This window comes from Symphalangus syndactylus, chromosome 10 (genome assembly GCF_028878055.3).
Source record: "Symphalangus syndactylus isolate Jambi chromosome 10, NHGRI_mSymSyn1-v2.1_pri, whole genome shotgun sequence".
In the NCBI taxonomy this organism is placed as follows: domain Eukaryota; kingdom Metazoa; phylum Chordata; class Mammalia; order Primates; family Hylobatidae; genus Symphalangus; species Symphalangus syndactylus.
The window spans coordinates 81,069,582-81,141,670 of record NC_072432.2 but is presented as its reverse complement, the minus strand read 5'-3'; positions in this window follow the sequence as shown (position 1 = coordinate 81,141,670).

Here is a 72,089-nt window from a genome sequence, read left to right as displayed (position 1 = left end):
TGAAATCTGAGATACTCAATCATTAATGAGAAAAGTACTTTATAAATGAATCAATATCTGCATGATCTGTGTTTAAATGGGGGTAGATGAGTTTTGGGTGGAATAATTTGAGTTCAGCTACTCACAACAACATTCCAGATAAATTCAATATGAGATGTTTTTACAGACTAGCTTCATCTTTTGAACAAGCTAATATATTAATATCTGGTTGTTATATGTTTTGGGATTTGCCCAGTTTAAAACAATAATTTACTACAGTACACATTTGCTTAATGTATTATTTATATTAATACTCATACCATATCACTATAGCTATAACAGAAAAATCTAGCTTTTTTGATGTCTTTCTCCTTACTGTAGAATATGAAATGTTTTTATTTCTAAAATTATCCATCAATTCACCTCTACTCTTACTAGTAGCCTCTCACATCTCTTATGCTTTTATTCTGCTAGTAATAAGCTTTTTTTCTTGCATCTCCAATTTTTTTCTTTCCTGCAATTTTATCTATAGTGTTTCAGATTTCCTCTGTTCTTTAAAAAATATTTAACTCTGTCACCTACTTTCTTTTCTTTCAAGGGAAGGGTATACTCAATGTCTCTATTACTTACTCCCCACCCTGCCTTGCCTTGGAGCACTTTGTAATTTTGAACCATAGGTAAATAAGAGGATAGATAGACATAGATAGATAGGTAGATAGATAGATAGACAGTCTCTCTATATATGCATATGTCTCAGAGACTGTCTAGCTCAACTATGTTAGTATTTTAGTTTTACTCATTGTAAATAGATTCCCTTTTTGTGATAGTCTTTTAAATATTTCTATCCATCTGCCTATCTATCTATCTATCTATCTATCTACTATCTATCTATCATCTATCTATCTATTATCTATCTATCTATGTCTAATCTCTATGCATCATCTAACATACAGATATGTAGGAGAATATGATGTAATGATAGTCAAGGAATAACATGTTGACGCTGCCTGAATGAGTTCCTAGTAACTTTTATAAATTTAATCTTAGTTGAAAATTTACATTTATTTGTACAATTCTTTCATTACTGTTTGTTTCAACCACTAGACTCATCTCTTTCTTGTATACCTAGCAAAATATATTATAAATTTCACACAGTAAAATCTCAATATGTATTGATGAATGAAAAATGCATTTATTGAATGAATCATTGGCCAACTTAGTCAAGTGCATTTTAGATATGAAATAAGATGACAAAATAATTTAACAGATTTTGCAGTATGGAGGTATCTGGGGACTTTAGCCAGATCTGTTTCAGTGGTAAATGCAAAATTCTGCATTTTTCATATGTGATAAGAGGTGAGAATGTGGTTACTGCATATGTAATTAATTCATTGGAAGAGTTTGGCCATGAACAGGCAACAAATAAATGGAGGTGGTATGTGGGGTTCAATTAGAACTGTTTATGCACTGAAATGAGATAAAAGAAACAAATTCTTAATATTTCCATCAAACTTGGTTCAAACTATAACAATTTCTTGTCTGGAATACTGCAAAAGCTATTTTGAGTACTCTATCCATATCTACTTATCATTTTGTTCTCCTGGAATATGGTGTTGCATTGCTGGTGCACCTGATGCTGCCACCTCCTTGTATAAAACCCTCCAATAACTTCTCACTAACCTTAGGATATAAACAACTTTTCTAAATATGTCCCACAATGTTCTGCAACCTCTGTCCTCTTCCCACTTCCCAGCCTAATTTATTCTACTTTCCCCCTTATTTTCTGGTAACATTGGCCATTTTCAGGACCTTAGAATACTTTTTCCATTTTATTTTCTTTTCTGGAAATTTGTCCCTTTTCTTTTGGTCCAATTTATATGTACAGATCTTTCATATCTTAGCTCAAATGTTACTTTCTCAGAAACTTCTTTTCTGATTTCCTTGATGAGCTTTCACTGCATTAATATTTTATAGCTTTTAAATCACTTATAAGTTTGTGTTTATTTGTATGATTATTTGATTAATGTATAAGTCTCCCAACATACTGGAAGCTCTATGAATAGAAAGATTATACCTCTCTGTAGTCGTCAATGTAGTTCCAATACCTAGCATGGTATATAGCAGAGAATAAGTGCTCAGTAAATTTATTTTAACTGAATAAATAACAATGTTCCCAACCCAAATGTCCACCAATGATAGACTGGATTAAGAAAATGTGGCACAGATACACTATGGAATACTATGCAGCCATAAAAAAGGATGAGTTCATGTCCTTTGTAGGGACATGGATGAAGCTGGAAACCATCATTCTCAGCAAACTATCGCAAGGACAGAAAACCAAACACCACATGTTCTCACTCATAGATGGGAACTGAATGATGAGAACACTTGGACATAGGGTGGGGAACATCACACACCAGGGCCTGTTGTGCGGTCGGGGGAGGCAGGAGGGATAGCATTAGGAGATATACCTAATGTAAATGACGAGTTAATGGGTCCAGCACACCAACATGGCACATGTATACATATGTAACAAACCTGCATGTTGTGCACATGTACCCTAGAACTTAAAGTATAATAAAAAATAATAATTTTTAAAAAAGTTCCTTTAAAAGTTTGCAAGGAAGAGATTCCAAAACACTTGTACAAGAACTGGATTTTCATTAAACAAGATTCAATTTGTCAGTTGCAACAGAAGGAAGGAAAACGTAGAAGTAGATGCAAATTATTAAAGTGATTATGTAGGTTTGTTGTGGGAAGACAACGATATGCTTTTCCAATGATTTACATTAGTATAAGGCAATTTATGCACTACATTGATGGTATGGGGGAAGAGAATTTAAGGTATGAAATAGTCATCTTGGAAAAGAGACTCAAACTTCCTTGAAATCTGATGTGGGAATGAAGAAATGAGCCAGACTGGATATCTTCTTTTTCAGTCTTTTTGCCCCCTCACCTTTTATCCACATTTCAAATGGATGATTAAATCTTAACCTAATCCATTTCTGTCTTTCTTATTCTTTATTCCTATCTTCACTCTTTCAGTGTCTCTTTTGCTATATAACTCTTATATTTCTGATCCCAAACACTAACTTTGTTTTTTAACTGCTTCGTAGAAGAAGAAAGCTTCATGCTTTTGTCAGAAAAGAATTTTTGTTAGAGTTGCAAATAATTTTTATTACTGATTTATAAAGAGAATACAAAATCTTAAGGCTTTTTCACTAACAAGTGGTGAAATTACAGACTAAATTTAAATAAGGAACATATACTGGGTTAATTAGCATAGTACTGGTGTGTACATAGCAAATTAGGTAAGTAAGTTTATTTCCTATTACAAATGTTTTTTAATAAAGTTTTCTATTAAAATATAGTAAATAAATGTAATTTTCCATTGAAAACTTGTTTTAAAAAGCACCTATGTAGAAAAAGAAAACAAATTGATGGAAAATTTAAAACAAAACATAGGTTAATAGGGTAGACTATCACAAGTAAGCTTTTTTTTTAGCAAACAAAATAACCACAAATTCAATTTTATTATGACAAGACAGAGTATGTGCCAGAATAATAGGGACTCTAAGTTCACAAGTCTAGTGCTCTTTATTCATTGTGTCTTTATGGTAACTGGTACATATGTGGTTTTCAAATAACTATTTTATCTTTTTAACAAAGGGTAATGACTAGTTCAGCACTTTATATTCTCTACAGTGCTTCTGAAAAGTCTTCTTTCCTTAGCCTTCTCGATTATAAAAACTGTCAAGTTTTTTCACTAATACTATTTTGATTTAGCTTACTGTTTTCAAAAGAAACTGTAACCAAAATTGAAGCATCATATTTTGGGAGATTATAGGTAGATAGCTTAGATAGATGATAGATAGATAGATAGATAGATAGAGATGGTAGATATAAACACCACACATATGAATATTTTATTTTCACACTTCAATACCATCTTGAAAACCTAATACCACTATTTCTCATTCTGCCCACTCTTTCTCAACTCTATTTCTGAATTCATGTTGCATATTTCTTTTTCAATATCCTAAACAATTAACTCTTTGCATTTCTTGAAAATTGTATACTTTCTCAACATTGTTGAACATATAAGCGAATTCTTACTTGTCAGCATTATTATGAAACCTTGCACAATTTCAATTTTCAAGTTTCCTATTCATTACCATTTCCAAAAGATAGTTCCCAATTTTTGTCCTGATCTGATCTGTTAGTCTACTTTTAAACATGAGTTCTGACTTATCAGAAATGTGTGAATATTGTTCTTTACCAATGGCATATATCCTCATTTTTTGCTGACTGAGATAAAATTGAGAGCCATATTGATATGGTTTGGCTATGATCCCATGCAAATCTCATCTTGAATTGTAACTCCCATAATCTCCATGTGTCATGGGAGGGACCCCGTGGGGAGGTAATTGAATCATGGGGGTGGGTTTTTTCCATGCTGTTCTTAAGATAGTGAATAAATCTCATGAGATCTGATGGCTTCAAAAAGGGCAGGTCCCCTAAATATGTTTTCTTGCTTGCTGCCATGTAAGACATGCCTTTGCTCTGCCTTTGCCTTCTGCCATGATTGTGAGGCCTCTGCAGCCATGTAGAACTGTGAGTCCATTAAACGTCTTTTTCTTTATAAATTACCCAGTCTCAGGTATGTCTTTATTAGCAGTGTGAGAACATACTAATACACATATTATTCTATAGAACCATTGCCCTAATAGCCAGAATACACCTATTTTAAGTTGGTTTAGAAAAATAGGTACTTTTTTTTCTGATAACATGAAGCAGATCTTTTCAAAAAATTTTCTGTTGTCATAAAACAGAGGTTGAAACCTGGGGAGAGAAGGTAGGAGAGTCAGGCCACAGCATTTCAGTAAAATTTATCATTACATTACAATAAAATCTGTTATACAAATTTTTATTTTTGGTGATCTATCTGATGAAGTACTTCCCTGGGTGTACCAGGAATGTCCTCAGAATTAGTAGCATTGGGGTTGCGAATTGGTAAAAGTAAGTATCACAACATAAAATCTTATACAAATTATAATTCATTGGAAAGAGGTTCAAAGGATACAGGTTTTAGCAAAAGCAATAGGAGCACATCTAGCTAGAGTTTTTCAGTTAGTGCTACTTCTGGAATTTTCTCCAAGTTGCTTAAGGAAAGGATACTCAGGTGATGGGAAATGGTTTCTGGCTTCTCCTAGGTACAGTCTACCAGGCTGGGAAGTCCTGAGTGAGGGCTTTCTAAGCCTCTGGCACCCACAGTCATGCCAGCCAAAGCACCAGCATAATTCCCTGGGTAGCTGCAAAAGCAGATGTGGGAACCACACTGTCTAAACAGAATGTTCTAGGTTCCAAGCTGGATCTCCTGCTTTGCTACCAGCATCATGTTGCTGTTTTGCCTGGATTATATAATGATGAGCAGGCCCCCTTCTAGGCACTGCTGCAACATAAAACTGATCAGTATGGGCAAAACATGTTTTTCCCTTTTTCTCTACAAAAAAACAATGGGGAGGGTTCTGAGGGGACCAAGCACAGCAGGTCTATCACCCTTTTTATCTAATATCACCTTTTCTAATCACAAGCACTTAAATTCTTCATCATTGCCAGAACCATAAAGAATATGAGAGATGGAAATCAACACATAGGACATTAAAAATAACCGGAAAATCAGACAAATACGGTGAAAATGATGTTTTACGCCTTATTAGTTTTCAGTTATTTTAAAGGAAGTCAGTGCTGGGAAACAGATTAAGAACCAGAACACTAAATAGACTTGATCCTATAGCTTCATTATCTTCAATTGGTTGTAACACTTGTTTTTAAATTGTTAGCTTCCTTCTGGGTTTTTCTTTTACATGTTTTGACTTAATGATCCAAATTATTTTTCTACCTAAATATAAATAATGCAAGAGTGCAGTTTATTCTATGTTTTATTTGTCTATTACTATATTCACGTAGTGATCAGATATGAAAGGTAATCCAAAGGAAAACAAGGGTACTTTTTTATTTCTTCTCACATATTTTGTCTTGGGCAGCCCTGTCACCTAATGTGGCTAGCTCGAGTATAATTTTCAGTTAAAGACAAGGATATAGAGGCTTCGAGAAAGCATAAGACTGCCTAAGGTCACTACTCCTTAAGTAACATGGATGCGACCAGGATCAGGCACCCTCACTTCAAAGTTTAATATTTTTCTACAATACTACCACATCACCATTTCATCCACTTTAGTAACTTGGGCAACTGATTCTAACACATTAATTGATTTGCTATAGAAATTCTTCATAAGGAAGTTATAGAAATAGCAAGAGAAGTTAATTATAACCAGTTTTTATCTATGTAGAATCCCCAGGACATATGGATTGTCTTCCTTTCCTACCAGAAGGAAAGAACCAGCTCCAGTGTGTGTGTACTCAGCACTGCTGTCACTCATAAAGACGCCTGTTGGTAACTGGCCAATGATGTGTCAGCGAGGCTCTACTTTCAAATTCTGAAAATTATTTTTTCCATTCTGAGAACATGTGTATGGTAGATTTAAGAAAAATAGAGGCATATTGCTCAGAAAACAGGTCATATGCAAAACAGCAAAAAAAAAAAAATAATAGTCCAAACATTTCTTACCAGAGGAGGCTTATGAATTAGTTTTCCACATAGAGAAATGTTTTAATATTACACTTGATACAAAGAAAGAAGAAACAGCAGTATACATTTAATAAGGAGGGTGAGGAAGCATGAGGCATAAAGCATCTGTTAGTCTATCAAATCAAATAAAGGATGCAACATCTAAAACAAGTTTTGAGAGATGAGTGTGAAAACCTTGAATATAAAAACAGCCTAGAAACTGAAGCACATTCTGTGTTTGCAGGTAACAGCACACAGGGCTGCTGAGGCTCATACCCATTTCACTGTGAAGAATTGCCACACCATTATTAAGTATGAATTGTCAGTCGTGTCCAAGTAACTGATATTTCCTTTTCAACACTGTTTTTAAAATAACTATTCTAAGAATCTTACCCCTCTTATACCATCATTAATTTCCAGGATAAAGCTAAGTAAAAAATTATTGAGCATAATTTACAGGCAATATCAACACGATTTGAATTTGCTTCTTATATGGTGTTAATGTTGGGTGCTATTGTTTTGTGTTGAACAAAGAAATAGTCTGGAAAGAAATTGAGTTAGATAACTTAGGTAGTTTGGTTATTGTAGTAGTGTTTAAAAGGTTTTTATTATATCTAAATCCTGAAAATGTAAAATTATTGATTTGACTGTGTTCTTAGACCAGTACTGTTTTTCAAATTGCTTTCTTTATTTAAACAGATAAGCCTCCATTTTTAAAATTTATGTATCTAGAAATCTAGCTCTTCATAAAAAATAAACTTTAAAAGGATCACTTGCTTTAACAAAAGAGCCTCCATGTCATTTCTCTAACAATTACATTTTTCTTATTCATTTATAATGACTTAAAAAACTCAAATTTCCTTCTGAATTATAATTAGTATTAATATTAATCAATATTAAAATTAGTTTTAAATATCTATAGGGGAGATTTTATTAGCGAGTACACTGTACTATCTCCACATCTCTACTTCAGCAGACCAGGACAGCTTAGGGAAAAAAATTATGATTCCACAAACACAGTAATAAATGTTTTTCTAATGATCCTCTCGACCCACTGATGCAAATCCTTGGAAGTCTCCTCCATGGTTTTACTCATCTGTGAGAGAGCTCTCAGGGGTACTGATTAAGAACCCTTCTCAACCTCAGCACACTCCTCAGGCACCATTGTGAGGAAGCTACCCCACGATGACATCCCCAGGACCAGCTTCTATGATAGATCTGTTTCCATCGCCTAGCCTTGTAAGAATATGAGTTATCCAACGGGGAAAGAAAAGATTCAAATAATATTCCACGTCATATAATCAATTTAATGTTCTGTCCCTTGTATTTTAAAATATAAGCATTTCTCTTAAAGCCCAAAGGTTCAGAAGGCAGATTAAATATGATATAATTCAGGATATAGATTAATTAAGAAACATGATTTGCATTTTGCCATTGATTCTCAAGGTGTTTTCTACAGACCTCTCACATCAGAGTCACCAGACACTGCGGATGGTACTTTTTTTTTTTTTTTTTTTTTTTTTTGAGACGGAGTCTCGCTCTGTCGCCCAGGCTGGAGTGCAGTGGCGCAATCTCGGCTCACTGCAGGCTCCGCCTCCCGGGTTCACGCCATTCTCCTGCCTCAGCCTCTCCGAGTAGCCGGGACTACAGGCGCCCGCCACCACGCCCGGCTAATTTTTTTTGTATTTTTAGTAGAGACGGGGTTTCACCGTGGTCTCGATCTCCTGACCTCGTGATCCGCCCGCCTCGGCCTCCCAAAGTGCTGGGATTACAAGCATGAGCCACCGCGCCCGGCGTGGATGGTACTTATTACAATGCATGTTCCATGGCTCCATCACAGATTTAGTGTATCAGCGAGTTTGCAGTAGGGTCTGAAACCTGGGTTCTTTTTTTTTTTTTTCTTTTCTTTTTTTGAGACGGAGCCTTGCTCTGTCGCCCAGGCTGGAGTGCAGTGGCGCAATCTCGGCTCACTGCAAGCTCCGCCTCCCAGGTTCACGCCATTCTCCTGCCTCAGCCTCTCCGAGTAGCTGGGACTACAGGCGCCCGCCACCACGCCTGGCTAATTTTTTGTATTTTTAGTAGAGACGGGGTTTCACCGTGGTCTCCATCTCCTGACCTCGTGATCCGCCCGCCTCGGCCTCCCAAAGTGCTGGGATTACAAGCGTGAGCCACCGCGCCCGGCGGAAACCTGGGTTCTTAAGAATCCTACCATGTGATTCTTTTCAGTGTGCAGAAGTAGAAATGTCTGCATGATGCAGGCCACTCTTAACTGGATAGTGACACAGGATATGGTAATGTTTGAGCAGCAGGGGTGGTTTATTTTAATGGCTTTGTGTTTTGTTGGAAATGTTACTGGATGATAGAAATGTGTAAAAAACACTGTGGTAGGAAAACAAGACAAACCGTTGCTCTTGAACAAATGAAATAAACTGTTAAAGATGGCGTCTTAGGGATGTTTATCTTCTGAATCTGATGTTTAGTTTTTATAGCTATTCATTTATAGTTATAAAAGCATTTTATTACTTAAATTCTTGCAAGAAAAATAACTTTTTTCTTAATCTGAAGGTCCCTTATCCTTAATATCACTAGTTTTACTGGAAAATAAAACATATATTAATATCTTTATTTTTATTTTTATTTTCAGTTCTCTTAGGAACTCTCATGTTACAGAGGAGCAGACTGCTACTTTATATATTACTCACACACCTATGAGGTACCCATTCTTACTATCATTTCATAGATAAATCAACAGAGCCTCAAAAAGGTTAATTAACTTGACCAAAGTCACACAGCAAATAAGTGGTAAAGTTAACACTGATTCCAGGCTGCCTAGCTCCAAGTCCAGGGGACTTTCTATAACATCACGCTACTCACTTGAAAAAGTATATTTTGTTTATTCACTTGCAAATAGCCACACTTGTCTTCTATGCCCCTTAAGCATCATGATAATCCACATATGGTATTATTTAAAAGGACAGGTTGATCAAATGGTTTTAATGGCAGCATTCCTTTTTAATAGGAATTCTAAGAATAAACTAATAAAATATCACTGGTGTGTGTGTGTGTGTGTGTATGATATGTTGCAAAGTGAATGAGGGATGGTTATTTTATGAATAATATTTATCTAAATGCACAAATAATTTCCCATTATGTCACCCATGCACTCTTTCCCTCATGATGTTTATATCTTGTACTGCAACTTTCCAAAGGGAATGTATGTTATGTCAGGATAGTTGTACAAACATGCCTTTCTCACTTTAAAAGCATATGTGGAACTTTGCAAGTAATCAACCACAGACTACTAAAATATTCTCAGATTTGAGCCTTCTGCGCTATCCCAATTAAGGTGGATCTTTCTCTCCACATGGGAATTGCACTACATAACTGATTACCAAGCACATCATGTAAACAGTTTTTAGAAACTGCAAACAGCCCATTATGGAGAATCCACCTTATTAACAAAGGTCATATTAAAATCTCACCCTGGTAACTAATCGCGTCAAATGTACAGTACATCAACAGGCACATAGACTAGGAAGCAGCGTTTTCCAATTAAGTGAATCAGTTTGACCTTCTGAACTATAAATAAACTGCAGCAACAGCTCCTGATTAGGCTTAAAGAGTCCAATTTCCATCTCAAACAAATGCCTCAGAATTTAAGCATATTTAGAAAGTTCATCCTGTAAAGAGTCAATGAACGGATTTAAAGTTTCAGCATTTATGCCTTGGACCTGAGTTTTCTCAAATTTCTGCAGTGTGGGCAGAATGGGAATGGTATCCATCTAAACCGATAAACAAACCCTGAATTAGTTTTACCCTCCCTCAGGATAACCAATTTAACAGGAGCAAACCCATTTTCAAAACAGAATAAAATATTTACTTCCCTAAGTAATTACAGGGCTTGGTTGGACTACTACCACTACATAAAAATATGCAATTAACTATACTAAGTGGAAACTTCAAGTACTTGTCAAAACATATTTTGACCCTTATTTATTTTTATCTGATGTCCATCCTAGAACTAATTCAAAACCCATTCACCCGATTTAAATCTGAAGTTAAAATCCAATCCAGTTACTTAATTTGACATCATTATACTTAGTAACAAGGCTGACACTGCTAACCCAACTTCAAAAGAAAGTACACTTGAGCTATTCTTCTAGTGTTGGTTATGGATTTCCGTAACCTTTCTAAGCATTAGTTTTCTCATTTGTAAAATGAAGGACTTGGAATAAATAAGTGTCGAGCTTCTTATATCTCCACAACTTCTATGTATCTCTGCATGTACATGGCCTACCAAAGTGCAGGCATTGTTTAATCAGATAGAAATGATTAATTTTCAGCAATATTCATTGCAATTTTAAGAATTTATGGGAGAGAAATGATAAACAAAGAAGAGTATAAATTCCCTCAAGTCAAATAAGTAATGCCTAGTATATTTTCCTATGAGTAGTAAAAAATATGTAATAATTAGGGATACAAGCTCATTTTATATACAGATAATTTTAGAATTTTTGTATGAATCCTTCAATGTCTCAAAATATCTTTGAATAGCTATGTAGGCTTTTTCAATTTATATTAAAGTCCGGACTCTGACAGGAGTTGGCAGAGACTCAGTTTCTTCATATAATTTTCTCTTTTGGTTATGCAGGAACACTGCAAACAACAAGCCATACTTAGAAATTTCTCACATTAAGTCCTATCATTTAAATTGGTGAGATCTTCACTTATTGGATTTAGTGTCAATTATTCCTAGGCAGGGAGAGAGGAAGGGAGAAATATCTTCTTTTACCAAAATCTTTGGTTAAATACACAGAGTATTTATTACAAATTTTGAGAAAATATAATGTGATATTGATATTCAAAATTGATCTTCATGCCATGAAGGTTGAGATTCAAAATTTTGCTTGACTGGTGTAAGGGTTGGGAAATGAGCTCATCATCTAATATTCTTGGGTGAATCTTAGCTTTTGATACTATATTTCCCTCCAGTTTTGTACATATTACAAAAGAACTTACCATGACATGCGTAAGTGTCTGAAGTGAAACTGTGAAGTTTCACTAGCTCTTTACTTTTTTCTCCATTTATGTACTTTTGTGTGCCCCTGGGGCATTTTCATCCTCCAGATAGCACCATTTTTCCATCTCAAAGAAAGACATCTGACAGGTAGATTCACACTCCTGTGACTTAATATATTCTTCTTTCCAGAAGAACTAATATATTTGAAAGAGGATTAGAGGGTTAACTCCAGTGGCTGAATTGCAATTAATAATATGCTACCCGAATAAATAAAGATATGTCTGATCAAAAGAATCTTCTGGATACCCTTCTTATTCTGTAACACAGGCAGGTGGCTATTATTCTTTCTTCTCACAAGGCTCTGAGAAGGTGCTGAGATAATGTAAGCTCATAAGGGTTGGTAGTTTTATTCACTTTATTTACTGCTTTTACTCAACACCCAGAACAGTTCCTGACACAGAGTAAGAACTCTACATATAAATTAAACATAAAAATGTTTGCTGCCAAAATTCATGCATGTCAACCCATGGTTGGTAGGGACTGCAGAGACTTGGTTGTGAAACACATTATCTTGGGAACTCCAGATATAAGTGGAAATGGACTGCAGAAGTGTAATGAGAAAAGGTGGTGGAGACTGGCATGAGTGTACCAAAATCATTTTCTCTTTCTTCTGAGCAGAGAGCTACACTAAATTTCCCAGCCACTCCTGCAGTTAGATGTGGCCATGTGAGTGGGTTTTAGCTTCTTAACATTGGGCTGAAGTGATTTGGACAGCTGCCAGTTTTAGTTCTTCGAAACCTCCTGTAGGATCCTTTAAACTTTCTCTTCTTCCTTGCCCAGATAAAAGAAGAGCCATCAGAACACTCCAAGCCCTACGAGAAGACAGAAGGAGGCCGGATACTGAATGAAGATAAGCAAGGCCCCTGTTGAACAAGAGTGTGCTGGAATTTTGTGTGGGTGAGGACTATCCATTATCACCTTTAATTGTGAAAGGGAGCAGAAAGGACCATTCAGAGGAGCAGTGGTGAAGCAAAACAGAGCAACAGGCACCAGGGCAGAGGGTCTAGTAATGTGGTTGGAAACATTGGTAGACTGGGGCATATAAGAAGTAGGCAAATAGATTATGTGGAGTCAGAGTTTGATGCTAGAAGATGAGGAGAATTGGTCATCAGATCAGCAAATGAATGACTAGAACTGCCGTGCTGTTGTAACCATAAAAGATAGATTGTCAATGAATGAAAGCTAAAGAACTGTAACAGTGTGCTTGAGGGAAAAATATTTAAAAATATTAATAAGACAGATGCTTGATGAGAATGGCACAGTAGTGACTTGACATATGTCTTTGAAATCAAAATTTGATCCTTATTCCCTATGTTCTCTGTTTCTCAACAAAAAGATGATGAAAAATAGGAAATAAAAGGAATCTGGTGAAGTGCAAAGTCTACTCGGAAATAAACCACATAAAGAATGATTCTACTTTTTTTATGCTGGAAACTTTAGCAATTTTAGATTAAAAGATTCACTGCTGCTACTGATGTGGAATAGGCTCTGGTTCCTAGGGTACCAGGCAAATGCTTTAAGAGAAGAGGAAGTCACAAGTAAGTTTGTCTGCTTGACTAGTTATTTAGGAATACAGTCTGGCAGTATCTGTGTGTGCTCTGAGATTCAAGAAGAACATGAAAAGTTAGAGGCCTCCTTATTAGAACAAGGGCAAACATAGAGACCACTCCTGTCAGTTAAATGCTTGTCTTCATTGCAGTTGGGTAGCTTCAGCTTTGTTATAGGCATTTCTTTTTTTCTGAAAAAAATAGGCATTTTAGGATTTTATTAAGTTGAGTTTTCAAGGACGGAGTAAAATAGAAGAGGAAATTTTTCCAATGAACTCTGAGGCAAGTGTTTACTGAAGAACAGCCATTAATTAATCTGGGGACAATAAAACTCTCTTCCTGTCCTATCTCCAGTTAATAATGCATGACTAAAAGTTATGTTCTAACTGTAAATCAGGACAAACAAGACATACCACAAACTTATTTCTCTCTCAAGTCCAATAGTTTCATATGTGTGTTGTTTTAAAATTCCCACTTGGGGCTGCACATCTAATGTTATCTTTGAAAATGTGCTAACAAGCTTGAAAGTACTGGGGCTTTTTGACACAATTTTATTACAATGAGAATTTTGAAAAATGAAATCTGACGCTTCTTACTCAGAACATAATGTGAATGCAGAATAGGAAATAAGAGTATGGCAACAGAATTTATGCTGCACAGTAGGACTGTCTTAATTCATTATCTAGCATAAAATACTTTTTCTTTCACTTATTACATAATTATTTTTATGTTGCTTGCACATTTTTACATGAAAATGTATTTTTCCTAGGTTTTCTTCTAGGGTTTTTATGGTTTTAGGTCTAACATATAAGTCTTTAATCCATCTTGAATTAATTTTTGTATAAGGTGTAAGGAAGGGATCCAGTTTCAGCTTTCTACATATGGCTATCCAGTTTTCCCAGCACCATTTATTAAATAGGGAATCATTTCCCCATTGCTTGTTTGTGTCAGGCAATACCATTCAGGACATAGGCATGGGCAAGGACTTCATGTCTAAAACATCAAAAGCAATGGCAACAAAAGCCAAAATTGACAAATGGGATCTAATTAAACTAAAGAGCTTCTGCACAGCAAAAGAAACTACCATCAGAGTGAACAGGCAACCTACAGAATGGGAGAAGATCTTTGCAACCTACCCATCTGACAAAGGGCTAATATCCAGAATCCACAATGAACTCAAACAAATTTACAAGAAAAAAACAAACAACCCCATTAAAAAGTGGGTGAAGGACATGAACAGACACTTCTCAAAAGAAGATATGTATGCAGCCGAAAAACACATGAAAAAATGCTCATCATCACTGGCATCAGAGAAATGCCAATCAAAACCACAGTGAGATACCATCTCACACCAGTTAGAATGGCCATCATTAAAAAGTCAGGAAACAACAGGTGCTGGAGAGGATGTGGAGAAATAGGAACACTTTTACACTGTTGGTGGGACTGCGAACTAGTTCAACCATTGTGGAAGTCAGTGTGGCGATTCCTCAGGGATCTAGAACTAGAAATACCATTTGACCCAGCCATCCCATTACTGGGTATATACCCAAAGGACTATAAGTCATGCTGCTATAAAGACACATGCACACGTATGTTTATTGCGGCACGATTCACAATAGCAAAGAGTTGGAACCAACCCAATGTCCAACAACGATAGACTGGATTAAGAAAATGTGGCACATATACGCCATGGAATACTATCCAGCCATAAAAAATGATGAGTTCATGTCCTTTATAGGGACATGGATGAAACTGGAAACCATCATTCTCAGTAAACTATCACAAGGACAAAAAACTAAACACCGCATGTTCTCACTCATAGGTAGGAATTGAACAATGAGAACTCATGGACACAGGAAGGGGAACATCACACTCCGGGGACTGTTGTGGGGTGGGGGAGGGGGGAGGGACAGCATTAGGAGATATACCTAAATGACGAGTTAATGGGTGCAGCACACCAACATGGCACATGGATACATATGTAACAAACCTGCACATTGTTCACATGTACCCTAAAACTTAAAGTATAATAATGATAATAATAATAAATTAAAATAAAATAAAAGAAAGAAAATGTGTTTTTCTCGAGAAGATTTTATATAGTCAAACTGACTCTGGGGAAGAGGAGCTGGGATAGCCCATTAATAATGTGTGAGGAGCTCTGACACTGCCTTCCAAAATGTAACAGACCATTAGAAATAGTATTGGGGTGAAGCTCTAAAATTTTAAGGAAGATATTTTTGAACTCTGGGAAGAACTGGTGAGTAGAAAATTAACTTATCATTTGGATGTATAATAAGCTGGTTCAAACAAATTGGGCCTCATTTAAAAATATCACCAATGCTGAAAATTATGAGTTATAAATTCATGAACTTATCATAACCAGAAACTTAAGGACACATTGAATACTAACCTCAAGACAGTCCAGCTAAGCTACTAAGTGCCTTTGTAAATTGGATAAGTTACTGAATCCCATTGATACCTATTTCTACACAGTAAAAAGGAAAAGTTAAATTAGGCTTGTGTTTTTCAAAATTTGATGCATTAGAGTTTTATAAATTGGAGACTTTGTGGGGAGAATACTGGTGTGGTAGTAGGATCTAAACTGAATGGCCAACTCTCATAATGGGAATTAATATAATTTGTGGTTATCTCATGTCTCCAGTGATTCTAGGAATAAAAGAATAGGATTTCTGATGAATCCAGTGGTTTTCTTCTTACCTTAGAAAATAGACAGTCATCATAAAGACATAGAAGGTGCAACTTAAAGTGAGGGTAAAGGATAAATCAGATTGATTATCTTAAGCCTAGTTGTCATCAGAGATGAGGTCGGAAAGGAAAGCACTATGAGTGACTTTGGAATGGTTTCCCTTGGTGAGGGGTCTTCCGTATAACCTCAGTAGGGGAAAACTTTACCAGTCATAGAAACCTTCACCGTGGCACCCGTGGTTTATAATGTTTCAGGAACATCTGGGCAACATTCTGGGAGGGATTTTGTGGCGGAAAGTAGAAATGGAAGCAGGGATTCAATCAGCCAGAAGTAAATAGAGATGCAAATTCCAGTCGTGCTTATTTAAACAGGCATTTCCAATCATAATGGTAATCCTATCATCATCTATGGCAATCAGTTGAGACTGAGAGAGGAACAGAAAGTTAACTTTAGGGCCTGCAATGAGATGGAGTCATGTTTCTCAGATGACATTAGTGGCAACAGCAGAAAGACTGACAATTGCACTGGTGCTCTGGTAAGCAATGCCAGTTTGTTGATACTGGCAGATTTGGTAGAGGTTGTAAGTTACAGGATGCCTGGTATGCCTCAATTATAAATGGTGCAGGATGCCTGGTTTGCTCCAATTATAAGTGGTGCAGGCCTTATTACCAGTTTCAAGAATGAAGATGGTGTGGTGGGACTGTTGGGAAGCAGCATTCAAGTACTAATGTTGGTGTGGATCATTTGGAGACTCTTGGAGCATTGGTGAGAGGAGTTCTGGTGATATCATGGAGAAAATCGTTCTGTTGGTGGAGGGAGACATGCTGTTAGGAGAATGAAACAGCATTTGTTGTTGCTATAAAATTGATAAACCTAAATTGAAATCTGCATGGTCAGAGTCATAGATGATTTCTCTAAATGGCTAATGGTGTATCAAGACTTAATGGAACACTGCCTTTTGGTATTAGTAGATATGGCAGAACCTGAAGCATTCATGCCATTAAACAACCAAAAACCTGAACACATTATATGTGTTCTTCTGAGAGAAGAGAAATTTGTGGGACTATCCCATCATGCCTTGCTCCACCTGGGGACAAATTCCCATGTGGCCTAATGAGCATCAGAGACCTATGTGTTTGTTGGTTTTAATTTTTTAGTAATAGCCATTCTGACTGGTGTGAGATGGTATCTCATTGTGGTTTTGATTTGCATTTCTCTAATGATCAGTGAGTGATGTTGAGCATTTTTTCATGTATTTGTTGGCCGCATGCATGTCTTCTTTTGAAAACTGTCTGTTTATGCCCTTTGCCCTTTTTTTTAGGGGGGTTATTTGCTTTTGTTTGTTGAATAGTTTAAGTTCCTTATAGATTCTGGATATTAGACCTTTTTCAGATGCGTAGTTTGTTAATATTTTCTCCATCCTGTAGGTTGTCTGTTTACTCTGTTGATAAATTTCTTTGCTGTTCAGAAGCTCCTTAGTTTAATCAGGTCCTTTATTTTTGTTTTTGGTGCAATTGCTTTTAAGGACTTAGCTAAAATAGTTGCCATGGCCAATGTCCAAAATGATATTTCTTAGGTTTTCTTCCAGGATTCTTATTGTTTAAGATCTTATATTTAAGTCTTTAATTCATCTTGAGTTTTTTTTTTTAATGTATAGTGAAAGGTGGGGGTCCAGTTTTGTTCTTCTGCATATGCCTAGCCAGTTATCCTAAGTGCTAGGATGCTTCTGAGAACTAGTCCTGCTGGAGTGGTGAGATATTTCATAACCTACTGGCATCCAGCTGAGATGCCAGAAAGACTGCACAGTACAAGTATGGACTACTTTATAGTAGATAAACAGTATAAGTTTTTAAGTCTTTCTCTAAATTTATTTTGAAGTTATAGAACAAATAAGAAGAGTAATTGTTGATGTGTATTTATTATCACCAAAACAGAGGTTTAGGAATTATAATAAGTTTAACAAATAACTTGGAATAAAGTTACTATATCAAAAAATTCAGAGCAAAAATTAGAAGATTCTAGATTAGATTTAGATATGGTCTGGCTGTGTCCCCATCCAAATTTCATCTTGAACTCCTACATATTGTGAAAGGGACCTGGTGGAAGGTAATTGAATCATCAGGCAGGTCTTTCCCATACTGTTCTCATGATAGTGAATAAGTCTCATGAGAACTGATAGTTTTAAAAACATGAATTTCCATGCACAAGCTCTCTTTTTGCCTGCTGCCATCCATGTAAGATGTGACTTGGTCCTTCTTGCCTTCTGCCATGATTCTGAGGCCTTCCAAGCCCTGTGGAATTGTGAGTCCAATTAAACCTCTTGCTTTTGTAAATTGCCCAGTCTCAGATACGTATTTCTCAGTAATGTGAAAATGGACTAATACAGTAAATTGGTACCACTACAGTGGGGCACTGCTGAAAAGATACCAGAAAATGTGAAAGCAACTTTGGAACTGGGTAACAGGCAGAGGTTGGAACAGTTTGGAGGGCTCAGAATAAGACAGGAAAATGTGGGAATGTTTGGAACTTCCTAAGGACTTGTTGAATGGCTTTGTCCAAAATGCTGATAGCAATATGGACAATAAAGTCCAGTGGTCTCAGATGGAGATGAGAAACTTTTTGGGAACTGGAGCAAGATGACTCTTGCTATGTTTTAGCAAAGAGACTGGTGGCATTTTGTCCCTGCCCTAGAGATTTGTGGAACTTTGAACTTGAGAGAGATGATTTAGGGTACCTGTTGGAAAAAAATTTCTAAGCAGCAAAGAATTCCAGAGGTGCCTCGGGTGCTGTTAATGGCATTCAACTTTATAAGGGAAACAGAACATAAAAGTTTGGAAAATTTGCAGCCAACAATGTGATAGAAAAGAAAATCCCATTTTCTGAGGAGAAATTCAAGCCTGCTGCAGAAATTTGCATAAGTAACTTGAAATGTTAATTTCCAAGATAATGGGGAAAATGTCTCCAGGGCATGTCAGAGGTCTTCACAGCAGCCGCTCCCATCACAGGCCCCGAGGCCTAGGAGGAAAAAGTGGTTTTGTGGGCCAGGCCCAGGGTCCCCATGTTTTGTACAGCCTAGGGACTTGGTGCCCTGCATCCTAGCTGCTCCAGCCATGGCTGAAAGGGGCCAACATACAGCTCAGGCTGTTGCCTCAGAAGGTCCAAGCCTCAAGCTTTGGCAGTTTCCATGTGGTATTGAGCCAGCCAGTGCACAGAAGTCAAGAACTGTGGTTTGGGAACCTCTGCCTAGATTTCCGAGGATGTATGGAAATGCCTGAATCTCCAGGCAGGAGCTTGCTGCAGGGATGAGGCCCTTGTGGAGAACCTCTGCTAGGGCAGTGCAGAAGGGAAATGTGAGGTTGGAGCTCCCACACAGAGTCCCCGCTGAGGAACTGCCTAGTGGAGCTATGAGAAGAGGGCTACCATCCTCTAGACCCCAGAATGGTAGATCCACTGACAGCTTATACTGTGTGCCTGGAAAAGCCACAGGCATTCAACACCATCCTGGGAAAGCAGCCAGGAGGGAGGCTGTATCCTGCAAAGCCACAGGGGTGGAGCTGCCCATGACCATGAGAACCCACCTCTTGCATCAGAGTAACCTGGGTGTGAGACATGGAGTCAAAGGAGATTATTTTTGAGCTTTAAGATTTGACTGCCCCCCTGGATTTTGGACTTGCATGGGGCCTGTAGCCCCTTTGTTTTGGCCAATTTCTCTCATTTGGAATGGCTTTATTTACCCAAGGCCTGTATCCCCATTGTATCTAGGAAATAACTTGCTTTTGATTTTACATGCTCATAGGCAGAAGGGACTTGCCTTGACTTGGATGAAACTTTGGATGGTGGACTTTTGAGTTAATGATGAAATGAGTTAAGATTTTGGGGGACTGTTGGAAAGGCATGACTAGTTTTGAAATGTGAGGACATAAGATTTGGAAGAGGTCAGGGTGTTTGGCTGTGTCCCCACCCAAATCTCATCTTTAATTTCCGAGCATTGTGGGAGGGACCCCATGGGAGGTAATTGAATCATTTGGGCAGTGCTTTCCTGTGCCGTTCCTGTGATAGTCAATAAGTCTCATGAGATTTGATGGTTTTAAAAAGAGGAGTTCCCCTGCACAAGCTCTCTTTTTGCCTGCTGCCATCCATGTAAGATGTGACTTGCTCTTTCTTGCCTTCCACCATGATTCTGATGCCTCCCCAGCCACGTGGAATGGTGAGTCCAATTAAACCTCTTTCTTTTGTAAATTGCTCAGTCTCAGGTATGTCTTTATCAGCAACATGAAAACGGACTAATACAGATTTCAAGAATGCAAATTTCAGATCAAATATTTGCAAAGACATGGGCTAAAATTGAAATAATAAAATATAAATATAAAAGTGGCATAGAGTTGTAAACATCAAGCCAGGGAGTCAAAACCCTTAAATAAAATCTAAAGAAAGAGAAGAGCAATAAAATAATGAGAGATGTTTTAAAATATATGAATGTGTTCTTATGTTTTATACTTGCTTGTGACTAACCTTCTTTTTGTTCAGACAGAGGCATCTAATGCCTCAAGGAGCATAAGACTTTTAGAACAAGAATTAAAAGAGAAGGAAAAAGACATCATTCAGGCTTTTAATTTCAACTATCTCAAGTTTATTAGATGTTATCATGTTGAAATTCAGGGATTGCTGAAATTGATAAAAGTTGTTTTATCTCCAAACCAGACCTGTCATATATGTTGGTTCAGGTTGAGCCTAGCCTACAAGTGTCAAGGAATCTACTCATGTCACTGACATTTTTATGCCTTTAAGATTGTTCTGTATTAGAAACCATGAAATTGCCAATATTCCATTGTTTTAAGCTATAAAAATGGGAAGTCTATGTAATTGAAGTTAGTGTTACATTTTTAATCTTTTTCACTCTATGTTTGGGTGATGTATAGGCTTATTATGAAAATTCCTTGCACATGACATTAAAAGGTCTTATTCTAATAAATGCAATTTATGACAAGAAGTTTTCTAGTCATAATATAGAAGTAAAATATCTTATTCTTGCAGAATTTATATATTAATACACCATTCTGTTTTGACTTATGCAGGAGGAATGCATTTGACAGCAAAGCTTGTTAATCTAACAAAATTTAAAATAAAGTTGTGTTTCTGCACAAGAATGTCATCTTTTTATTTTCTTGAAATTAAAAGAAAAAAATTTCTATTGTAAATGAGCCAGAAAAGTTGATATATAATATTGTTCTTTGTATAACCTGCCATTTATGTATATGACTAAAATGATATTGCAGAGTTTACAATGTAAGTGGGCAAGTAACTTAGTCATATAAATAACTATTTAATAATTAATAATCACTGATTATTAATAATCACAAAATTAACATTGCATAGATATAAATGATCACATTTATAGTTGTAAATTTTCAGCCAATTGTCTTGGCCAGTTGTTTTGGAGCAATTGTTCTTTTGTTGTGAAAATTTTGTCACTATAAAAATTACCTATTGTTGAAATTTATGAGTTTATCATGCACCATTCTTTTAAATTCTTACACATTGTAAAATGCTTTCTAAGCTATTATATATTATTTTCTCCACATGTCAGGATAAGAAGATAAGTTTTAGAGAACAAAATGGGAAGCCGTCAGAAAAGTAAATGAAAGAAAATCTTTTGAATCATTTGAATACATTTTTGAAGAAAATAGATGGAATGCTATAAAAAGGACAAGGTTTCTGAGCCATTATATTCAGTATAATATAGCACTAATATGTCATTGATGGAGAAGGATATGAATTTAGCTTCTATCTTCATGTCAGCCGTAAATGATAAAACTGAAGGAAAACTGAGAGAAAATGTACATGAAAAATCCATTAACCAAATGTATTTTCTGAAGATCTGGATACCTGACAATGTAATCTGAATATTAAACAATGGAAAAATTTTAAATTGCCAAATGACAGAAAAGACTTCAAAAGCATTAATGAGTTCTTCCAAATTCTTAAAAATATAATAGATTCTGGTTACTTCATTGCAAACCGAAGTATTTTATATATTTTTATATTACAAATTAGGTAGATAGAAAATATTCACCCAAAGACTGAGAAGGTGGATATTGTATGAAAAACACAGGCAGCATTTATTAAATTTTCTTGGCAAACATGAAGAGAGCAAAAATAATGGTAAGTATTCAAAATTGAAATCTGATAAACTGTTGAAGCTTTCTTTTTTTTTTTTTTTTTTTTTCAGATGGAGTCTTGCTCTGTCGCCCAGGCTGGAGTGCAGTGGCGCAATCTCGGCTCACTGCAAGCTCCGCCTTCCGGGTTCACGCCATTCTCCTGCCTCAGCCTCTCCGAGTAGCTGGGACTACAGGCGCCCGCCACCACGCCCGGCTAATTTTTTGTATTTTTAGTAGAGACGGGGTTTCACCGTCGTCTCCATCTCCTGACCTCGTGATCCGCCCGCCTCGGCCTCCCAAAGTGCTGGGATTACAAGTGTGAGCCACTGCACCCGGCCGAAGCTTTCTAAACAGAGAGTAAGTTAGAACAAGAAGGATGTTGGCAAGCACTTTAGAACAAATTATATACACAATTTATTTTTTACTAAAGCAACTACTAGTGTTCAGAGGATAATCCAGGAAATTCTATGATATATTATGGGATTTTCTTCTATTGCAGAAAGTCTATCAAAACAAGTATTTTTGGGCAGTTTATTCAGTAAGAGACATAATCTTAGAAGGATCATAGACCTTCTTAGTAGAGTACTTAAAGAAAAATAAAACCAACTTACATTTAGACAGAAAAAGTAATTGGAGATTTCAGAGATACAACAATGCTGCCATATCATTGGAAAAGAGGATAGAAGATCTTCAAAATAGTTCAAAGGATTGTGCATTTCTTGTTCTGTGCATTCTCTGAATTTGGTGGTAATGAGGTAAAAAGCTTTATTGATTCCAGTATATTTTTAAAACTTTTCAGCTTAAACAAATGTTGTAGTATACTAAATTTGAAACCATTGCCAAAATGGCAATGGAAAAGTCAAAGTGATGCCTTCATGTCACAGAACATTAATTAAAGGATATTACTTTAATGATTTTTTTTAGAAATTGTTGTTATATGAATAAAGATCTAGATTCTATGGTGCAAAAACAGATATATTTTAAAAATATATACTTTTTACATTTCTTTGGTCTGTACTAAAAATTTAAGCAAAATTAATGCATAAAAAAGTCAAAATATGAAATCATTGAAGAGATTATGAAATTCTTTGAAGAAACCAATTTGTTGACATTTATAAAGATATTGTTAATGCTAAATAAATTATACATTATTGTTATTGACACTAATTTATCCAATTCAAAACACACTAGGAAAAGAATAAAGAGACTCCATTTGACTGTAAAGCTCACAGTCAGCACATCCATAACTGAAATATAATCTCAAAATTATTCTTTCCATCGAATATAATTTCTTCCTTAAAAATAAATTTGCTGGCCGAGTGCAGTGGCTCATGCCTGTAATCCCATCTCTTTGGGAGGCCGAGGTATAATTCCAGCTACTCCGAGGCTAAGGCAGGAAAATCCCTTGAACCCAGGAGGTGGAGGTTGCAGTGAGCCGAGACCATGCCACTGCACTCCAACCTGGGTTACAGAGCTAGACTCTGACTCAGAATAAATAAATACAGTACAATAAAATAAAATAAATTCGCAGTGTGAAAATAATTAGATTTTGTGTTTTAAATGGCAATATATATCTACCAATGAAAATAAACACAGTAAGAAATGTGCTATTGATAATATCTCCATTCTTGAAGAACTAAAATTCTTAAATTTTATAAAACCTAGTACAGCTTCCATTATAGTTTTCAAATATATTTAGACACAAATATTTTTGATACCCTTTAAAATACCTTTGTAGCACCCCTCAACTATATTAATGTTGCCAATGAAGAAAGTAGTTACTAGTAAAATATATTAAAAATTACTAAAATTTCACCATGTCACTTGGCTTAAAACCAGCCATAATTTTTAAATAGGAAACAATTATTAGAGCAAATACACATGGGAATTGTGGTAAACTCTTTTATTTCCGGGAAAACAAGGCATATACGTAATTTGTTTACAACAAATTATTTGTTGGTCATCCTAGTGACCTTAAATTTTAATGATTTTAAAGTTTCAAAGTTGTTATTTTTTAATTCAAATCATATAATTTGTACAAAATGACTTTATATTTCTTTTCAATGTTAGTGTTAAGAAATTAAAAATATACTAACCTTCGCTCATTTTTTTCGCTTGAGTAAAAGGTGATTTTTTATTTATTTGCCCACAGCCATTCTGCTCTAGATATTTCCTTTTACATTTCAAGAGCCTTGCCTGGGGGACTCAAATCAGAACTTTATTGTAAGTCATAGGGTAGATGATATATTTAATATAAGGAAAAACAAAGAGATGAAGGAGAAAGTGCTGTGCGTTGTCAATGGAGCCGGAGGAAGGGTGATTTATGAGAATGTTGCCTGAGATCATCACTGAAATAGGAAGAGAAAAGAGAGTTCCATTGGAGAGCAGGAAAAAAAGGTATGGTATTACATTTGATTTTTTAAATTTACTGTGTATTTTAGAAACAAAACAACAAGAAGGCTTAAAGCTTTGTTAGCCCAAAGCACCATTTGAAAACTGGGATAGACTAAGATGCTTTTAGTAGCTCATTGAAGGTCTCATCACTCTGCCTCATTCGTCCCATTATTGAGTGGGAATTGGGAGTCTGTATTAGAGATTAGATACATTTCTGATAGAAATACAACTTACAGGCTGGGCGCGATGGCTCATGCCTGTAATCCTAGCGTTTTGGGAGGCCGAGGTGGGTGGATTGCCTGAGCTCAGGAGTTCGAGACTAGCCTGGGGAATAAGGTGAAACCCCGTCTCTACTAAAAATACAAAAAAGCTTGCCGGACGTGGCAGTGTGCACCTGTAATCGCAGCTACTCAGAAAGCTGAGACAGGAGAATCGCTTGAAGCCAGGAGGCGAGATTGCAGTGAGCCGAAGATTGCACCATTGCACCCTAGCCTGGTGACACAGCGAGACTCCATCTCAAAAAAAAAAAAAAAATTAATTTACACATTTACCCATCTGAACTTTAGGGTGTAAATTTAAACTCATGCTACACTAACATTTACTTAATAACTATTATGCTGTTAAGATGTGCTAAGCCTTTTATGTCTATTCATTTAATATTCAGAAAAGTTCATGAGGTGGATTTAGGGAGATTAAGCAAATGCCCAAATCATAGAAAATCATTTGCCTGGTCAAAGATTTGTGTTCTTTGCACTTTATACTGCCTCTTAATAACAAAAAATTGTCTGCATTTATTTATGGAGGAATAATATGGATGGGGATGAAGGAGGAGAAGGGGAAGAGAGGAAGGCCTTGCCACAAAGAGGGTGAGATGGAGAAAAAAGAGTTGAATAGAGGGAGGGAAAGGGAAGAAGGTAAGAAGGTAAAGAAGAAAGGAGGGAGGGAAGGAGCGAGAGAGGGAGGGGAGAAGGAAGGAAAGAAAGAAGTCAGGAAGGAAACAGCCATACTACTTGCAGTTAGAGGTATAAATATTAAAGAGAAAGACCCGAAGAGATCAGAACAACTCAAATTTCTTTTGTGACTGTCCACTCAGACAAAGCAAATGATGTCTGGAATGAAAGAGAAAAGCAAATACATCTCAAGAGGGTAAATGGTTGGATTCTAAAGGTGAGTTTTAAAATTTCTCTTGCTCAATGATTGGATCCTATTCTATAAGGTAATGTGTAGAAGAAATATTAGAGTAGCTTTTAAGAATTATAAAGACTAAGAGAAATGCCAAAAAAGAAGATAGAAAGTTATAATTCTGATTTTCACCATGGTAATACAGGTCTAGAAAAAAATAGCTTTATCAGATGGATTTATAACTGGTGGATAGTGTTCAAACAGTAAGGATGGATGGTTTGATTTCATACTGGAGGGGGACTTTTAGCACAGAAACAGTGAGTTTGTCTCTCAACATTTTATAGCAAATAGTCTACATTTTATATAGTAATGACTTATGTGGAAGGGGAAGGGACACAGAATTTTCAAATTACACGAAACTGAAAGGGATAGAAAAACATTTCATGGTAAACACTAAATGCAAATTGATGTCAATATGTTGCTTTGATAAATTAATGTTAAAAAATAAACGATCTTGAACTTTATTTTAAAAAGGGACTTCCCAGATATAAAATAAAAGCTACGAAGCTTATACACGTGGGCTTTCAGATGACCTGACCCTCAATATGAATTGTTATTGTCATGCGACTGCTGGTAAATCTACCTTGAGCCTCGACTTTATTAAAAGGAGACATTTTCTCAAAAGAGAAAAACATGACTAGTTCTGTACACCATTCTTTCAAGGAGACAGAGGAAAAGGAACAAACAGCATATATTTGGAGATAGTGACCAATGCAGGGTCAAAGCGAATTGCAGACCTTTGAGAAACCAAGCTTCATCCAGACTGCCTTCTTATGTTTAAAAGCCTGTAAGGTGAAAAGCCAATATGCTTACTCCATAGAAGCTCTAGTTCTGTGGAAATAGTGTTAATGCACAAAGATTGTGGAGAAACTGATTCTGACTTAAGGCAAGGCCATATTTCTCACAATCACAACTGATTGAATAGTAGGTTTCCCATCACAGAAGGTCTTCAAATACAAGTTTGATGATCAGCTGGGGCAAGGTATTTTGTATCGTTCATTGCTTTTGTCACCTGTTCCCAAATAACCCTTGGCACATATTAGCCACCAACAAATATTTATTGAATAGTTAAATAGAAAGGAGTTAAACAACCAATATATATAAGGCAGTCATTATTGGTCAAGCATAGCTAATTTTCCAAAATGCTATAGTAGGAACAGTTATTTTTATTTTGTAGCTCAGAGGAATGAAGCTAACAGAGACAAAGTCATTTGTCCAAGCCACCCAGGAGATAAGTGGTTAGAGGCAGGATTCTAATCGCAGCCTATCTGTCCCAAGTGTTTCAAGATGCAGAAGGTGGTTGGCCCAGATAATTTATAAGGTTCTTTCACCAAACATTCCATTATATGTGCCAACAGGAAGAGCTTGAATTTACCAACTGTTAGTACATTAGAACCAATTTGTTCACTGTATTTGTTAACATTCATATGAGGGGTAGGGATATGGTCTCTGAGGCAATTACATATAAATTGTGGACATTTTAATTAATTAGTAGGAAAAAGTTCAGGAAGGCAGCCAGGTAGAGTAGTTTAGTATGAGTTTGAGTAGCTGGAGGCCAGGGTAGGGCTGGAACTTTATTCTGTTTTGGGTGCCTAAAAGAAGTGTATGGAGATAGCAGAAAGTGCAACCAAAGACAAATTACACTATTTTGTAATCTTGCCTGTTTTAAAATGCTCACTAGATTTTGATTAGTAATGCAGACTGTGAGCTGTTGAGGCCAGGTTTCATGTCTTATTAATATTTGCATGCTCCGAGATTTGCACAGTGGCATGCAGCTGGAATGGTGCTGATTTGAATGGACAACTTTCACTTGTAAAAAAATCCCCTGCTTATAGTAACTCTGAAATTTATCAGCAGCTTATCTTTAAGATTTATCTCAAAGTTTTTTCTACAAAGTATTCCATGACTGACTTGCATAACTACCTTTGTTTGTTGTTGTTTTAAAATTATTTATCACCCTGTGTTTCCCTATAAGAACACCGCCGTGACTGAGTATAATGCACTGCTTAATTATCTGCAATCTCCCCTACACCAACCCCAAAGACACACACAAGACTCTAAACTCTCATGTGGTGGTGTGGGGATGGTAACCAAAGCAAAACCTCCATGAGACAAAGTGAAACAGGTAAGGCAAACTTTATTCAAAGCTGTAGAGAGGGCAGAACTGTTCAAACTTTATTCAAGGCTATAGAGAGGGCAGAACCCAGTCTGAGCTCCATTCTGCTGAAACAAAGGGCTAGAGAGTTCTTCCGAGGGGACGTGGAGGTAATGATAGGCCATGCTGGTTAATTGTTTTTACTCAAAGGAAAAGGTAAACTTTCTCCTATCTTCATAACAGAAGGTAGTTTTGCAGCTTGGAGCAGGCTGGCTGCTTGAGTTAGGCTCTGATTTTACCCCCGCTACACACAAAAATGAGACATAGAGACACCATCTTCCTTTATTACATTTCAAAGGGATGGCTCTCAGGTCCTTAAGAAAGGCGTTGTTTGCATGTTCTCACTCATAGGTGGGAAATGAACAATGAGAACACTTGGACACAGGAAGGGGAACATCACACACCGGGGCCCGTCATGGGATGGGAGGAGCGGGGAGGGATAGCATTAGGAGATACACCTAATGTAAATGATGAGTTAATGGGTGCAGCACACAAACATGGCACATGTATACATATGTAACAAACCTGCACATTGTGCACATGTACCCTAGAACTTAAAGTATAATAATAATAAAAAAAAGCAGAAAGGTGTTGTTTGGTTTCAAAATTGACAAGAGGCTTTCTAAAAGATTTACATCTCAAATGAGCAAATAAAGAATTTACAATGACAAGTTTTCTAAAGTAAATAATCTATTAAAAAAAAGTGGCGAGGGGTTGTGGTGGGTGGCATTCAGGGGCCTAAAGTCAGGAAGAAGCCTGTCCGCAGTTTAGTTAAGCTGAGGGCAGGGTTAAGGCCCTCTTGGTCAGTGCACTGTAAAAGTTGGCTCGATAAACATATAAATAAATGAAGTTTATTCTTTAGGGTCATAGTTTTAAATGTGTTAGTTAATTGTAAGGTAATTAAAGCAAATTTAAAATAATGTTTGAAAAAACTTATTTTATGTCTCTCACCCATTTGATATTGTATTTTGTAGAAAATGCCACCCCCCAAAAAATTATATACAGAATATGTATAAACTTTAAATAAAATTAAAATGACTCCTTACAACTTTTCAACTAGAAACTTAATTTATAAACTATTTACTGTGGTACAGCACAGTATGTAATGTAACACTTTTAAACGATATGTTAAAAGTCTTAAAAAAATTAAAATTATGCTTTCAGAAGCTATTGTATTTTCAACATTTTGGTTTATTCTGAAGTCAAAAACATGTACCAGACACTGAAACATTATGCATAAACTTTCTCTGCAGTAGCTGTGGCTATAAAATAGAAATAATAATGCTTTCTTTTCCTACCTTGATGGGCTGTTTATGAGGAGCAAATGGGAATGTGAAAACACTTTAGTATTGTAAAAATAAATGCTAGGAAATATTAAAATGATTAATGAACACAGAAAGTCGGTTATGAAAGTATTTTCATTTTCTTAACAATAATATCTAAGAGTGTAATAAGAAATAGAGATCCAGGCTATCTCCTAGAACATGGAAAATAATATTTGGTAATCATTACTAAAATTAATTGGTAGGTCTGAGTTAAATAATATGTTTAAATTTTTTTTTTACAGTAATAAAGTTAAAATATTTTTATATATGTTGATTATTGGCCTCTGAAAGCATGGTAATATATAGAAGAATAACCCTCAGGCAGATAGAATCAAATGCTTGTTAATATCACAGACTTTATTTAGACTCAGGTAATTTGTGTTCAAATCCCAGATCTACTACATACCAGGTTTATAAACTTGAACAAATTACGTGAACTCTCTAAGCCTCTCCGGTTTCTCATTTGCGAAATAGGAAAGGTATCTACCTCCCAGGGCTGCTGTAAGACTCAAATGGGATGAAGTAGGAAAAACATTCAGCACAGTGGTTGACTCCCAGAAAATTCTCAAAAGCTTCAGAACACACACACACACACACACACACACACATACACACACACACACACAAACACACACAAACACACACACACAGTTAGACATAACCATATATATAGTTATAATGCACATCAGTGATAAACTGGATAAAGAAAATGTGGCACATATACACCATGGAATACTATGCAGCCAAAAAAAGGATGAGTTCATGTCATTTGCAAGGACATGGATGAAGCTGGAAACCATCATTCTCAGCAAACTAACACAGGAACAGAAAACCAAACAGTGCATGTTCTCACTCATAAGTGGGAGTTGAACAATGAGAACACATGGAGACAGGGAGGGGAACATCACACTCTGGTGCCTTTCGGGGGGTGAGGGGGTAGGGGAGGGATAGCATTAGGAGAAATATCTAATGTAGCTGACGAGTTGATGGGTGCAGCAAACCACCATGGCACACGTATACCTATTTAACAAACCTGCACGTTCTGCACGTGTATCCCAGAACTCAGAGTATAATAAAAAAACTATCAATTAAATATATATAATATATAGTTATATGTGATATTATAGTTATATGATATATAGTTATAATAGATATTATATAGTTATATAATATATAGTTATAATAGATATATAGAATCCTAACCTGTGCAGATTAACTTTTGGTTCCATTCATTGGAACTTCCTGTGCTCTTGAAACAATTCCTTTTTTTCATTCAGGTGCCAATATTTCCTCTATAGTCTTTATTACACAATTATTTGGCATATAAATCTTTCTGTTTCACTGTTAGTGCAGAAATTTTAGCAAGCCCTATATAATACACCATTAACTTTAAACTGCTTAAAATAAAGACACTTTCTCAAACCACACTTGGAGCATGTATCAGAGGTACTGTAGTACAGAAGCAAAGACGCTCGATTGAGGTTTTTGAGCCTTCAGTTTGCCATTTATAATCTGTCTTTAGAAAAGCTACTTGTCTTCCAGAATCCCAGTTTACTGATCTGTGACCATTCAGATAATGAAAACCACCTGAAAAGATTATTGGAAAGATCAAAGGAGATAATTCATTCTGAAACACTTTATAAAAGTAAAGTACTTGTTTAAGCCATCCTGCAGAAAAAGGATACGCTGCCACCCAAAATTTGGTTTGATTGTCAAGACTGATGACACACACACACACACACACACACACACACACACGGTATACATATGATACATAATGAGGCTATCGGGGGAGAACAAAGCAGGCCTACCAAGTGGGTTAGAAGTGGCTTAAGAGAGCAAGGAAAAATACTGGCTTGGGGTTTCTGGGATGGGTAGGGGATGGTACTGGGGTGAGGGTCCCATGCAGGCACTGGTATACATGCTTTGAACTTCCCTCTTCCTTGTGGACAGCACTGGCTTCCCACTATAGAGGCTGAATATGTGACCCAGCCAATGGGAGCTGAGAGGAAGTGAGCAGGAGGGACACTAGGAATGATTTTACTCTCTAATAAAAGGAGACACATGGGAGCTAAATGATCCATTCTTAACATCAGGATATTTCTGTAATTCAAATTCATAATTGAATAAACTAATCCATTTTAGAGTTGCTCAGAAACATTTCTGCAAGAATCCAAAATACCCGTGTGTTCCAAAAAGACATTGTGCCGCTTTACATAGAGAAAAATAAGTGAAAATAAGGATTATATTTCTCTGTGACAACTCATTTTAATATCATTGTCTACTTCTTGATAATCAAAAGTTCTAATTGTTAGTAATAAAGTACCTTGGTAAATAAAATAAAATGAATACCATGCCACCTGATAAATACAATTTGTAGAGTAGACACAAAATTTCAAATGGTAGAATCTGGGTGTGAAGGATTTTTTGGCAGTGATCAGTTTGGACATACTGATTTAAAGTGTGACTTTTTTCTTGGAGACTAAGCATTTTAAAAATGAGATTGCAGTAGGCAAAATGAAATGACTCCCCAAAGATGTTATGTCAAAGGCCCAGAATCTGTGAATATGTTATATTACATCACAGAAGGGACTTTGCAGTCAGTTAGAGGAAGAGAGGTTTAGGTGGGAAGTCTTGCATTCTTCCGATGTTATCACATATTTGTGTGCCTCATCCTCATCCTCATAACCTTAATCCTGAAGCCAGGGAGAAATATAATTATATATAACTGGCTTAATGGTTACTCAACCCCCCCCCCCCCCAGCCAGCCTTATTGAGATGGTATCATGGAAATATAACTTTTGAATATTTGACAGTTTTCCAACCAAATGTTGTCACTTACAATCTCCAGAACTTATTGCAGTTGTTACAGCTTATTAATGACGGAGCATTATAATTACCTATCTTTTCCATCATCTCTCGAATTCGCTATGTAAATTCAACAGCATGCATTCTCATGCACTTATTTTAAGGTACTGAAGAGAAATGTATTATTCCCCTTATCTGTTAAAGTCCAGAAAGTAAAGAACTGTAGATCTTTCTTCACTGTCAAAGTTCTAACATCACTTTTTAAAATTTATTTTCTAGTATTAATTATTGGAAAGATATAAGCAGTGAATAAAAAGTTTATTTTAAGTTTTTTTTGAATTTAAAAGTATCTCTTCTATTTTGGAAATCTTTGCGTATTTTTCTTGTTTTAGTTTATTTATTTATTTATTTGTTTATTTATTTATTTATTTATTTATTTTGAGACAGTCTCATCCTGTCTTCCACACTGGAGTGCAGTGGAGAATTCTCTTTTTTACCCCCCGCTCCTGGTGACTCTTATTCCACCTTCCCTGTTTCTCCTGTTGTTTGTTTTCCTTTGAGACATTTGAGGGAGAAATGTTAAAAGCTGAAGTGCTGTTTTTCTGGTTGGTGGATGCAACTTCTAATGGGTGTCCTTTGAAAATACGTAATGCTAGCAAAAGTGGTAATGCATTATCATATGTCCAAGGTTACAGCTCTGATTTCTCCATCCCATCACCTGACTAAGGGTCCCTCAATCCAGAGACTATAAGGAAACAGAAGTTAAGAAATTCCTTTTTTTTCCATTTATTTTTATTTCTCCTTTCTCAAATTACATGCCAAATTTTCTTGAATAAATGTTTAAAAATTGTATGTTTCTTTTCAAGTAAATAGATTAATTCAAGAAATGAGGTTGCCTTAGCTTTTTCCTGAGGAATGGTCTCTGTCTCAGAGTCCATTTCTAGGTATATACAGATCATTTCATAGTTATATAGCAGCCATAAATAGCTGAAACATTATCAGATTAAACTTGTTTCTTAGATACACCTCTTGCTGGTTAATTATAATTCTGAAACTATGTCTACAGATTAGTGTCTGTCTTAGAATACCATGAAACTGACATCTTGTTCCATCATTTTGGGTTACTGATTCTTGTCTTATAGTCTTTGTCATTAACAATGAGATGAAGAAATCAACAGCTGATTTTCCCTACAGAAGCCATTAATCTTATGAAATTAGTTCCCCCGATGTATTCTGATATAATTTGTGCCAAAATTACAAAATTGGGGTCTATATTATGTCAAAATTTATTCATGATGGAAAACTTTCTGATATTTGATTTAATATCAGATTTAAATGATTACACTCTTTTTAAACTTTGAACTCTACTGTTAATTGCTATGTCTCCTACACATGAAGCAAACTGTCAGCATTATATTGTCTGTAAACTTAAAGATGCTACATACTCTTATAAGCTATATTTTCTAGTTCTTACCTTCTAGGAAGTTTTTAACATTTGGTTCCATTGTATACCATAGGAAAAAAAAAAACATTTTTGTATAGTATACAGCAATAAGAGTGGTGAAAAATGTCTCCAGGTATCTCATTTAATAATATTATATATCACTTATGTAAATTATACAGTTGGCATGAGGTTAGCATTTTGTTGCACAACATTTGGTTTAAGGCACCAGGGAAAATGTGGGTGAACAGATATTTTTTGCAATGTTGAAGAACATTATTATATACCCAGAAATGAAATTTGACTAACAGAAAAAAATATGTGATTTGGATATTACAATTTGGATAATACAATTGAAGTATTCTTACAATTTTAATCCAATAAATCAATATAGTTAAGTTCCACTGTAGTATTTATTCACTTCTCTCTTATGGCAGAACTAGTTATTTTGCATTTCTATCTTGTCTATTAGAATATTAGTAACTGAAGTGTATGTCATATATATTTAAGAGCAAAGAACAGATCTTCCACATACGAATGTGGAATTAAATTGAATATTGAAGAAGACGAGAGGGAAAAATTGATAAAAGTTGGAAAAAATAGACCAAAGTCAATTTGTGGTACTCATCATTGATGCTTGAAGCTCAAATGAACATTTAAAAAATTGGAAGTTGTCATGCATAGTACTAAGCACCTCACTTATTAGTAAGTCTCCTCTCTAGCAACTTCAACTTTACAGGCTCCAGGTGTACTTGACATATGCTTTTGTGTCAAGTATCTTTTTGAGGAAATTACCCCTCCTTCATTCTTGGTCAATCAGATTAATGTGGGGTTGATTCCACTTTCTAGGTCTAGGAATGACAAAATCTTGTGCAAGGCCTATGCAATCATAGTACCTTCATGATACACTAATGACTTAGCAAAGTTGACTGAAATCCTACTCAAGGATTGTATAGCACTATCAAAAAATAATATCCCTTTTGTTCCTGGGATTGCTCCCTATGTGAAAACTTATGCCTTGAGCTACTGGTGATCATCTTTGTCATCTCATAGGAAAATTTAGCCCAGAAAAATGCCAACACAGAGGAAAGCAGAGCAGATTGATGGAAAAAATTATGACTTGTCTGGAGATCATTCATTGAATCCATAACCCATGCAGCCAGTTTCACCCCTAGGACTTTAGGTTTATTGCATATGCAAATAGATGAAAGCTGACCAATATTATAAAAGGAAATGAGCTCTGCCTTTTAAGTAACATTCCTAAAATATGAAATGTACTGAATAGAGATAGATTGACTGTCAATGAGAATTTTCCTCCCAAGGCTGCAATGTTGGCATTTTTATGTACTGTCCATTTTAGATAAAAAGTCTAACTATTTTTCAAGGCTGATGTTTGAGATCCCTAGAACTTCCGGACTATGTAAATCTTCCTGTGAAAGTTACTGCGTAGAATAGGAGTCAATACACCGAAGTTGGTCTCAGAGCTACAGGCAGTAACTGGGTAAAACCTTGGATTATTTCCCTTTTTGCATAGAGTGATTGTATCTTTAATTGTAGTTGGAATAGTGTTATAATGAAACTAGAATTTTAAAATCGTGCAGGAAATGTTCGTGTATCATAGTCAATACAGTTGTGGAACATAGTGGATTCATTGACCAACCAGTGCATAACTTTTTGGATCCACCATTCCACCATCTTAATCCATGTACCTCAAGGGAGCTTGGCTCTCCCTTTATGTTCAGGGCAAAGCACATGGCACAGGGCTATCTGAGTACCATAAAAATCAGTTCAAGGATGGGTATATCAACCAGACTAGGCCACCTCAAAACCGTCCCCCTCAAAAGTGTTACAATAAGTGTCCACCTCAAAACTGTTACAATAACTGTTAGGAAATAAGAACACTGTCTGTTTTCAAGTTTTGTTATCTGAGATATTAGAGGCCAGGTGCGGTGGCTAACGCCTGTAATCCCAGCACTTTCGGAGGCCAAGGTGGGTGGATCACGAGGTCAGGAGATCGAGACCATCCTGGCTAACACGGTGAAACCCTGTCTCTACTAAAAAAATACAAAAAATTAGCCAGGTGTGGTGGTGGGTGCCTGTAGTCCCAGCTACTCGGGAGGCTGAGGCAGGAAAATGGCATGAACCCAGGAGGCGGAGCTTGCAGTGAGCCAAGATAGCGCCACTGCACTCCGGCCTGGGCAAAAGAGCGAGATTCTGTCTCAAAAAAAAAAAAAGATATTAGAGACTACTTTTGCCAAAAGGTGAGGAAGCCTACTTCAAAATGAAGCTAAAAGAAGACATCAGAGCTGAGGAATGAAGAAAAAAGAGTGAGAAAGAAGGAGAGAGAGAAAGAAAGGAGGAAGAGAGAGGAAGAAGGAAAGAAAGGAAAGGAAGGAAGGAAGGGGAGGGGAGGGGAGGAGAAAGGAGAGGAGAGCAGAGGAGAGGGGAGGGGAGGGAGGGGGTGAGGGGAAAGGAAAAGAAGAGAAGGAAGGAAAGTGAAGGGAAGGGAAGAGAAGGGAGGAAGGAAGGATAAAGAAGGAAGGAAGGGAGGAAGGAAGGATAAAGAAGGAAGGGAGGAAGGAAGGAAAGAAAAAAGAAAGAGAGAAGAAGAAAGTAAAAGAGAAAGAAAGAAGAAGAAAGTAAAAGAGAAAGAAAGAAAGAAAGAAGGAAAGAAAGAAAGAAATAAAGAAAGAAAAAAGAAAAGAGGGAGGGAAGGAGGGGAAGGGAGGGGAAGGGAAAGGAAAGGAAGAAAGGGAAGGGAAGGAAGGAAGAGAAGGATAAAAGAAAATTAAATGGCCATATTCTTGTATCTAGCCCTTATTGAAGAAAGGCGTACTTCTGGTATTCTCAATAATATGAGACACTATGTTTTCATTTAGGTCTAATAACATTTCAGTTGTGTTGCTATTCAACCAAGAGAGTATTTAAGTTATAGATATAATGTTTTAAGAGATAAACTGTCAAGTAGATAAAAGAGATGTCAAAAGGTTCAACTTCTGAAGCTTATGTGTTTTACCCATATAGAAAACCCTTTGGTCTTAGCTCACAACCAATATGATACTATAATTTCCTAAACAATTCTAACAAATTTGATTTTTTTTATTTTTCAGTTTTAAGTAGTTTTAAAAGAAATACTTTAGATGCAATAAATTTAACAGACTTTACTTGAATAAAATAAAAAATTATGAATTGGGAAGCACTCAGAACCAGAAGAGGTTCAGAGAGCTCCACTCAGCAATGTGAACAGAGTTTTTATAGGCTGAACATCGAAGTAAAGTAGGGAGATCACCTGACTGGCTCTAGCCAGGTGTCTGCATTATTGGGGTATGGTGTGATGAGGCATTTGCCTGATTTGTGCACGGTCTTATCAGTTAGCAGCCTGTGATTGGCTGAAGCTCATTTGCCTGTGATTGGTCGAAACTCAGTTATTTGTTACCAAAAATATACTTCTAAGTTAGGTTTTGGTTCATTTATGTACTAAGTTAGGTTAAAATTTGTTATATAAGAACTTCAAGTATGGAGATAGCCTGAGGCTAATGGTCTCCTGCTTATTTAACAGTAGGTAAAATCCAGCTAATTTGTTATAGAACAAATGTTACAGGCAGGCATATTGATGACAGTAAGTGATAACTGACTACATTAAAAAAGATACAATCTATGAAAAATTTTACAAATACTAAAAAGCATTCATAGTTATATGTGGACAGTTAAAGCATGAATAAAGTTATTTAAATAATTTATATCATAATGATTATTACTATTATGACTTCCATTTCTTGAGGGCAGGTTCTGGTTTCATGTTATTGTCACCTCATTTAGTTTTCATAACCATCTATGAAGTAGGAATGATTATGTTCCCCATTCTTCAGCTTAAAAACCGAATCACAGTAAGGTGCTCGTAAGCACCAAAAATTATTGCTGACTTAGTTAGGGTAGATAAATAGGCAAAGCTGCAAGAACAAGTATATCTCAAGATTTTTGTGGCTTTAAGTTTGTTTCTTGCATACTTAACAGTTTTATGCAGGTAGTAAGGTCTGCAGAATAGATCTCTTTCACACAATTATTTAGTGTCACAGTCTCTAAAGCTGGAGGCTCAGCTATTTCTAATGCATGACTTTGAATATTCTAGTTAGGGAATTAGGCTTCACAGAGAAGCCTATGAAGGAAGTATTTATGGGCAAGATCTTGAAGTAGCCCATATTATTTTCACCAACATTTCATTGGATAGAACTTATTCAATGTGAGAGAAGCTAGTATGTGTTGTCTAGCTGTGTGCTCATAAGAATGAACCACCTTTAGTGGTAGCTAGTGATATATGCTACATTTGCCATCCTTGTTTAATTTTAAAATTGTAGTTAATATAATGCTAACAAAATTACAGAGAAAGGCGTCATAAAGAGAAAGAATAAAACAACTCTATGATTTTTTAAAATTATTTTTAATACGCTTCTAGAAACTAGAATAACATTCTGGATGGGAATTGTCAAAAATAAAGATAGAATAAAACGGAAAATTCACAAAAAATAAATCACGATTAAGTTGCTTCAGTTTTTACTATTCAGGAGGTCAAGTAAGTTGTTAAATGAGCATAAAATTTAGGATCAAAGAGACCTCAATTTGAATTAGTGTTCTAATACTAGCTATTTGATATTGGATAGTTGCTGTCTTCACTGGCTTAGGCTGCCGTAACAAAACACCATATATTGGGCACTTTAAAGATCAGAAATGCATTTTCTCACAGTTCTGGAGTCTGGGAAGTCCAAGACCAATTTAATTCCCCCCAAGGTTTCTCTTCCTGGCTCACATACCTTCTTACTGTATCCTCCCATGGCAGAGAGAGCATCCTCTTCTTATAACAGCACCAGCTGTATTGAATTCGAGCCCCACACTTATTCCCTCATTTAAACTTTATCACCTCTGCAAAGACCATATCACCAAATATAGCCACGTTGGACATTAAGGCTTAACATATAAATTTGTGGTGAGGGAAGGGGACACAATTCAGTCCATAGCTGGTGCCTACCTTTCCTGAGCTTCAAAGAAGTAGCTACTTTCTCCGAGTTTCTTAGTTGGAAAATGGAGATAATATATACCAAATACAATTCTTATAAACACTGATGTTCATATAAGTAAAGACATTGGCACTGAGCAAATAATCACTGTGTATTAATTGATGTTCTTAACATGACTGTGTTCAGAAAGCAATAGAGTAGCTAATTCACCTTAATAGTATTTCACTATTTAAAATACTCAGACTATATATTCCTTCTGAGGACACGATTGACCCTGAGCATGGGGATTTGGGGGATGAAGGAATGGTGGTGAACAATTAGTTTTTCATGGGAAAAAACAAGATTGTAGTGGCTGGGAACCAGGCAGTTCAGGGATGTGTTTTGCCCTGTGAAACCAATAAAATTCAGGTAACAACTCTTTAAATTTCTGTGGTAGCCCAAATTATCTGCTGTGTTTTTGTATTTACTGGGTTAAAATGGCTTCTAGAATTGATTTCCAGACTTTCTCTGAACCTAATTTTATGTATCTTTTATGGGAATATTTATTTATTTGCTCATCAAGATTTCAGCCAGAATAAAGACTGTGTGAAAAAAGCAAATCAAAATAAAGTAAAACAAAATAAACCATCACCATCCCCTCTACAAAAACAAAAATAGACTAAAGCATAAAATTCATTTTTTTCTTGAGGATTTAATTTGATTTTCCTCATTTTTTCTGGCTTTCATATCTGTACCACTCAATTGTGAAAAATCAAATTCAAATGCTTTGAGGTATAAATATTTACAGTGGTTTCATTTCTTTAGTGCAAAATATTAAGTGGATATTGGATGGGTGTATGGAAGGTTAGATAGATGGGTGGATGTTTAGATGAATGGATGGATATATAGTGAATGTTTAATTCAGCCTGTAACTCAGGATATTTGAAACTAAAAATGCAAGCACGGTATGTGAATAATTGGTTGCTTTTAAAATAAGTGTTACAATATACTTTCACCCTGATCTTCTAGTCACATTAAATTCTCTTGATTATGAAGTACTCTCTGTTACTCTCTAGTAGCTCTTATTTTCTACTTGTTTACTTGGCATTTATTTGTTTATTTATTTATGTAGCCTAGAATGTTTTCCCTTACTCTTTTCTCTTTTATGACTCACTTATTGGTCAAGTCTCAGAGTACAGGGTGCTCCTTCCTGGAAACCCTCCTTCACTCTAGATTCAGAAGAAGCAGTCTTCTTTTTGGATCTGATAGAGCTGGGTAGTTTCTCTGCTAAGCATACTTGCTTATTTGTCTCTTCCAACATGAAATTCAGTAAAAGAAATCAACAACCACAAGTCATGAATTTTTTTTCGTTGTTTCGTATTTATCAAAGAACATCAACTTCAGTTTTTAACTACAGTAATAATTCTTAGCATTGTTTTCCATAGAGGGTGTCCCCAAAACTTCTCTCCAAGCCTCATTTTCCTTACTTACTAGAAATGCCTTTCCACAGCCAGGCTGAAGGGCTCTTGACTCTTCTGCTGCCTCCTTGTATGTATTATTTCCTTTTCTTTTCTTTTCAATATGTCTTCCATTGCAGGGTTACTCTAAGAGTGATTTGCAGACTCTTGCTGATTCTAGAAATAGAGGTTACCACCGGCAATGAGAAAGTACAAATTGAGAGGAAACATTTAAAAACTTTTATAGACAATTCACTGAGTTTCCTTGATGAATCTAATATAAAAATTGGATTGATTTTTGCCTTTGTAGTTTTTAGAATTTTATTTTTCTATTATTTTATTTGGATTGTATTACAAAATATTGGCCTGTGACAAAGTCTGGGGGAAAAGCTGGCTCTTCACCACAGATAGTTTGAGAAGCATTGTTCTAGTTTCTTCTTGGGTTTGATATTCAAAATATTTAACCACCTTTACAGGATATACAACATCCAATCAGAACGAAAGCTGAACAAGAACTAGTTTTCTGCCTTCTGGAGATGTGTTTCTCTGAATATTGGCTCTACCTTTCCTTCTTCTGGAGCTCTCTGATTCCTGATTTCCCCAATCCTATAAAACAGTTTAGAAACAAAACAAGGAGAACCTTTGCATGGCGGGATAGCAGAAGAGTCCAAGAAGTCAAAGGCAAAGTCTTCTTTCTCAGCCTGCTAAGTCTGGTGAGATAGCAGGTAAGAGACACAGAAAGGGTCAGAAGCAGGAATGGGCAAGTACTTACAATTTAACATATTTTCTTCTATACCTGTTACAAAATATAAATTTATTTTGGAGGAAAAGGACTAAAGACATAAAATATATTTATATGTAAAATTAATCTCTTGTTACAGATTCGAAAATTTTAATAGATAGAACTTAAGAATTTTTAAAATTCTTTAAGAATTATTTAAAAATTTCTTAATAATTTAAGAATTTTTAAATTGTAAAATGTAACAGTTTTTAAGAGATAATAGCAGATACCCATTCAAGGGGAATGATGTTAAGACATATAATGCAGAAAGGTAAGAATAAAACCTGTATTGAATAATCACTTTATTAGATATTTTTTATTTCATGCTTCTTTATATAGATTTTAAATAAGTCCACACAAATCAAGGTGTAAATCAGAATAAAACATATACATCAGCTAGTTTACTTTTTATGTATATATTTACTATCTGTCATTTGGTTGTATCTAATTTTATAATAAAAATTTCGTGAGCACTCCAGCTATCGTACTTTTAGTTCGAACATGCTATATATTATGTTTTAAAACGATTTTTAAATGCTTTATTAAGTTGTTAAATTCTTAGATGGCAGTGTTTCTACATATAAAATGCTAGGACATAAACTTTCTTGGGAGATATTTATTTGTAAAGCCATTGCATCCCATTTTGAAAATGGCTTCAGATTGGCCTTTTTTCTGTCTCTTTTGTTTTCTAAAGATATTTCATTGAGACCTACATAGTTTGCTTCTTGAAAGCTTTTATTGTACAGAAAATTGCATTATTTAGAAAGGCATAAAAATAACATGGTTAGCCACTTTCATCTAATATCAGGAACATCTCTCTTCCATTTGCTCACATTATCTGTAGATTTCAAATGTTGAGTCATACCCATTGACTATGATAAATTGAGCATTTTATTAGATAAGTGGGCTATATGAACCATTCTACACTCACATCTGCTTCCTATGTCTTTCTCTTTCTGGGCAAACCCATTCATATCTACCTTCAATTACCATCACTATTCAGGGAGCTCCCAAATCACGTTAATCCCTACTCTCCTTATTGACAATCTGAATTTTCAAGCACCAAATTAATATCTTTATTTGCCTATACCTGCGATTCTTAAACATAATATATTTGAATTAAATGGATTTTCTCTAAGCGCTCGCATATTGCTGATAAAATAATCTACTGTTTCTATGGTCATTATTTTTATTAATAGCTGGAGATACAAAAACCTATCTTTCTCCCTTTCTCCACAAACCTCAATAGTCATCAAATCTTCTTGATTCTACCTCAGAACATTTTTTTGTATCCCTTTTTTATCTTTTCTCTTTACACTTCTATTTCTTTCCATCTGCACTTCCTGCTTTTAATTTCTTACCATTCAATTTCTCTCTCCAATCTACCATGAGGATTTTCTTCCCAAATCACAGGTGAGTTCATAATGACCTTCCTTCTTTTCAGAACTCTTCTAGTTTTCTATTACTTGTAGAATAAATTCCAACTCTTTCACATGAAATTCAAGGCCTTTCAAGATGTATGGTTTAATATAATCCTGAATCTTAGTGAATTCAGTATATTCCTTATATCTAGGATTTGCCATTTCACGTGTCTCTGTCTTTTGAAATATCTTTATTTCCAATCCTTTCCTTCATGTCGTCATTCTCCTAAACTCTCAAGGCTTACCTGAAATGCCTCCTTATTTCCTGTATTCAGGAGTCTCATTCTTATGAAATCCCAGGGAAATTGGTTTGTATCTCTGCTTGGCTTTGGTTTTATTATAAATATAGTGTAGTTTTATCACAGATACATTTAATTTACTCAAGTCAACTGTATGTGTCCTCACACTTTCAATAGTACTGCCGAGTCTACCTCCACCTGCCTTTCTTTTCAAAGAAAATGTGAGCTGAGAATTGTGGATTCTTAAGTTTCCGACACAGATTTCAGTTCCCACAGGCTTTTGATAGGAGCATCCTGCTGAGTTATGGTCTGATGTGGCTTTAGTTTGGGAAGATGTAGCAATGTTTACATATTTTAGCAATGTCCCTGAACACTAGCCCAACAATAAAGGAGCACTTTTTTTAATGGGTCAATCCTTCTGTGACTGTACAGGACTAATTGAGAGGTGCAAGTTCATTTCTAACATATTTTCCTAAGGAGAATTTCAATTTTTTTTTTTTTTAAGATGGAGTTTCGCTGTTTTTGCCCAGGCTGGAATGCGATAGCGCAATCTCGGCTCACTGCAACCTCTGCCTCCCAGGTTCAAGTGATTCTGCTGCCTCAGCTTCCCAAGCAGCTGGGATTACAGGCGCGCAACACACCTGGCTAAATTTGTATTTTTAGTAGAGATGGGATTTCACCATGTTAGCCAGGCTGGTCTCAAACTCCTAACCTCAGGTGATCCGCCTGCCTCGGCCTCCCAAAGTGCTAGGATTACAGGGATTACAAGTGTGAGCCACCGTGCCTGGCCTCAGTTTTTAAATAAAAAGCAAATCTGCAAACTTTTGGGTTTGAGACTTTTAGTTTTAGGGTTGTGGATTTCCCAATGGAATGTATATGTTATTTGTTTCCCTTGTAGCATATATCATAATTGTCTACTCATTATTTAATGTATAATCTTTAATCTGAATTCATTTTGGCTTTGTCTAATCAGCATGAGTCTAATAAAAACACCAAATAGTCTCAACAATGTTAGAATTCTTCTATTCCTCTATCTCTATTGTATGATGGGTATTTAACATTTCATAATCAATGGAAACATTCTACAAGAAACTCTTACTACTGTTTTTGTGAAACACCAGAATGGGTAAGCATCTTAACTTCTTGGTCCCGTAAATAAAAGTGCTAGGTTGATGTGACTGAATTTGCATGAAATTCAAGGAGAAAGTTCATCTCAGCTCTTAAAAGAATCATAAAACTGTGCCAAGGGACTCACAAATGTGGTGAATTGATCTCACGTGGATTGAAACTCACAAACTGTAGGTAACTGTGTCTTTCAGGAATATTGTCTTTTTAGTTTGATAGAAGAAAAGAGTGATTTAATGTACTTACATGAATATATACGTAAATACATATATAACATTATCACATCTCAGTAATAATAAACTTTCCTCTATGATGTTGTGACATTTTAATACCTTTGCAGAAAAAGATGACACAGAGTCATCTGCAAGTTGTAACATTTCAATTTTACACTTTGGAGATTTCATCTTTTGATGGAATTTCTTTTATAACCTGACTAATATAAGGTTATGTTGTCTCTCATTACCACCTTTGATCATCATTTTAGCAGAGCAGGGCTAATGTCATCATCGTCATTAAGCTCTGGGAGAATTTCCTGCTGGTTTTTTAGATAATCACAATATTTTTCATTTTATAAAAAGCATGAAGGCAATTTGTACTTCTCTGTTCTTATTTCTTATATTGAGTGTTTGGGGTGAAGGCAAAAAGGAATGGTAAAATAAGTGTCCTGGATAAAAAAGGTAATCATTGCTATATTTTTAAAGTAATTTTTTCTTTCAGTAGGATTGTCCTGTGTGTTTTTATGGACGGGCCTTTGTCCACAAATGAGGCTTTGAATTTAGGAATTAGGTTAGATGTTTATCTAAATTGTCATATTTTAACCAGATTTTGAAACCTGGTTTCATGAATAGTCAAGTGCAGTAACTACCAGAAACCTAGCCTGAAACTGGAAGTTTATGGTTTTTAGAATTTGGCGTGTTGTCCTATTATTTTCCACAATTCCCATTCCAATCATACTGTTGAGCATACAGTTGACCCTTGAACAACGCATGGGTTAAGGGCGCCAAACCCTCGTGCAGTTGAAAATCTGCATATAACTTTTGTCTCCCCCAAAACTTAACTATTGATAGCCTACTATTGACTAGAAGCTTTATCAAGAGCATAAACACTCAATGAACATATATTTTTATGATATTCATGTATTACATACTTTATATAAAATGTACATTATATATTTAAGTATTGTATACTCTATTCTTACAGTAAAGGAAGCTAGAGAAAAGAAAATGTTATTCATAAAATCATAAGGAAGAGAAAATATACTTACTGTTCGTTAAGTGGAAGTGGATCATCAAAAGGTCTTCATCCTTCTCGTCTTCACGTTGAGTAGGCTGAGGAGGAGGAGGAAGAGGGAAATTGGTCTTGCTGTCTTAGGAGTGACAGAGGTGGAAGAAAATCTGTATAGAAAGGACCCACACAGTTCAAACCCATGTTGTTTAAGGGTCACCTGTATATTATAGCTTTATTATTACTAATGTTATTTTTTGGGTTGTTTTTGGTAGAACTTTTTGCATAACTGGAATGTGATAAATATTACATGACACTGTTTTATGTATGCAAATTATACCTAACTAGGCTTGTATCAGTGTCAAAGGAATCTTATTAGTATTTGGACTACTGTAGAATGACAGTGCAGTCTGAATAATTCATTGGCTGCTGAAAGGTCAGCCTGACTACTTCCACAAACATTTAGGAAGGCACATTATGTTTCAGTCATAAAGTACTTAACCATAGCTTTGATTATTTATTTACACCACCATCATATGAGGTCAGTAAGAATTACCTTTTCTACTATGATTCTACGATTAGGGGAATAGAAGGACATGAAAATAGATGGAAACTGTGGCTAGCCAATTACCCAAAGTTATAACCAAGGTCACAGATTGAGTAAAAATTTCAAATTACATGTCTAAGCCACTATATGTCCTTTCGTTCTTCAAGCAAAGGAGGCAGCTTACTTATTCTATGTGGTATGTTCGCTATTTTTCATCTCTTGGGACAAAACAGCACTTTATGTAGTGCCTTTAAGTTTCATCTCATCCAAATATTCAGCAAACATTTCACTAACGCATACTATGTGAACTGCATTATGAATGATTGTGCACATGACCTCACAGTTTCTGCCCTCAAGGAGCTTCGTATACACAATTCTCTTTAACATAAGACACACAGGAAGGAAAGACACATAACCATTGAAAGAAAGCCCTAGACAAAAGATGAAAGGGCAGAAGTTGATTTCCCTTCTGGATATCTCTTAAATCTTTTTCTGTCTTCCCAAGTTCAGATGTAGGTGTGTGGCTGAGGTGTGTAACTACCCAGACAGCAATGATTTGGTATACCCTTATGAGAGATGACAATGTGCTGGTGGCCCTCGCTCACTCTCAGTGCCTCCTTGGCCTTGGCGTCCGCTCTGGCCACGCTTGAGAAGCCCTTCAGCCCACCACTGCACTGTGGGAGCCCCCTCCCTCTGTTTGTGGGGAGGTGTGGAGGGAGAGGCGCCGGCGGGAACCAGGGATGCGTGCAGTGCTTGCAGGCCAGCATGAGTTCCAGGTGGGTGTGGGCTCGGCAGGCCCAGCTCTCAGAGTGGCCAGCTGGTGTTGCTGGCCCCAGGCAGTGAGGGGCTTAGCACCGGGGCCAGCAGCTGCGGAGGGGGCACTGGGTCCCCCAGCACTGCCGGCCCACCCACGCTGTGCTTGAATTCTCGCCTGGCCTCAGCCACTTCCCTGTGGGGCAGGGCTCGGGACCTGCAGCCTGCCATGCCCAAGCCCCCCGTGGTGGGCTCCCACATGGCACCAGCCTCCCTGACAGGTGCCGCCCCCTGCTCCGCTGCACCTCGTCCCATCCACTGCCCAAGGGCTGAGGAGCGCAAGCGCATGGAGTGGGACTGGCAGGCAGCTCTGCCCATGGCCCTGGCACGGGATCCACTAGGGGAAGCCAGCTGGGCTCCTGAGTTGGGTGGGGACTTGGAGACCTTTTATGTCTAGCCAAAGATTGTATATGTACCAATCTGCACTCTGTGTTTAGCTTGGGGTTCATGGATGCACCAATCAGCACTCTGTATCTAGCTAATCTAGTGGGGACTTGGAGAACCTTTGTGTCTAGCTCAGGGATTGTAAATGCACCAATCGGCACTCTGTGTCTAGCTCAAGGTTTGTAAATGCACTAATCAGTGGTCTGTGTCTAGCTAATCTAGTGGGGACTTGATGAACTTTTGTGTCTAGCTAGAGGATTGTAAACGTACCAATCAGCACTCTGTGTCTAGCTCAAGATTTGTAAATGAGCTGATCAGCACCCTGTGTATAGTTCAAGGTTTGTAAACGCATCAATCAGTGCTCTGTGTCTAGTTGATCTAGTGGGGACTTGGAGAACTTTTATGTCTAGCTAGAGGATTGTAAATACACCAATCAGCACTCTGTGTCTAGCTCAGGGATTGTAAATGCACCAATCAGCACCCTGTCAAAACAGACCAATCAGCTCTCTGTAAAATGGACCAATCAGCTCTCTGTAAAATGGGCCAATCAGTAGGATGTGGGTGGGGTCAGATGAGGGAATAAAAGCAGGCTGCCTGAGCTAGCAGTGGCAGCCTGCTCCCATCCCCTTCCACAGTGTGGAAGCTTTGTTCTTTTGCTCTTTGCAATAAATCTTGCTGGTGCTCACTCTTTGGGTCAGCACCGCGTGTATGAGCTGTAACACTCACTGTGAAGGTCTGAAGCTTCACTCCTGAGGCCAGCGAGACCATGAACCCACAGGGAGGAACGAACAACTCCAGATGCGCAGCCTTAAGAGCCATAACACTCACCGCAAAGGTCTACAGCTTCACTCCTGAAGCCAGCAAGACCAAGAACCCACCAGAAGGAAGAAACTCTGAACACGTCCGAACATCAGAAGGAACAAATTCCTGTCACACCATCCTTAAGAACTGTAACACTCACTGCGAGGGTCCACGGCCTCATTCTTGAAGTCAGTGAGACCCAGAACTCACCAATTTTGGACACTCTTAGATTACTAATTTTTTTTTTTTTTTTGAGATGGAGTCTCGCTTCATCGCCCAGGCTGGAGTACAATGACGCAATCTCTGCTAACTGCAAGCTCTGCCTCCTGGGTTCACCCCATTCTCCTGCCTCAGCCTCCTGAGTAGCTGGGACTACAGGCGCCCACCCCCACACCAGGCTAATTTTTTGTATTTTTAGTAGAGACAGGGTTTCACCGTGTTAGCCAGGATGGTCTTGATCTCCTGACCTTGTGATCCACCTGCCTCGGCCTCCCAAAGTACTGGGATTACAGGCATGAGCCACTGCGTCCTGGCTGAGATTACTAATCTTTAAATATTTGTTTAGCATTTATGTGACTGGATAAGAAAGATATAATTTCTATTCATGAGGAACATATTTTTATGCTTATGTATATAATTTAGGTTCTAAATAAGCAACTTATAATATGCCAAGATGAATGAACCTTGATTCACAGTCAGATGCGAGACCTAATGTTTTAAGGTTTCAAATGTTCAGTTTAATTTCTGCCCTTGAGCATTTACTACTAGACTGATGAAAAACTGGGCCTTTCAGGAGTTCCTGACTATCCCAGGGTTGTATCCTGGTGACAAGAGAGGAATGGAGCATGTTAGGCTCTCAGATACTGATACAAACTGAGTATCAATTAAAAAATATAAAAAAGTGTTCACAGATATCTGAGATTCTAGTGTCTCAAACTGTTATCTCAGCCATATTCTCTTGAGTAGATTGTTGTATGGACAGGAACGCACTTGTCACCCAGGCTGGAGTGCAGTGGGGCAAACACAGCTCACTGTAACCTCAACCTCCCAGGCTCAAGTGATCCTCCCAACTCAGCTTCCCGAGTAGTTGGGGCTACAGGCGTGTGCCACCACACCTGGCTTACTTTTGTATTTTTTTGTAGATATGGGGTCTTGCCATGTTTCCTAGGCTGCTTTTGAACTCCTGAGCTCAGGACATGGCTGTTTATTCGAGATAGTAGCTGCAAAGCTTTGGACATTGGGTGGGTTGAGTAGAGTCCTTATTATGAGGTGCAGTTTCATTTTCCCGTCAGATCCTAAGTCCTCCCAGCATGGGACCTCTCTTGTTATTCCTCTTCCTGCAACCTAGCCACAGGCAAACAGAATTACCCAGAATTTGTGTTATCTGGTGTGAGCAGAGAAACTATAATGGACTCAGACTAGACCCTCTAAATGCCTGGGACCGTCCCTAAAGGCCTTAGCTCCCACATCATTAGTCATGTCCCCACTCTTACCCAACATACCATCCATTATGCAATGTTCTTCTACTCCACAGGCAGCTCCAAGAGAAGGGGTTCTTGCATTTTCCTAATTGCTAGCTTTTGCCCTAGAATGTTCACCCTCTGAGGCCAGGCAGCTTCCTTTAAGACCTTCCTATGGAGGCTTTCTTTTTCAGCACAGCCTCTTTGTCCATGCTGTGGGCATGTCTGCATTGTTATCACAGGCCAGTTTCATTAGAATGCAACTGGCACATCTAGCTTCTCTCAGGAAAGTTTCCTCATCTCCCATGTATAAATCTCATTCTACAAACTCAAGTTTTCAACAAATAGAGTTATTTTGTTCTCTATAACTCAAGCTAAATTTTTGGCTCTCAGCTGGCAGAAAACTTAATATTGGTCCTTCCTGAGGATTTAACCACTTGAATTGTCAGGAGTTTTGGGACCACCAAGGAATTAATAGGGAACCAAACCATCAGATAACAAAGAGATGGCAATGACTGAATGACTAAGTAACTCCTTCACGTATTCCCATGCCATTCTACAGGCCCAAAAATCTTTTACAAAATTGCCTGTAATTCAGTATGCCTGAAGGCATTGCTCAAGACTTTTCATCGAGTTTTAGCAATTCCCTAAGGAAATATCCCCTATACTCATAATTCACAGCGCAAAATCCACAAATCTCTCTCTCTCTTTCTGTGTGTGTGTGTGTGTGTGTGTCTGTGTGTATGTCTTCTTCCTTCTCTTTCCTATTTCTGGCATTAACACCTTCTATGCTAAGATATCCTTTTCCTTGGCAGGACAACAAAACCGAAAAAAAAAAAAAAAACCAAAGAACAACAACAACTAAAATGCCACGAATAAAATCTCTTATTTCACTCATCTAACTTTTTTAAATCAAATATACAAGAAACTGAAATAGAATGGCTATTGACTTCCTTTTTTCCTGTTTTCTTGCTAGAAGGTTTTCTTCCATTTAAAAAATAAATAGCTTTTGGTTTTTCTTTAACATTTTTGTGGTACTTTCCTTAAATCTCAGAATTTCTTTGGGAGAAGTATCAAAGGGCTTAATTTATACAACAAGATAAGCCTTTCAATTTGTGTTGCATACTCTATGATTTTGTAATTTAAATTGACTGCAATTTCTGACTAAAGGTTTCAGCACTGTTTTGGCCTATAGTGGCATTTCCCAATTTGAAGAGCTCAACTAAACAAACAAACAAATGCACACTGAACAGAGATAAGAGTCTTTGAAATTTTTTCTCTTTAATTCAGTGGGAGTATAATCAATGTGCATTTTGCCATTTTGTTAATTATGTTAAAAGTCTTTGTAAGAAAATCAATTTAGCTAGTATGACATTTTCAGTCTGTTCAGTGATTATTTTAATGTTAGTATTTCAGGCATCTGCCTGACTGGTCAATTCCGTAATCTGACCTGGTCTACCCTCATACCTTGCTTGCACCACTGTAATAGACATCTCATTAATCTCCTGCCTCTAGTCGTGCCTTATTACAGTCATTCAGCCATAGGGTAGCCAGAGGTATGTGTCTAAAATGCAGATATAATTAAGGTACTCCCTTATTTAAGCCCCTTTATTGACTTCTCAGAATCTGTGTTGGTGAACTGTAACAGCTACCTACTTAGGTTCTCTTTTAATCATGCAGAATACTAGGCCCTACTTCATAGTTACTGATTGAAAATTTTTGGTGAGACTGGGAAATCTCTTCTGGGGTTTGGAAATTTGCATTTGCGTTTGAACCAGAACTCTGCAAAACTCTTATGCCTGACAAAGGTTCAGAATCATTGAAATTAGTAATAAAAAAGTCATTAAATATGATGACTTTGCTTATTCTTCTACTATTATGAACTCTTTGCTCAAGCGATGCTTGATTACTCGTATTTTCTCATTTATTTTATGCCTTCTTGCTTTTCACATGCTATTCCTTCTATCTTGACTGCCCATTCTTATCTTTTTAACTGGTTAATTCCTACTTGTTCTATAAGAGGCAATAGGAACAATCCTTCATCTGTGAAGTCTTTCCTGACCTCCCACTTCCCATAGAGAACCATTCTCACCTCTTTAAATGTTCCTATCACACTTAATAAATATCATCATCGCAGAGAGAAAGGGCTCCAGTTAAAACTAGTGGCCAGCTGTGAGTATTGTGACCAAAGACAGGGTATGAACTAATACACCTGACTCTGACTGTGAGAGTGGTAATTGTATTTTCTCAGTTTTCTATATTAGCATTCGCATAGAGTGGCTGTTGTATAGAAGGCATTCAGTAATTTTTTGAAAGAATATATTTTTTAAAATGTGTAATTGGAAATATGACAGAACTTTTTCTCTTTTCTAGGATTTAACAACTCAAGTCAGGCCAAAGCTGAAGAAACTGTCACTAAATGCATTCTATTTTAAGGATAGCTACCAAAAATTGGTGCCATATTTCTTCTTCTGGGACTTACTAAGTGCTATTAGAATCAGCCCTCCTTTTACCATTTACCCTCTCAACCTTAGTTTCTGCCCAATATATCTAGAGAGTGTGGGAATGTAAGAGAGAAAGGGAGTGTCACCAGAGTCATGGCCTCACGGGAAGTGAATTGTGGATGGTAAGAGGCTATCCCAGCTTGAGGGTGAAAGGTTGGGCACTCTGCTGCCAAATTAAGTGACAGAAATGCTTTAAAAGAATCACTCACATACCTGTGCTACAATAAGAAAGCCTGAAGTACATTCTTTCATTTTGAATATACACATGGGCTGTGGATTTCTGACTTTGTGTCTCTCTGCCTTTCTGAGCAGAGAAAAAGAAAATTGGAGAGAAGAGGCAGGGAAGAGTGGGGTGTATGTGAAGCAGGAGGCATGATCACTGGCATGGTACAGATATGTGAATTTCCTGTGTTTAGTGCACACCATGGAAGGTAACTCGTCTTCAGCCATCCTTGTGGGGACCAACACAGGAGGGCAGATCATCAAGGAACATGGCTTTATGTGAGGTAGACTCCAAGGCGTGGAAGCCCAGAGGATCAGAGTGGAAGAGGATGAGCTCGAACTACACATCCAGGGCCTGTGCAATGGAAAAGCCCTGTAGAGTGGGAACTGTGAGTCCCTCTTTAGAGAGGCATATCTGGCAAGCAGAGGTCATCAGTCAATGCTGGCCAGAAAAGCAGCAGCAGCCACCGCAGAGCAAACTGTGACTATACACAGTTAAATACTCTGATGTTCATCATTTTTCTTTTCTTCCTTTTAATGTTCATTATTAAAGTAGCCGCTTCCTAGAGGAAGGAGGGAAAGGAAGAACTGAAAAAGAAGACATGTCCCTTTTCCGGTTAATCTTAAAGCCACAGCTATAGTCAACAATGGGGCAGAGGAAAGCTTTAAATAGATTATCATGTTAAATTTTACACTGAGTTGATTAACTGTATTGTGGACAATGTTTAGGAAGCTAAAGAAACATCCTATAATGGCCGTTAAAGGATCTGTCCCCCACTGTGGAATGGGAATTCAACGAAATATTTTGGAAAGCAATGCTTAAAGAAAAATAAGTCATTTAATGTTTTTATATCGTCAAGTTGGACTGCCTTTAAAAATCTATTTACTTGAATGAAAATAATGAACACTAGAAGGCAACAGGAGTTCAGCAGGGGCCAGTCACATCACAAGAATATCATTTCACTTTTTGAAAGTGTTTCTAGAGGTTTAGAAATACCCAAGACTAATCGAGACAAACAAGGAAGCATCAGGATAAGAATGTAGATAAAGAAACTTGTAGTTTGTACAAGCGTCAGTGGGAATAAAAGTGTCAACCAGGGTACAGTAAAGTTTATACTGAGTTTATAAATGGGAGAAAAAAACAATTTTTCACCAGTTTTTACTTGGTCTTCCACATTCAGGAAAGGCAATGTATTGACGTGGAGAGGATGAGAGCAGCACATCAAATATGAAACCAGCTTGGGTTTTGATGTCAAATGGGCTTTCACCCCTTAAGGCAGTGAGATTATCTCTTGACTTTGTATTTGTCCTAGCAACTGAGAAAAACAGTATTACTCATTTTGGATTATAGTGTAGATGAAGTGAAATTACATACATGCAGAGTATGACAACTGACACTGTAAATTCTAATAAATGTATGGTTTCTTTTTCTTTCCAAGAGAAGTATGTTTCACTGCTGGAGAAAATACTAGTTCTTCACATTATTTAATAGATAAACCCTCCTACAAAAATATACAGCTCCTTTAACACCAGTTCAACCCCCATCAACCTAATTTTAAGTTATAAACTCTCTCAGGTGTTTTGATTCTGACGATGTGTATTTTGAATGGAGACACCAGTGTTCTCGGTTCTGAAATCCAGAGCTCCATTCTATGTTAATGAACCATCATGTGCTTGTGTTTGGTTACTAACCCTGACTCCACCCCTCGAAAGTCTGATTAGTTCTTGGTGAAATGCTAAAAGTAGGATTCTGGATCAGCAAAGCAGAGAGCAAGCCCTTAGAAAGTGGTGACCTCAAGAATTGATGACTTCCCACTCTCTCTCGAGACGGAGTCTCTCTCTGTCGCCCAGGCTGGAGTGCAGTGGCGCGACCTCGGCTCACTGCAAGCTCCACCTCCCGGGTTCACGCCATTCTCCAACTTCAGCCTCCAGAGTAGCTGGGACTACAGGCGCCCACCACCATGCCCGGCTAATTTTTTGTATTTTTTTTTTTAGTAGAGACGGGTTTTCACCATGTTGGCCAGGATGGTCTCCATCTCCTGACCTCGTTATCCACCCGCCTCGGCCTCCCAAAGTGCTGGGATTACAGGTGTGAGGCACCGCACCCGGCCTATGACTTCCCACTCCCTAAGAAGGAGCCAGTTTTCGTGTGTCACATCACTTCTGCTTCACTTTTGAATTGTTCTGTGGAACCACATTGTGACTTTAAGAACAGACCCTTTTGGAAAGAAGGCAACTGTAGAGTGCATCATGAAACTACAGCTTTAACACTGGAATGCACGAAATGGCAAACTCATCACGCAGGATAGTTAGGCAGATTAAACAGCAGGTATGCTCTTCTCCTCAGGGCAGAAAATGACATGAAACTGCACGCAGGCATTAAGGGAAAAGGTTCGCAATGTAAAAAATTGTTAGCCACCTGCCAGTTCAGTACAATAGCAGATGCACATGTTAAATGTTCAAGAAGTCAAAATGAGCTTTTAAAGCTTTTGTGCAGTTATAACATCACTTTTTGTCCTTTGGAAACGTCAGGGCAAACAAGACAATGCTGGGATGCTTTGTGTGCTTTTAGTCTCTGTCTTGAGAAGAAATAATAATTTTATTTTTTCAATTAAATACAAAATGTAAAAAAATCTAAAAAATAAATTTATTGACATTTGTCTTTTATAATTACGTTTCAAAGTTTAACTGCTTCCCCTAGTATAACATTCTAAGAATACTGGCATTCATTCAATCAACTCTGCCATTAATTATGCTTTTTGAAATACAAAACTATCAGTCTTACCGAGACTGCAGCTGGATGGTATTCCTTGTAGTTTGTTGATGGCGTGGTACATTATAAATGTTTCCTGCGAAACTAAATTTTCAGCACATGTTATAGATACTCCCTGTGATTACATGTTGTGGCCTTTTCTGATTTGAATTTGCATTAATGTTAGAAATTATCATAATATTTAAGATATAGATAATAAATATTTTTTCAATCAATCCATGAATTAGTGACATGTTTAAGGCATGTCATTCAGAAGACAAAATACTGTGAGTTGAAAAATGGAGTTCATAGAATCATAAATGTTTAGTGCTGAAAACGACGTTAAGACCATTTATTTCATCTACTTCATTTAAAAAACAAGAAACCAGACAGGCATAGTGGCTCACGCCTGTAATCCCTGCACTTTGGGAGGCCAAGGTGGGCAGATCACTTGAGATCAGGAGTTTGAGAGCAGCCTGGCCAACATGGTGAAACCCCATCTCTACTAAAAAGACAAAAATTAGGCAGGCGTGGTGGCAGGCACCTGTAATCCCAGCTACTTGGGAGGCTGAGCCAGGATAATCTCTTGAACTTGGGTGGTGGAGGTTGTAGTGAGCTGAGATTGGGCCACTGCTCTCCAGCCTGGTTGACAGTGTGAGACTTGGTTACCATACCATACCATACCATACCATACCATACCGTACCGTACCGTACCATACCATACCATACCATACACTGAGGACCAAAAAGGTGAAATGACTTGCATAACATTATTGGCTAATCCAAATAAAACTATTTTTAAATTTTCAGTGTATAATTTTTTGTTAAACACATATTCATCATTGTAGTAATTCAACCCCTATTTAAAGAACCTAACCTTTTTTTTTGTGCTGGTTCAGTTTATTTGTGGATGATACAGATTTCTTCTGATTTCCATTGATGATTTGTATTATCTTCATAGCATAGTGGCTGAAGTGATACATTATAACATTTTCTTTGGTATTTCCACTAAGATAATACTTTATAGTAAATATACCTCTATATCAACAAGTAATGTGAATTATAAGATATATTTAATATTAATGAAATAGAACCTCTGCCTTATACAGTGTTGAGGTAGGATACTCACCCATGGGTTCCCTAATATTTCCCAGACTCCTTTGCAGTGAGATGGAACAATATGCCTGACATTAGACAAAGGATTAGGAAGAAAGTTAATACATATATCATCCAAGCTGAAGCAGTTAAACGGTGCAGTACTTCCTCTATACATTTTTATTGTATGCTGACTCTAGAGTCCACGTGTTGAGAATGTACTATCACAGGATAGTTGCTTGGCTTCCTCAGTTATTACCAAGAGGACAAATCCCTCCTCTATTTTCTATCAGACTTTGAGCAAAAAACAAAGCAGAACATTGAAGCCACTGAAATTTCAGGGTTTGTCTGCTGGGCAACTGACACTACCTAGTGTCAGTAATGCAAGCTATTTTGTACATATAAGTCTATGCTAATCTGCTTATTTCAGTATTTCTACATAATGGTACATATATTTCCATTTTTAGATATTTATTATTAGTAGAGTATGTTACTAGCTCACTTCTAGGACAGTGAAGCTCAACTGGTATTTTTAGCTCACATTCCGGGTTGAAAGGTAAAGTTATTTCATGAGCATGGCTGGCCTGGGGAGAGCAAGCACAAACTCTGGTACTACGTGGCAGCGTAGATTTTCTACATCACTCCAGAGGTAGCAGATTAAAACTTGAATAACATACTTTTTTCTTTTTCTTACCTTTATGATTCTAGATATTCACAGTACACAATAGAAACACAATTCTCAAAAAAGTTGGTGAGTAAAAGTTGTTTTTCAAATTCTTTTCAGGGTGATTGGCATATCACTTCCATCTAAGCTCAAAGTATAGGACACAAAATCTTATTCTCTTCTGACACATTCACTGGGGTTTGGATAAGACTGAAAAAAGTGACTGGGTTTATGAATTATTTACAGAATAAGGTAGGTACCATGCTAATATCATTGATGGAGCCCACATAAATGGGATTTAAATTTGGACCCAGACATTTGACAGCATGTGATGTTCAGATCATCACTTAACAAATTTAAACCTCAATTTTCCCATTTATGAAATAGGAATAACATTATGTACTTCATGAATTATTTTTGTGGGTTAAGTGATAATGTCAAGAGGAAGTATACAGGATTAGTGGCCAATAGCTCTGTTTCTCCTTTTTTTATTGTTGTTGTTATTGTTTGTTTGTTTTACTTGTCAAGTAAATCCATGAATTAGTGATATGTTTAAGGCATGTCATTCAGAAGACAAAATACTGTGAGTTGAAAAATGGAGTTCATAGAATCATAAATGTTTAGTGCTGAAAAAGACGTTAAGACCATTTATTTCATCTAGTTCATTTAAAAAACAAAAAACCAGACAGGCATAGTGGCTCAGGCCTGTAAGCCCTGCACTGTGGGAGGCCGAGGTGGGCAGAGGATCATTACATTTCCCTACCTAACCAATGAGGATCATTACATTTCCCTACCTAACCAACAGAGTTGTTGTATGGGGAAACATGAAGTTATACACACAGAAGCAAATTGTAAACTTTATATTATGACTCAAATATAGATTTTTTAAAATATGTGAATGTTGCAATAACTCCTATTTTAAAATAACCTGCCTTTTGCAATGTAAAGATTACAGGATAATTCTGAAAATATTTCAAAATTCCAGCTTTTGATACTCTAGAACAGGGGTTGGCAGCTACAAACCACAGACCTGCTTTTTAAATAAAGATTTACTGGAACAGAGCCACGTCCATGCATTTACTTATTGTATATGGCTGCTTTCACACTGGCGTGGAGCAGGCGAGTGGTGGCAAGAGAACCTGATGGCCCTCAATGCCTATAGTATTTACATTCTTACCCTCTGCAGAAAAAGTTTGCTGATCCTGCTAACTTTGAGAAATATACTTGTGAGATGTTGTGATTCCTTTTTCTGTAGCCCTCAAGGAAACTTTCTTTAAATTAAGTTTATGTTTCAAGCCTCTAACATATTCTTGATCTTTTAAACTAGGTCAGAATTAAAAAGAGGATTTCACCAATCAAGTGAAAAATATTTTAATACATTAACAATCTATCAGATGTGAAGTAATTTTGTAATATTCGAAAAATAAATAAAAATATTGTTTGATCACTTATTTGGTATTTTTTTTGAGTGCCTAATTATGCTAGGAAGTGTTCTAGTGTCTGGGTGAACAATTGTATCTTTATACAGCTTACATTCTCCTTGAGTAGGTAGTCAATAAGTAGTCATATAAATAAATTAGATAGTATTAATAGTAATCTGTGTTTTTGTTGTTGTTGCTGTCTTTTTTTTTTTTTAATTGTTGAGACAGGGTCTCATTCTGTCACCCGGGCTGGAGTGTACTGGTACGATCATGGCTCACTGCATCCTCAAACCCCTGGGCTCAGGCGATGCTCTCACCTCAGCCTCCCAAGCAGCTGGGACCACAGGCACATACCATCATGCCTAGCTAATTTGTATTATTATTATTATTATTTGTAGAGACAGGGTCTCACTATGTTGCGAAGGCTTTGGACTCCAGCATTCTTCCCACCTTGTAGTCCCAAAGTGCTGTGATTACAGCCATGAGACACCACACCCATGGGGAGTAATCTATGTTTTGAAGCAGATAGCAAACTAAAAGCATAGACAGTGGCTTCTGAAGAGAAGGCAGAGTCCCATTAAAATGTTTTGCCAACATTTTTCAAATAACTACCATTTGTCAGCTAATATTCTGTGCAGTTCACAACTATTAACTCACTGGATGCTATTAACAACCCTATGAGGATGATACAATAAAGCCCATTTTACAGATGAGGAAACTGAATCAAAGAAGGGGTCAGCAACTGCCTAAAGTCACTGAGCTCACTCATGGTAGAAGCCAGGATTTGAATTCTAAGAAATCCAAGTTTAGACTTCAAGCTAGGAATTTGGAAGCAGGAAGACTTTGCTGAGCCTACTCACTGAATGATAAGATGGATCAAGCTATATAAACCCGTTGTGAAGGAGAGTTTGAGGCAGAGGGAATAGCAAGCATACAGGCTCAGGGGATGAAATGTACTTGGGCTTTTTGATAGCTAAAAAGATAGTGTGGCTATAGCAGTAAATAAGGGGGAAAATAGTAGGAAATGATGTCAGACTACATTTGGCATACAGGACATGGAAAAGAACTTAGATTTTATTCTAAGACTGATGATTTTAAACCAGGGAATAATTTGATACAATTTGTATTGTAGGAAAGAGCTCTCCAAAGGCTCTGGGAAACTACCGGAGGAAAAGAATGGAGGCAAGATGTAGGAGAAACTGTCAATTGCCTACCCAATATCCACTCTCCCTGCCTCTCTTTTTCTACTAACGCAACCCAGTGTTTTTCAGGCTACACTGCAGTAGGTAAAAATGATATTTCTTGACTCCCCCTGCAGCTCGGAATGGTTATGTGACTGTCAATAAGGCATAAGCTGAAGTCTCCGGGTGGGACTTTGGAAAAAAGCTCTATACATGCAGCTGACTCAGCAGGCAGCCATTTCTTCTTACCCTGCCACTTTTTCTTTTGTAGACATGGGGGTAGAGGATGAAGATTTGAGGATGAAATCGAAACTGGAAAGATATCTGGAGGGTGGAAGCCCATTTGTCTAAGAAACAAATGGGCCGGGAAGTGCAAACTGTTGTACAAGACCTGGATCACTATGTTCCAATTCCTAGTTTCATGAGAGAAAAATCAGCTCCAATTTTATTTAAGCCACATTTATTTGAATTATTTTCCAATATGCAGCTAAACTTATACTTTAAATTGGAAAGACAAGCAAGTCAGAAGGTTATCAAAATAGTCCAAGCAAAAGAAGATAGTGGCTTGGGCGCAGTGCTATCTATGGAGGTGGTCAGTCAATATAACACTGGCTTGGAGAACACAGTTTATAAATATTTACTTGAAAGAAAACGAATAAATAAGTAAATGAATAAATTGAATAATTTACTACAATGATAATTAAGGTAATTAAAAGACTCAAACTGAAATTCATCATGATTGTATTTATGTTGAAATATGTATATAAAATAAGATAAGTAAAATACGAAAGGGAACACAGTTGTGTTAATTTTGTATTTGTGTTTTTCTAGTTAAAACTTTAAAACGACTAAAACATAAATTTTGCTTCTTAAAGTGTCATTAAGTCATAGGTTCATTTGGAAGAGAAAGCAAACCTAATCCTTCAGGTATAGGAAGCTTCCCAGGGACAGATAAACACTTAAATCCTATCTGATGAATAAAACTCTATTCTTTTTTTGAACTTGAAAAAGACAAAGTCCTTAATCTTTTCCTTCCAAATCCTACTGCTTTATATATGCCACGTTTGCTAGATTGAAACTTTTGGTGGGTACATTAAGGACATTTTAATCCCCCTTTTTGTGAGATCAATGTAATCTTCCTCCACTGCCTGCTTTATACATTAGGGGATTCTACGAACCAAGTGAAATTCAATAACAGTGGTGGCTGATGTGCTGGATAATTTAAAGATGCAGCCACCTGACAGCTGATTCTTCAGTGACTCCACTTCTACTGACAGAGGTAAAAGAAAATGCTGAAGTTGTCAGTCTCCTTCTATTTTTTATGAGCAAATTTTGTACTTTCTGGAGCTAGGGGATGGAGGTGCATTGCAGGGATGAACTTCATGTGCCAATCTGCAAAGCAATCCTTGCTCTCTCTCGTGATGGGAATAACACTTGTGTAGCATTTTTCACCTGAGTATGGCAGAGTGCCTCATTAAAATGGATTTATTAAACCTCCACGGCCCTCTGTAGAAGAGGAATGGTCAGCTGCTATTTTATCAAATGGGAAAACTGGGCAAAAATGGAGTCCCAGTGACTAGATTATAGTGCCAAAAATTTGCAAAATTTATATGCTTTTTGCCCTGGTTTTAAAACTGGGGTCAACTCAGTCATGGGGCATCTGATATTTTAAGCACTAATACATGTGCAAAAAAGGAAAAATGCTGTATGCAGGATTTCTCAATGTCAGCACTATTGATATTTTGGCCCAGATAATTCTTTATTATGGGGTAGTAATGGAGGCTATTCTGTGCATTATAGGATATTTAACAGCATCCCTGGTTTCTACCCACTACATGCCAGTAGTATCTCCCCCCTCCGTTGTGATCACTAATAAATGTCTCTAGAGATTGCCAAATATCCTGTGGGGGGAAACCTGCTTGTCCCCACTCCACTGAGAGCTACTGTGCTTTATGTAAGCTGAAAAAGAGGCCTAAAAATACATTCTGTTTTTGGATTCTGGAATTGGCACTTCATAGGAGTATCTAGCTTCATATATAGAATTTCCAGAGCTCAGATGCAAATATAAGCTTGAGTTAAATAAATATAATAAGACAGTGAGAAGATTTGGGTTCTAAGAAAGCTAACGAGTAGCAAGTAGTACTACATCAGAACAAGCAAGAAGGCTTTAGTTTGGGTGATCCATCCTTTTATCCAAAGTGGAAGAAAGCTAGCAAAAGGCAGGTGAGGTCTCAGGGCCTCACTGAGCAGACTGGGATACAGGGCAGTGTTTCAGTAAAGAAACTGAGTTCTGACTCTTGGCATAGAGTGAACCAACAGTGTAGGATGGAAGCTTTCCCCTGTCACTTCTAGACTGTGCCAGGTGATAACTTCTGAAGCTAAATATACTCCACATACACTGCTTTGGGAAGCGGTTGGTGCTGAAACATCTAGGGAAAGTCATCAATAATTATTGAGAGGAGTGATGAGAGTAGGGGTGACTATTGATGGGGACTTAATTCCCTTAATATATCACTGATTCATTGACAGACACTGATTTATCCCCTGAGCCTGCATTAAATCAATTCCTAAACTGTAATTACTTGGAGAAGTAGTAATTTTTATACATTCAAGTATTATTTAACAGTTGTAAAAATAGCAACAGTAAGAAACACTGCTGTCATCAATCTTGTCATCTAGTATTTAAAAGAAAGTCTTCCCTTTTGTGGCTGGAAATTCTCTTCACTCTCCGTGGTTAATTGTGAGTCTTCTTTTATAAGTACTAAGATTATTTTTCCCATAGTAAAATATGTTCAAACCAGCTTAGACTTTATATGAAGCATGGTAATTATTTCAATTCTCTCAATAATTAATTAACCCATTCATTCATCCATTCATTTATGCTGCCAGTTAAACTGCAAACATATTTTGAGCATGTGTTGATGTTAGGCACACATCTAAAGATGGAACACACAAATGTAAATAATGTGGTCCCTGACCTCATGTAGATCATAGAATCTTAAGGTTATGTAATTAATTGTGATAAGATAAATGAATGCCACTTGCAAATAGTATACATAGCCTTGACAATGTATTTCAGTTAGCACTTGAAGAATTACTGTTGTTTCACCAGAGAAAACCTGAATTTCAGGACATGATGGTTAGAGCCAGTTGGGAATACAGATGTGTGGAAGAATCTCATTATCGGAGACAAGAACACCATTGAAACGAGCAGTGGGAGGGGAAAAGTGGGCAGGGACCAGTTTGTTAATATCCTGCTTTCAGACATTAAGGGATGTAGGGTTTGACCTGTCAGCAGAGGGCTTTTAAAGCAGTGAAGAGACTTGGGCAGGTTCGTATTGTGGAAAGATCACTCCAGACATTGTGGAAGATTTATTAGACTTGAGAGAGATTAGTGGCAGTGAGACCAAGGGAGACCGATTAGCAGGCTACTGCAGTTGTCCATGTGACACATGATGAAGGCCTGAGCTGAAGCAGAGACAATGAGATAGAGAAAATAGAATTGATCTGAAATATGTTTAGGTGGTAGAAGTGAATGGATTTGGTAATCGGGTTGATTACATGTAAAGATGTTGAAAACAGAGGCATCAAGGGCTGGTGTTCACTGAGTTTGACATTAGGTGAGCACGGTGTGCCCCGCAACATTTTGTCATTGGCATTAACCTCAAACCATGGACACTCTTTTACATTATAAATCACTCATGATTTTCTTGAGTATTTTTCTTCCTGGTCTGCTACAGTCCTTTTTACAGTTTTCGGCTATCCATTCTTAACTTTGCCTCCAATTTCAGTGCCACACGTGCACTTTCACTTTCTTACCTTTGACTCACGACATTCTTTTTGGTTTTCTCCAGACTCTTTTCTTCCTCTTTACTATCTAGAGATAGGACAACTGATTTCTCCCTAGCTTCCTGAACTCAACTATTAACACAGATATATACTCAAAGAGAATTATGACAAGTCTTGGATAACTGAATTAACAGAAGGAATATCCAGTTGTGGATGTTAGTACTGGTTACAGATTTTTCTGAGAGCTCAAGAATCAGTACAGGCAAAATGCCAATATGCAAATATGAGTGTTGTCAAGTTTTACATTTAGCCATTGAAGTCATGAGAAGGAATGCAATCACTTGAGAGAGAAATGTGTTAAATGAGAGAAGATCAAAAATAAGTATTAGGAAACACAGCATTTTAAGACTGAGAAATGTAGGTTAAAATGAAGGAAAACGAACAAATTGGTAATAAAGTTAGAAAGAGAATTATATACTGAAGTCGCAAGGAGAAAAATTCTTACCAAGACGACAGTGGCAAACACCTTTGAGAAAAGAAGCAAGATAATGAATTTAAAATGTCAGCCAGATTGTGAAATTAAGAAGTGTTCAGTGATAAGATCAAAATCATTTTATTATGTGATAAAGGCAAAAGTCGTATCTGTGGATTAAGAAAGGAATGGTAAGTGAGACAGGGAAGGAAATAAATATAACTTGGTTTTTTGAGGGCATAGGAAGTTAAGTAAATTGCAGAGCTAGGGTTAGGCTCTGGGAGGATTATATGACCAAAAAATCTTTAAATGGAAAAGAATGAATATATAAATATTCAGAGAAGAAAAGTACAAAGTCCAAGAAAAAGGAAGTATCATCAATCAACCAGTGTCCCAGATGGGGCAGGAGGGGAATGAGATCATTATTATAGACGGAGCTGTCAGTCTTGAAAGTGAAATGGAACATCTCTTCTTTTGAGACATAAGAGAAAGAAGAAAGAATAGATGTGGAATAATAGATAGGTAGGTTGATAGGTAGATAGATGAGTTTGGAGGTGGTAGGAGATAAGTTGATGGATTTCATATTTCATAGCCTTTAGATTCTTAGGGGAGTATAAAGTATGGTATTTGCTAGAATTGAGAGAAGCAGACTAAGGTGAGCTTATAAAAATACAAAAAAAAGAACTTAGAATAACTAAAAGAAGAGATATTACCTTATTCAATCATCACAAACTTTTGTGTGGTAGAAATTATTTTCATTATACTGAAGAGGCAACTAAAACTAAGAAATTATGTGCCCTGAAAAAAGGTCACAAGTTCCAAATGGCAGAAGTGGAATTTTAATCTATACGTGTTTCATTTTATATTCAGTGCTCTTTCAACCAAATTGTGCTAAGTAAGGATTAGAAAACATTTAAAATCATTGACCAGTGGTTTTAGAGGGAGTAGGGAAAGCAGGTAAAGCACAGACAGGGATTTTGAAGGAATACAATATAGAGGCTCAAGGAAATGTATAGTTGAACATCATTAAATAATATAATTGGTGCATTTGGAGAATAGCTATAGGGGATATAGAAAACAGAAGCCTGTAGCCAGAAAGTGGGATCAGGAAGTTGAGATTTCAAAGACAAAGAACACCCAACTGATAGAGATCCTGATAAGAGAGGTGCTAAGAGTCTCTTCTTAAAGTAAAAGTGACTTACTTTTAATTCCAAAGGTCAAGGCACAATGATTTTGAGACACTGAGCTAATCAGCTAACTATATCAAAGCTGAAATGCTCCTAATGATGCAAAGACTTAGGTTGGCAAAGAAGAGGATGACCTTTATAAATGAAGTTTCAGAGAAACAAGAGCACAGATCTCCACTCTGTCAGTTTTAGATCTTTGGAAAGTTTATCTTCCTCTTTAAGCATTGAGAGATGAGAGGGTCAAGAAGAGTAGGGCAGAAGGGATTTATTTTATGGTTTGTTTTTAACAAATTTCTATTCCTAGTTAATCTTTCATTAAACATGTACAAAATTAAACTTTTTTGTAATCCTTTAATAAGTTCTGTCTAAACCTGCACACATTTCTTTTAGCATTAATAAGTGATTTATAAATCTCTCTTTATTTCACATCCAGTAACAATGACAAAATCAGTATTGCTTACTTCAGTGGAAAATTGGAAAATCTTCTCATTCTGTTTTCTTGTTCAATTCCCCCTACTCCATGTTTATAGCACAAAATGATAGAATTGATTAACCCTGCTCAATTTATAGTGCTGCATAACTAACCAAAACTGCTTTTTTAAGTCAGTTATAATCATGTCCCAATATGCCATAGATAAGTGATTTTACTACAGGAGATTTAGGCTAAGTCAAATTACTGAGAGAAATAAAATCTCTGCACTTTTAATTATGGCACTTATGATTACTAGTAAAGATGATTTCTCTAGTGGGTGCCAAAGATATGAAAAGCATTTATATTTTTTATTTAACAGAATCAGAAAAGGACAATGCTTAAACCAATTACAAAAGTCCAGAGTGGCTCTAAACAGAGCTTCCCATATAGTGGAAGAATGAGCCTTAAGTATGTGTCTGATGTAACCAATGACCAAGATCAGTTGGCTACCTCCCAGTGTCCGCTACCGTTTCAGGGCCAGCACACACTACTTTGACATAGTTATGTTTTTCTTCATCATTATCTGTTAGACTCTTTTGGAGTTAGCTCCTCCCAGATAAACTAATATTACAGTAATATATGAAATAGAATATTACAAATTTGTTTGGAAAATGGCATATATAGGAGCAAAGTCTTATCTTTTATAATCAAGGAACACATTAATAGATACATTAATAACATCTTTCCTTAGGAAAGAGAATGTTCTTAGTCTCTAATCTATTAGTAATACTGATGTATGCCCTTCAAGCTCATCTTGTTCTTTATATTTGCTCTTTTTTCCCTTTGATTTTATTTAATGTATTTTCCCAAAGTGCTATGGTGGGCCGTTTATATAAACATTTTTAAAAACACTGTTTGTTCAGATTTTGTTTGATTTCTCTTGTGTTGCTAATGACTGGGTTAGATGAAAGCAAAGCAAATTGGAGAATTAATGAAAAACATAAGGGAAGTTTAGAGACTTCTAATTTTCCTTTCATATTATTGCAAAGGCAATGGTAATAAAAATCAACACTTTGGGTTGATAAATGTATAAAATAAAATTTCAAATTTAAACACATATAACCATCGCAGAGTACTTTTGAGCATTAAAGGTGGGCAGTGTTAGTAATTAAGCCAGGACAGCAGGATTAATTCAAGACTATTCTAGTCAAACTAAATACATGGTCACCCTGCTTTTGTGCCTTTTTCTTCATGTCGTGTTATTTTATTGTTATTTATGAAGCTGACCTATCTATTTTTGGTGGAGGGTGGATTGAAAAGTACTAGAACACAGTGTCATTCCTTTCTGTATTCCCTTGTATATCCCTCAGTGATGTGCAAATAACACATGTTCAATGGATTTTTTCCTAATAAATGATGAATGCTTGAAATAGGTATCAGCATCTCCACTCCCCACAATGTGACCAATATGGCACATAGCAACTTCAGTCTCACATGGATAAGACAGCAGCTTCTGACATCCTGTCTATTTCTGTTGTATAATAATCCTTTCGAAACCCTGATTACCTTCCAGAAGCTTGTCTTAATTTTTTACCTCAAGCTCATCTAACAATAATATTTCCATATTTTGTTATGTATAATTAGATATATGTTCCACTGACTTCCAGTTGTAGAGTGTTTGAGGCCGTGTCCCAATCCACTAGTTTACACAGAGTCAAATCTTTGGTAATCTCTGAAAAACATTTTCAGTCTCTTCTCTGAGGTATAACTGATTCAATTTACAGAACTGAATTTTACAAGAAAAGAAATTCTTATTTTTCAATTATGTAAGGATATTTCATAAAATTTTATAAATTTAAAAGAAGAAAATTATTATTACTTAGGTCAGCTAGCTTACTTTGAATGGGCAATCTAAGATCCTAAGAAATGAAATTACTTGTCCTAGGTCAAATAGTAATGGACCAGAGACTTATGTCAGTACATCATATATATATCATATATGTGTGTGTATATATATATGATATATATAACATGTATATATATGATATATATAACATATATATATAAAATCAACCTGTATATATATATATATATATATATATATATATATATGTTATAAAGATTTCCTAATTGAGAAAGATAAAAGAATCTTTTTGGAGAGTGCCTCACCTACAGTGACCAAAAGTTTGATTACAGTGGTTTAAGCAAATAAAAGCTTATGTTTCTTAGACAAATGAAACTCTGAATGTAAGTGATATCGTGATGGTGCAGGAACTTTAAAACATTAGCATCTCAGGCTCCTACTGTCTTTTTGCTCCACCTTTCCTAGCCTGTGATTTTATCCTCATGGTTTCTTCATACTTTCAGGTTTCCACATAAGCTTCAGGCTGGAAGAAGAAGGAAAGTATAAGAAGGAAAGGTAGCACCTATATTTGAAAGGCAAAGCATTTCCGGAAGTCTCTAGGAGGCTTCTACTTTAATCTCATTTACCACTCAATGAGAGGAACGTGCATGCATTTTTTTTCTGACACATTACCACTCAAAAAAAACCAAACACTGTCGTAACGAAAAGTGGCAGTGGATGTTGAGTAGGCTTCTAGCAGTGTCTGCTGCAATTGACTTAAATAGGAAGGAAATTTATGAAACTATCTTATCATTCCTGAGAGTATCAATGGAGTCAGATACAAACCTTGGGACCAGGAGTACACCCAAGCAAAGCTCAGGATCATTTCGCCACAAACATCATTCACAATACGTGACACCAACATCTCAATATGTAATCACTTGATACTGTCTACTCTACATCTGCTTTCCTTAAGGAGCTATTCTCTAGCATGTTTGACCTGCAACTAACTTTTCCTGGAAGCATGTTTTTTCCATATAGATTACATGCAAAATTTATCCTGCTGGTTTAATCTAATGAATTTAGTCAAATCAAAACTGATTGGTAATGACTGAAGATAATCTGAAGCTATATTGATATGTTACCACTTTTGCTGATATTTATATATCAGAAGTTCCTTCTGTGTTTTATGCAATAGTTTATTAATGTGAAGAGTTTAGATCCCACTGCAATGCATGAATGATATTTTAAGAAACAGAGCCTTTTCTGAAGTCCCTAAAGCACATTAAGTAGGGAGTTAATCTTGGTTATGTGACTTATATGGAGCGAGCACATGGTTTTAGGTTTTGGAGCCATAAGTTTCAGATTAACATTCAGACACTGCAACTCCTGTGACATGACCTTAGCCAAGTGTCTTAAACCAGTTTCCCAGGTAAATGAAGGAAAAAGTCAGTCCTTTTTCAAAATATTGTTCTGAAAGTAACAACTATGTATGCGAAGACACTATCATAAACTGTTAAGGGGCACATGTCGTATACCTTGCTAGATTTCAGTAAAAGATAAAAGGGAAACAAGTTACAAAATAGATGCTCAACTTCCTTTGAAAGACAGATCTGTCAGGGCTTTGAGCTTCATTTTAAACACTTGTATGCGTTCCTCAGCTGTATCAGTTGAAGCCGTTTAACATTTCTGGGCTTTGACTTCCTCATTAGTATGGCATAGAGATAGAATTACTTGCTTCTTGTCATCACAAGAAAGATGTAGTAAAAACAGATGACGAAGAATAAAAAAAATGGAAAATCTACTGGTATCCTAGGAGCTGCATAGAAAAGCGTGTTTACAGGAGTGACATCAGCTAGACGGTGAAGTAGGAGGTACAAACCTTTGTACCTCCCACAAAACAACAATTAGCTTTCCAGAAACAAAAATAGCCCTTGGAGAGTTCAAGAGTCCAATTAAGAATTTCCAGCAACACAGTGGAGTAAAGAAGGAAGAATAACTCGACAGAAAGAGTTGTTGGGGAGATTGGCATCCCTGAGATATCTGGAGATGGCTAGAAACAAAGAAGGAACGTGGGGGCTACCAGTATCAGCCAGGTGCTTGGTGCTATCACAGCCCCACAATAGCCATCACTCTCTGCAGCTTTCGCAGTGGAGGCCCCTCAGTGTTCGTTGGCATGGACACCAGCACACACTGGCCACTTTGACCATTGAGGTAAGCCAACAGCTATTGATGCTGCAGACCTCCCACGGCGGGGAAAGTTGCTGAGCCCTATTCTTATTCCTTGCAGGAACGAGCTGCTTTTCTTTGCCAGCCTGGGACTAGGGTTTCCACTCATCCCAGTCCCATGCTCCAGACCCCAGTTCTGAGACTGAGTACCTGCACTGCGAAGGCCAGAACCACTACTGCAGTTTTAAGTTGAGTAAGTTCTGGGTATCTAATGTACAGCATGGTGACTGTAATTTTATATACTTGAAATTTGCTAAAAGAGTCAATCTTAGCATTCTTACCACAAAAAGGTAATTATGTGAAGTGATGGATATATTAATTAGCTTGATTGTGGTAATTATTTCACAATGTATGTGTATAGCAAAACATCATGTTTTACAACTTTCACATATTAAGTTTTTATTTGTTAATTATACCTTAATCAAACTAGGAGGAAACAAAATATGTTCTCTGTGGTAGGAGAAGAGCACAAAGCCCCAGAGAACAGAATCAAACATACTTGGTTAAATTGTAGAGATCAAGAATACACAGTGGAAAAAAAAATGAATTGAGATATTGGAAAAGGAAAAACTGTAGATCCCGAAAGGTCAGAATCAGTGGCTATAATATCAGACCAATGAAAGGGGCAGTAGAGCAGACCAACAACCCCGTCCTGTATATTGTAGCCATGAGTTTCCCTAACTCATTAAAGAAATCTTGCAGGTAAATTTCATTTGGCTGCATTCAGCTGAAGGTAACAGAAAAAAAAATAGTCTGTCTTTGCTGTCTCATACAGTCCTCTTTTGATGGTCTTTTATATTTTCTCCCTCACGGTCAATATACCTAATTCATAAAACAGTGGTATTTCTTTTTTTTTTTGAAAATAAATTTGTATTTATTGAAATCACTTGCTCACAACTGATCAAAAATGATAAAAGATACAACCAATAATAGTGATTATAATTCAGTGTTATATGCAAAATAATAAGCCAACCATTTTTTTATTATACTTTAAGTTCTAGGGTACATGTGCACAATGTGCAGGTTTGTTACATATGCATACATGTGCCATGTTGGTGTGCTGCACCCATTAACTCGTCATTTACATTAGGTATATCTCCTAATGCTATCCCTCCCCCATCCCCCCACCCCACAACAGGCCCTGGTGTGTGATGTTCCCCTTCCTGTGTCCAAGTGTTCTCATTGTTCAATTCCCACCTGTGAGTGAGAGCATGCGGTGTTTGGTTTTTTGTCCTTGCGATAGTTTGCTGAGAACGATGGTTTCCAGCTTCATCCATGTCCCTACAAAGGACATGAACTCATCCTTTTTTATGGCTGCATAGTATTCCATGGTGTATATGTGCCACATTTTCTTAATCCAATCTATCATTGATGGACATTTGGGTTGGTTCCAAGTCTTTGCTATTGTGAATAGTGCCGCAACAAACGTACGTGTGCATGTGTCTTTATAGCAGCATGACTTATTACTCTTTGGGTATATACCCAGTAATGGGATGACTGGGTCATATGGTATTTCTAGTTCTAGATCCCTGAGGAATCGAAATAGTGGTATTTCTTAAGGGCAATGTAGTCAGTGGAGGGGGAGGCAGAGTTTTCTCATGCTATCATCTTGCCAGACATTTAAGCTTCCATTGTGTTCTACATCTCATTTACCACAATTTTAGGACCTCCATATCTTTGGATTCTCTTTCTCCTGCTCTGTATCTATCAGATCAAAATCTGATCTTTTATGACCCTAGCATGGTCTCACAGCCTTGTGTAGGTGACCCAACCCAGGAGATCCTTTGTCATATGTTATGACAAACAGTAGATAGGAATGGGATTGTTTCTACTGATTTGAGAGGACTACAGTGTTGGAATTTGAATATGAGCTCCCTGATGTTTTTATACTCTTTTGTTCTTTGGCTACTGTGTATCTGACACTGCATGAAATTCAGTAAATATATTTTCAAACTTTGATTACAATTCTATAATGTAGATATTGCCTTTTTGCCGATGAGGAAGCTGAGACTTTGAAGAGAATAAGTAATTTGCCCAAAGTTCCACAAATAGTACATAGCAGAACTAGGTTTAAACCCAGTTTTGGTGAACACAAAAGTTTTTGTAGCTAATGACTACATTATTTTGCCTATTTTGACATTTAGAATACTTTTCTTATCCACCATCAACATTTTTTTAAAATTAAAGATTTCCAGGAGGGTGTTTCCAGTTTTCTTAGAGATAAACATCTCTTAATTTCTGGTAAAAGTACACCAACAAACAAAGACATGGCACATAGGCAAATTCAGTTATCGATTGAGATTAGAAAACAGAGTAGGTCGACTTAGCTATAGATGCTACTAACAGCATTTTAGCTGCATGCTATTAAGAATCTAGAGTCATGAGAGACTGTCTTTTCACAGAATTCTGGTAGGAGGGCAGCTCATTGGCACGAGAGAGATTTGGTATTTACACTGTCCACTTGAAAAGGAGCATGGTAAAATTAAAAAAAAAAAGGCAGAGACTGAGAAAACATTTCGGAAGTATTCTTCTGTTTGTTTTCGTTTCATGAAAGAAAGCACTGTTCATGACACCAACAAAAAACTTTAAATTAGGGGCCTGTGAATCTTTAATATTCAGCAATCTATGAGCTGTTCCGAATTGCATTTAGTTATAAATAATTTTCCCAGGTTATGAATCCTCTCAACTGACTCAAGCCTGATAAAAATTACTGTTTAGATGTTGTGGCTACTGTCTAAGGCAGGCGATAAGGATATCCCTGCATTTTACATCTATAATTGTTTCTAATTTTGACTTTTCAAATATCCCTGGAAGAGCTTTGACTGTCCCCTGAGGTACAGAGGCTGGCGGTTTGATTAACTACTTCGACAAAGTATATGAAAAAGCAGGAGGTAAACTGCTCCCTGCCATGCCCCAGAAGCGGTTTGCATCCTGTTTGAGGCTACCTGACTCCACTTGTGAAACAGATGCTCAAAAAGATTTCCTCGGCCTGTGATATTTCAGAAGCTATAGAACCTTTGAAAACTGGTATATCATTAACAGGTGAGATTTGTTCAAGTTACTCAATTCTCCTACTCTACCTGGCTTAATTGGCATGTCAGTCTATGGATCCATCCTGTGATAAAAGGTCGCATGTCTTCTGATTCTCCCAGTCTGACTGGTGAGTTTTAAGGGGCTATGGAGTTGCTTATAGACAACGAGGCCATTCAGTGAATCTTACTATTGAACATGACAAAGAAGCAGACTGAGCGTGAGAAGGAGTATTTCCACACGCATTGTTCTAGTTGTCAGACACACCTATCAAAAGACAATTGGAGGACATGTGGGGCCACTGGCTAATGCAATACCTTTTCCTTTTCCTTCCTTCCTTCCTTCCTTCCTTCCTTCCTTCCTTCCTTCCTTCCTTCCTTCCTTCCTTCTTATCTTTCTTTCTTTGTTCCTTCCTTCCATATCTCTCTCTCTCTCTTTCTTTTTCTTTCTTTCTCTTTCCTTCTTTCTTTCTCTTTCTTTCTTTTCTTCTTTTTTTCTTTCTTCTCTCTCTTCCTTCCTCCCTTCCTTCTTTCCTTTCTCTCCTTCCTTCCTTTTTCCTTCCTTTTTTCTCTCAGAGCAATTAAAATGTAACAATAAAATGGAAACTTTCATGGATAAGGTGAGATCTCAGTTTA